General features: G+C 42.1%; 2 protein-coding genes and 2 pseudogenes across 2 annotated transcripts; 1 reads left to right on the top strand and 3 right to left on the bottom strand.

Annotated features, from left to right (window-relative positions):
• Positions 1-13362: 13362 nt before the first annotated feature.
• Positions 13363-21720, bottom strand: PURB (purine rich element binding protein B). The gene has a single exon (XM_075558117.1). The coding sequence runs from the start codon at positions 21613-21615 to the stop codon at positions 20650-20652; it is 966 nt and encodes a 321-aa protein (XP_075414232.1). The 5' UTR covers positions 21616-21720; the 3' UTR covers positions 13363-20649.
• Positions 21721-23619: 1899 nt separating this feature from the next.
• On the top strand, positions 23620-25305 carry LOC142456831 (serine/arginine-rich splicing factor 3 pseudogene; annotated as a pseudogene).
• A 1466-nt stretch (positions 25306-26771) lies between these two features.
• LOC142456356 (small ribosomal subunit protein uS8-like) lies at positions 26772-27202 on the bottom strand. The gene has a single exon (XM_075557498.1). It carries the CDS (start codon positions 27170-27172, stop codon positions 26780-26782), a length of 393 nt encoding a protein of 130 aa, XP_075413613.1. The 5' UTR covers positions 27173-27202; the 3' UTR covers positions 26772-26779.
• A 22311-nt stretch (positions 27203-49513) lies between these two features.
• On the bottom strand, positions 49514-51147 carry LOC142456357 (cysteine desulfurase pseudogene; annotated as a pseudogene).
• Between the last annotated feature and the right edge of the window lie 20942 nt (positions 51148-72089).

Consider the following 72089-nt stretch of genomic DNA (forward strand, 5'->3'; position numbering starts at 1 on the left):
TTAATTGCAAAAATGAAAAGAAGGTGCAGAACAGTATATATATATATATATATATATATATATATATATATATATATAATTTACATTTTTAATAAGAAATGGGGAAATATCCTATAAAGTCTTCTTAACACCCAAAATAGTTTCGCTTTACGAGTAAAAGGAATCTGCCTTGAGCATTATGCTCTTTTAGAATTAACTCCATGGACTCAAATTGACAAGACAACTGGAAAAGTAAGTAGGAACTTTGGAGGGCATTGAGTTTATGTTGATGATGGTGGACTAATATGCAGAAAAGAGGGTGAGGGTTGGAAGAATGGAATTGTCATGAAATTGTGCATGTAGAAACTGTTGAATTGATATATATTTTGTTTTTTATATTCTCAACAACAAAATAAAATTTAAAGATAAAAATAGGTAAAAAAGAGAAAGAAATATAGGACTACTCGATAGTCTATTTCCTTAAGGTTAAGCCTGCCCAGGTACTAGGCATCCTGCTAACTCAGAACTAGCACCTCAAGGTTCAGAACTCCAAGGCTATGAGCCTGGAAGTGGTCAATGAATCACCTCTGCCTCAGACATCCCAGAAACTGTGACCGTATAACTTATTATCTAAAATGGGATACTTTAGAAGTGAAAGTAGTTACTAAATACAAGTAAAATTACAATCGATGTATGGATAAGAAGGGTAAGAGCCCCCAATAAAGTGATCTTAAATATATATGTAATTAAAATGATATATAAATATTTTGAAATATTTATTGACTAAGAAGTTGGTGGATTCTAGTCTATGTACACTAAAACAAGATGTTAAAACCTTTATTTTAATTATTTGGATAATTATCCTTAATAATCAGCTACATACGGTATTTTGAATTGTTTTTTAGCTAATATTATCTAATATCATGAAACCAGTACTTTTTATGAAGAAATGTAGTGTTTCTGTGATCTTAGGGTTTCCTTTGTAAAATGTATTATACTTTTCTTCAAAGTTGCATTCTGTGATTAATACATTTGAAATTGTCGACACCTTTTGTAAATTCTATACTAGAGAATCAGCAAAAAAGAGGAGTACTGTCAATATGATAGATTGGCACACTAGTTGCAACAATGAGCTCAAACATAGCAACAATTGTGAGGATGGGGTAGGCCCAAGCATTGTTTGGGTCTGTTGTAGATAAGGTTGCTAAGAGTCAGGACTAACACAAAAACATACTTAAAAAAATCATTTTATTGGTGGCTCATACAATTCTTATCACAATCCATACATACATCAATTGTATAAAGCATATTTGTATATTTGTTACTCTCATCATTCTCAAAACATTTGCTCTCCATGTAAAAATCATACTATTTTGACTGAAAAACTATTCTCTATTTTTTTTGGTGAGGTATCTTATCTCCATGGAGAAAGTTCTGCTCAATGAAGAATATTCACCTTTCTAATTATTTTCATTTTGGAATATGTAAACCCAAATATTTTCAAGGCCCTTTTTTGTCTTCCATTCAGAGTCCTTTTCTTTAAAAATTAAACAAAAATTTTATTATGGATTAGATGGGGGGGGGTAGATTTCAGACTATCAACACTACATTCAACAGTTCAAGCCACCTAAACTCCCATTCTACTCCCCACCCCCTTGAGCATTCTCCTTTCCATCTTATGGACCTCTCTCTCCTTTACACCCAAGTCTGTACCTCAACCTTCTAGTTTATTGCTTCATCTTCTCATCCTTGCTCTCCCTCCTTTGGGAACATCCACGGTCTATTCCCTTTGTTACTGAAGTCTTTTTCTTGATACTCACCCTTACAATATTGGTCTTATACAATATTTGTCCTTTTGTGATGAACGAACTGTGCTCATCATAATGTTCTCCAGGCCCATCCATGTCATGAGGTGCTTCTTGGTTTCGTCATTGCTTTTTTGAGTGGTGCAGAGTATTATTTCATTGTGTGTAAGGTTTTTTATCCGTTCATCTACTGATGGGCATTTGAGCGGTTTCCAGCTTCTTGCTACTGTGAACAGTGCTATGACGAATGTGGGAGTGCATGTGTCTGTTCCTGTAATGTCTCTCAGTTCTTTAGGGTACATACCCCGCAGAGGGATTGCTGGGTCGCATGGGATTTCTATTACCACTTGTCTGAGGTAGTGTCATATCACTTTCCACAGTGGCTTTACATATTCACAGACCTACCAGCAGCATATGAGTTCCAAATTTCTCCACACCATTTGTTGTTGTTGTTGTCTTGTTCTTTGTAAACGGGCCTGTCACTATTGGTGTGAGGCGGAGTACATTATGAGCTTGATTTGAACCTCCCAGATGCAGCTCGCATTTTCCACGTGTTTGTTAATCATTGGAATGCCAGTTTCGGTGAACTGTCCAAGTCCTTCACCTACTTAAACCACACACGCACACACACACACGCACACACACACGCACAGTTTTATTGGCATAGACTTCACATACTATACAATTCAATGGTTTAAATGTACTAAAGAGTTGTGCGATAGTCAACACAATCAATTTTACAACATTTTCTTCAGTCTCATACTCATTATTGTAGCTCTCCAGTATCCTCCAATATTCCCTGACATAACCTTAAGGAACTATTAATTTAGTTACTGTCTCTATGGTTTACCTATCCTAGATTTCATATAAAGGAAATAATACTAAAAACCCCAACAATGACAATAAAACAAAGCACAGAAAGACTTCAAAACAAAAGAAAGCAATGAACCAGTCAGGGTGCAGTATAGCACCGATGAAACATACAACGTTTCTCTAGTTCTTTAATGCTTCCTCCCCCTGCCCCCCACTCGCCCATTATCATGACCGAAATTCTACCTTACAAATCTGGCTAGACCAGAGCAGGTTTACGGGTACAGATAAGAACTGGAAACACAGTGAATTCAGGACAGATAAATTCCTCAGGACCAATAATGAGAGTAGCGATACCAAGAGGGTAAGGGGAAGGTGTGGGGAGAAAGGGGGAAACAATCACAAGGATCTACATATAACCTCCTCCCTGGGGGACAGACAACTGAAAAGTGGGTTGAAGGGAGACAGTGGTCAGTGTAAGACATGAAAAAAAAATTACATTATCAAGGGTTCATGAGGGAGGGGAGGTTTGGGGGGAAATGAGCAGATACCAAGGGCTCAAGAAGAAAGAAAATGTTTCAAAAATGATGTCAAAATATGTACAAATGTGCTTGACACAATGGATGTATATATGGATTGTAATAAGAGCTATAAGAGCCCCCAATAAAATGATTTTTAAAAAGAGAGAGAAAGCAATAACATGTTAAATTTAAACTTAATTTTATCTGCAGTACTCCACTTTCCAATGCATGCTGGGTGCAAGATTATTCATAACCTTAGTCACTGGTCTGAGGGAGTCCAAAGGAGCCTTTGCCTACTTTATAATTGAATTTTTTTTCTTATTTTGGTATTGCAGTTTTCTATGCATTTTAGGAATTACGTCCCTGTTCATTTTGTTGTTACTAATAGAGTACCTTTTTTTGACAAATGTTTATAAGACACTTATTATATAAGTTGTCTTTTTTGTTCTTTTGGTCATTTGACCAAGTTTAGATACAGAAAAGTGGTAAGCACTCTCAATCTCAACTTTTTAAAGTAGAGAATATAAATGTATCCAATTAGAAACAGGAGTTCCATTAGAAGACTCTTTCCACATGTCAAGATAGAGTGATCATTCATTACTTGGTAAGTTTTCCTCTTCATTTTGTAGGGATAAATTTCAATGTCATCTTGCTTGCAAGTGTTGCTTTCAATATTTGAAATTTACCGAAAGTTTCAAAAGCTGAAATTTCTTACCATCTCTTTCTGGCTAAAAACATTTCACTATATGGATATATAACATTTTGTCTATCCATTCATCTGTTTATAAATAATGAGTTGTTTCCGTATGTTGGTTATTGTGCACAGTGCTGCAATGACATCGTTGTGTTCTTGCTTACGTTAGAAGCATATAATCTTGTAAAAAATAAAAATCTGATGTGGAAAAACTGGAACCTCCATGTATTGCTGGTGGGAATTTAAAGTTATGCAGCCACAATGGAAAACAGTTTGGCCATTTCTTAAAATGTGAAAACAGAATATATATATATATATTCGAATATAAGCCAACCCGAGTATAAGCCGAGGTACCTAATTATTATCCGGGAAACCAGAAAAACTGATTGACTCGAGGATAAGCCTAGGGTGGAAAATGCAGAAGCTATTGGTGAGTTTCAATAATCAAAACAAATGAAAATAAAATGACTAAAAATTAAGACATCAGTGGGGTAATATATTTAAATACTTATTTTAAAGAAAAAACATAAGTAAAAGGACAACAAGTCATTTAACATTAGTAAACCAGCACAGTAAGTGGAAAATAGGTTCAACATAAACAATAAGGTATCAACAATGATACCTTAAGAGTACTATTCCCTGAGCTCAATCAGCAACCAAGCTAAAATGGAAAGAGTTAAAATCCTTCAAAACTGGATTCGTCATCATCATCCGTATCCCAATGCAGAGCTTCAGCTGGTGTGAGGTCATCATAGACGCTGTCCTCACTGAGATCGCCGTCATCACCATCACCGCTGTCATTTTCGTATAAAGCGCAGTCTTCACTGCCATCCATAGCATTACTAATACTACGTTTCTGGAAGGCACGTCGCACCATGTCTTCTGGAATGTCTTCCCATGCATCTCTAACCCACTTTGCTATTAACTCTAAGTCAGGCTTCATGAGATTTTCTCCTTTTGTTAGTCGGGCTTGACCAGATGACATCCATTCATGCCCCATCCTTCGCACACGGTCTTTAAAAGGGTTATTCAAAGATACATGTCATAGGACGGCTCTGATTAGTTAGATGTGAGTAAACAAACATTCAAAGCCCTGCAGTGTCAGTGGGGCTTTGAATGAACAGCGGAGAAACGGCAATCACCCATGAGATAACGGGCGCTTGTCCTGTTACCTCAGGGGGCCCCAGCGAGATGTTACACCTCGCTGGGGGTACCACTGACCTGTGTATAAGCCGAACCCCAGTTTTTTAGCACATTTTTTGTGCTGAAAACTCGGTTTATACACGAGTATATATGGTATGCTCCAAACTTAAAAATATGAATGCAGAAATGTGTATCAATATATATTGTATCATTATTCAAAACATACATTGAACTAAGCCAGATTATTATTTATTTCAAAACCATTTTAGTGGTAGTTAATACAGATATATTTCATAGTTCAATCACATCAAGCAGTATTGTACAATTGCTACTACAATCAGTTACTTTCTTTCTTTTTACCACAATCAGTTTCAAAACATTATTTTCCTTCTTGAGCTCTTTGACATCAACTTCCTTTATATTTCACACTACTGTACCCCTAGAAATCCAAACCCCTATTCTATTTGCTTTCCCTATGGGTTCACCAATCCTGGGCTTCATACACTGAAAAACAAAACATATAACAAAAATTCAAGAGGGTGACCCCAATGGCATAACACTTCTGAGATAAACCCTAATATAAACGACAACAACAAAAAAATACAGAAAATGTTGAAAACAAGATCAGGCCTAACGTTCTTCAGAGTAGGGGGGTGGGGGAGAAATCACCTGACAAGATTTTACCTGTTCAAGTCAGCTTTATCATTTTGATCTTCATCTCTCCAGTGCACTGTTTGATAACCACTTTCCTATCACCCCTCTATTATGCACAGAGGGAAATGTCTTGAGGCTTATTTCCTTTGTAGTTCTCACAAATGCATCTTGGGCTCCCACTGTCACTCATTGCCTTCTGCAAAACAGATTCTCACAATTTAGGCTCAGATACTATTCCCTCCTTAGACTTCGCATTATATGATTTACAATCCTTTGGTCACTGATGTTCATGTGCTTCTTCCATGTGGATTTAGTTGACATCTCACTTAGATAGTTACTTGTTTGGAAACAAGCCTTTAAGACCCCTGATGCGATTTTATCTGATAGCTGGGCACCATCTAATTTCTTCACCACACTTTGCTATGGCACCCACATCTTCTATGTTCCCTTCAAACCAGGGTTATTATTATTATTTTTTTACCATGGGGATCTATTTTGATTTTGTACCATGTATTGAAAGTGTTGGTGGGCATGACTCATAATTTCTACATCTGCCTGCCTTTCTGCAGGACTTTATGGAACACCTATGTATTTGTTGTGTGCTTTTTAAGGCTTATAGCATGGAAATGGAGGAGAAGTTTGTCCTTTCTGGGGCAGCATGGTGTACCAGATAAGGAAACTGTTTATGCTTACTATGATTTAGTCTAGAACTTTCATTGGGTCCACAGAGAAGTATACATAAAGCACCATGTGAATCACAGAGAAGCTGCATCTTGCATAGAGCATATCATCTTAGTCTTTTATAGTTTCAATGGTGTTGTCTCTTTTAAGAAGTAAAGGTCTAGGTCAGGAGTGGTGCTGCAGATCAAACTACCTGTTAGTTGGATGGAGGCCTGACCATTAACTATGGAGAGTGGTTTGCTTAGCTACCATTAGAAACCTCTTCGTCACCTCTCTTTAGGGAGTATGGACAAAGAGAGGGTGTAGCCTTTGGACCTGATCAAATCCCAGCAATAGTAACCAGCTGCATGAACCTGGGTCAGTGCTTCAGAGGATAGTTCTGCCTCTCTTCCAGATCTCTAACTGTATGACTGATAAAGAAGGGAAAATGGAAGCAGCATAAAAAGGGCTTTGAGCTCATTTTCCAACTCTTTCTTCCTCGGTGTCTAGATAGCCATTCTGGTGCCCAATTCCTCCCCGTGGCCTGGTTAAGTAGCTTTGCAGGGTTTGAGGCCCTGGAGAAAGACATCGAGGTTGGTAAAGTAGAGCAACAGCAAAAAAGAGGAGGGCCCTCAAGGAGATGGAATGAATGACCCTGTGGCTGTAACAATGGGATCAAGTATAGGAACGATTGTGAGGCTGGCGCGAGACTGAGCACTGTTCTGTTCTGTTGTGCATAAGGTCGCTATGTGTCAGAACCCACTCAATAACACCTAGCAACAAGAAGGAGGGAATTATACCCAGCAACTTTGAACTGGAATTTTTTCTAGCCTTCAAGGATCTGGGGTCACATAAATCAGAATATCTAGTTTCTAAATATACCTCAGTTCTTCCTAAAAATCTTTCTACTATAGGTATACCTCTTGTTGTTTTAAAAAGTTATTTAATTAGTGAGGGTCTATATTTCAGATTATTAATTTGAATTCAACAATTTAAACTGATTATCAAACTCCCCAATTGCTTACCCTTGCCCCACTTCATTTCTCTTTTCTCTCTTGTGGATTACTATCTTTTCCTTCACCCCTATCTGTCACCCCTGTTAACTCTATCGCACCATCTGCCCTTCCTGGCCCTCCTCGCCTTGGTAACCTCCTGGGATAGTTTATTGTGCCAGTCTGGCCGATAAACACAAGTAGGATTAACTGAAGGGCAGAGGGATAAATGGCTCGGTGAGCCTCGCCTTACTTGTTCTGTGCCTCAGTTTAAAGGGGTACACTACCTGTGGGATGCCTAGCCTGTGGACTGTGTCGCTGTAAGTTGAGGTCCCTTTAAGCCCACACGATTGGAATGTTCATCTCTGGAGCTGGGGACTGACAGTTGATGACAGTTGGGGACCTGCCTTGCTGTTTGCTGCCTGGATATATATAGCCCAGCTCTCTCTACAGAAGGGGACTGGCACCTGGCGGCTCTCAAACCTTAAAGGACTGCTAGTGTCTCACTGCTTTATAATTTAACTGTTAATTTCTTGTATTATCTACCTGTATATAATTTAATGGTTCATTTCTTGTATTATATATCTATCTTTATAAATATATTTATATATAATTACTAGCAATCTGATTTGTCTCTCTAGAGAACCCTGTCCAACACACCTCCCAAGTCTATTCCCTTTGATATGAAAGTCTTTGTCGTGTTTTCTTCTTCTTTTTAACAGTGGTCTTCACACACTTTGTCCTTTTGTGCTTGACTAATTATTTCAGCATGATGTTCTCTAGGTCAATTCATGTTCCGAGGGGCTTCATAGTTCCATCATTATTTTTTCAGTGATGCATAGGATTCCTTGGGTTTATGTACCAACGTTTCTTTCTACATTTTGCTACTGATGGGCATTTAGGTTATTTCCTTCTTCTTGCTATTCTGAATAGTGCTGGAATAAATATGAATATGTATATGTCTGTTCATGCTGGTAGACCTTGTTTTATTGCATTTCATTTTATTGCCCTTTGCAGATATTATGTTTGTGGCAACCTTCCATGATGCAAGTCTATCGGTATTGTTTTTCCAACAGAAAGTTTTATGCTTCTGGGTCACTTTTTGGGATTTCTTATATTTCAAAAATTTAATGCTGCTATTACACATGTAGACTACAGTATAGTATAAACATAACTTTTATATGCACCATGGAATAATTGATATGGCTTGTTTTCACTTTATGGCAGTGTTCTGGTCTTGAACTCACATCTCTGAGGTAAGCCTTTGTTCTCACAACCAACTATAACGCCATTTGGGCCATATCCATATCCTTAGCACATAGCACAATGCCTGGCATACAGCTGTCAGTAGTGGTTGCTATCCAGCTGATTGTGATTCATAGCGACTTCATGTGCGCAAAGTAGAACTGCTCTGTATGGTGCTCAGGGCTGTGACTTTTCATAAGAAGCCCAGCAGTTCAGCCTTCCAAGGTGTTCTTGGGTGAATTTGACTTGCTGACCTTCCAGTTAGTAGTGGGGCACTTATCCAGCTGAGCTGCCCAGGAACTCCCTGGAATGAAGTAGAGGCCCAATAGTTAAATGATTTCATGAATGTACAAATGTGAAGGAGTATATACAAGACCTATGAATTTGAAGCTCTGGTGGAGTAGTGGGTTATCTGCTGGTCTCGCTAGCTGTTGGACAGTAGTTTGAAACCTCCAGCTGCTCTGCAGGAAAAGGATGAGGCTTTCTACTCTCAGAAAGAGTTACAGTCTCCAAAGCCCCCAGGGGCAGGGTTACGATAGTGTAGTGGGGATGAGTTGGGCTGTAGGATCTGCAGCTGGAAAAGACCAGGTGCTCCTGAGAAAGACTGGGCTTTTTACTTCTGTAAAAAGGTAGTCTCAGAAACCCACAGGGTCAGTTCTACCCTTCCCTATAGGGTCACCATGAACCACAACTGACTTGATGGCAGAGAGTTCATCGGGTCTCTGTAAATCTGAATTGACTCCACAGTAGTGAGAGTTTGATAAATTAGTTAAAGTCTTTTGGCAATGGCCACTAGGTGGCTCTTATTTCCCTAAGTTTCAACGGCTGCTCTGGAGAAAGTAGACACACTCTTTGAACCTTAAGACTTTTCATGTGTTAAAGATGATCTTTTATTACACTATTATGAGTATTAGTTTATTGCAACCAGTGATAGAACTTCACGGACATTTAAAATTCCAACACTATTAGATATAATCTTTGAGTTCATGAGGCCCCAGCTCTAAGCAAGGCTCTTAAGGCATACCTGGCTGTGTCTATTCATTAAACTCAGCACCAGCTTCCTATCAGGCTAAACAATTCAAACTACTTAGAGTTTCTGGCAAATAAATCTGAACCTCAGCAGGGATTTTCTCCTGAGACTTTTGGTCATTTGGCAACAACTGAGCTAATTTCCTCCCAGAAGTTTAGTGTCCTTGCATTATCAGCATCAGCTGGGAACTTAGAAATGCAACTTCTCAACCGCCTGCACAGCCTTGTTCAATCAGAAACTCAGCAATTGGTTATGTTAACAAGGCCGCTAAATGATTATGCATGTTACTGGTCTGTGCCAGGAAAAAACCTAGATTTTCTAAATTCCAGCCATGAGGCAAGTACTAGCACAATGCTCAATGATTCCATTTATAACCTTTTCTCAATTTGTTACCTTAGGTTAGGCTAAATAATGGGCATTAGAAGGTCTTGGATACACTGGTGGGAAATGTGGAACAGAACTAAAAACCATGAGAGATCAAGCTTACAGTTCACATGATGGGTGGGTGGCATCCCTCAGTGGGGGCCCTTAAGGTCAGGAACTGATCTCACCCTCATGTTAGAATAATAAATCATTTAAGATCAAAAGGGCAGCATTTATCCAAGGACAAAATTCAGAGGGTTAGGAAAGATCATGGGAACAGTAGATAGTGGGATTGGTGATAGATAGTACATTGAGGGGATTGCAGAGGATGAGTTGAAATGTGTATACGAATTATACATAAAACTAATGATGTGTTCTATAAAACTTAATTTACAAAGAGTGCACCCATAGCCCTACAGGGGACAACACTGGAGACACAGTGTGGGAATTAATTCTGCCTGATCTGATCTCACCACACCAAGGCAAAACACTAAGGATATGGAACAGAACAGCAAGGGGAACAGAGCAACGAAGTCCCCAGGGAATACTGAAAATAGACTTTGGGGCCAGGGTTTGGCATCCCAACAGACTCAACTGGAAAACACTCCTAACAAACTGTCCCTGAACTAACTACAAGCTCTTCTTTCTTGGTATTATTTTTTGTCATTGGCTTGTTTTCTTTTATTTTGTTGCTTGGTTTTGCTCTGTCTTGTTTTTGTGCATGTTATTATCTCCGTAGATCTGTTTAAATAAGATAGGCTGGATGAACAATCTGGAGGAGAAAACAATGGGACCAACAGTTCTGGGGGCACATGGGAGAGGGGTTAGGTGTGGGGGTTAACAAACCCAGGGACCAGGGAACAACGTGATCCAAATTGGCAGCGAGGAAGGTATAGGAGGCCTGGTAGGGTGTGATCAAGGGTAATGTAACCAAGAGGAATCAATGAAACCCAAATGAAGACCGAGCATGAAAGTGGGACAAGAGGAAAGAAAGTCAAAGGAAATAGAGGAAAGAGGTAGGAGGCAAAGGGAATTTATAGAGGTCTAAATAAAGGCATGTACATATGTAAATATATTTTTATATGATGGGAAATAGACCAATTGCATATATTTAAAGGTTTAGTATTAAGGTAGCAGGTGGACATTGGGCCTCCACTCAAGTACTCCCTCAATACAAGAATACTTTGTTCTATTAAACTGGCATTCTATGATGCTCACCTCCCTGATATGATCACTGAAGACAAAATGGGTGCAAAGCAAATGTGGAGAAGAAAGCTGATGGTGCCTGGCTATCAAAAGATATAGCGTCTGGGTCTTAAAGGCTTGAAGGTAAACAAGTGGCCATCTAGCTCATAAGCAACAAAACCCACATGGAATAAGCACACCAGCCTGTGAGATCACGAGGTGTTGAAGGGATAAAGTATCAGGCATCAAAGAACAACAACAAAAAAATCATATCATTGTGAATGAGGGGGTGTGTGCAGAGTGGAGACCCAAAGTCCATTTGTAGGCCATTGGACATCCCCTTACAGAAGGGTCTTGGGGAGGAGACGAGACAGCCAGGATGGGAAGTAGCAATGATGAAACATACAACTTTCCTCTAGTTCCTAAATGCTTCCTCCCTGCCCACCCACCATCATGATCCCAATTCTACCTTGCAAGTGTGGCTAGACCAGAGGATGTACACTGGTACAGATAGGAACTAGAAACACAGGGAATCCAGGGCGGACGATCCCTTTAGGACCAGGGGTGTGAGTGGTGATACTGGGAGGGTAGAGGGTGGGTGGGTTGAAAAGGGGGAACCGATTACAGGGATCTGCATGTGACCTCCTCCCTGGGGATGGACAGCAGAGGAGTGGGTGAGGGGAGATGTCGGACAGGGCAAGATATGACAAAATAATAATTAATAAATTATCAAGGGTTCATGAGGGAGGGGAGAGTGGGGAGAAATGAGCTGATGTCAGGGGCTTAAGTGGAGAGCAAATATTTTAAGAATGATAAGGGCAATGAATGCACAATGTGTTTTACACAATTGATGCATGTATGGATTGTGATAAGGTGTATGAGCCCCTAATAAAATGACTTAGAAAAATTTACAATGAGTGCAAGAAAGAATATTTTAAAACTGGTTGTGATGATTGTACCACTCTTAAGATCATTGAACTATTTAATTGAATGATATGAATTATAGGCCAATAAAACTGAGAAAAAATTTTAATTCACAAGAAGTGAAAAAATAAAGTGGTATTGGTAGAGTTACAGGGTGAAAAGCAGTGCATTCAAGGAAACTTTTTTTTTCTCCCTTTTTTATTGCTTTACCTCAGATTACTTGCTCCTATCCTGGCTACAGGTTGAATCACGTGGAGGAGCTTTACAGAACACACGAAGATTCTATGTGTAGACCCCAAGATGTGGCTTCAGATGGGAGAGTGGAGTCTGGGCAATAGTATTCAAAGTTCTCCAGAATTGAGAACCACTGTCAGAAGCATACAAACATGGAAATTAAGCTTATGTGTATACAGTGTGGTGAGGAGCAGTTAGTTCATTGGCAAGATCCTCTAATAGAGAAAACAGAAATGTTTACTAGTCTTCTCCAACCCAAATCTTTTTCAGAAAAACCTAATTTACAAACATCTATTTCAGTGGTTCTCAAGGGCAGTCTGGAAACCCATGGGCCTTCAGGATCCCTTTAGGGCAGTGGTTTTCAACCTTCCTAATGCCGCAACCCTTTAATACAGTTCATGTTTTGGTGACCCGATCATAAAATTATTTTCGTTTGTTCTTAACTGTAATTTTGCTAGTTATATATTGGGCAACCCTAGTGAAAAGTGTTTGACACCCCCCAACCCCCCGAAAGGGGTCGCAACCCCCAGGTTGAGAACCACTGCTTTAGGGGGCCCAAAGTCAATCTGCCCTTTTCACTTTCTCTCAAGTCCACCGTGGAGTTTTCAGAGGTCAATGATACATAATGTCACTACTGATTGCAATCAGAATGTGATTACTTAAAAAAGTTTTCAATTTCTCTTATATCTATGTAGCCCATAGAGATAACATTCTTTGGAGTCCTGGGTTCTTAAGAATGTAGAGGTCCTGAGCCCACAAACTTTACTTTCTGAGGAGCTATGATAAACTTGACACGGAAGAACATCTGTGATAGCAGTTGCTGTAGCACGACTGAAAATGTGCAGCATAGAAACCCAGTAGATGAAGAAAAAAACCAAAAAACAAGGAAAGCAACAGGTGGGTTTCTCCATTGTGAAGCTAAGTGTGAAATTTAACTTGTTGCTTCAAGTTCTACAGACAGCTTATCAAAAGAGGTTCCGGCTCTTATTCAGATAAAGCATGTAATGATGTTTAAGTCCTCCTGCTCACTCAGTTCCACACCCATTGATGAGTCCCAGATGGTGTGAGACCCAGCCCATCTCCATGTAACTGCTAAAATCAGACACAGAAGCACAGATTATCATTCACTTTTCCGCATACTTTATTTGTTACAAACATACAATTTTTTAAATATAGACTGTAAAACTCCATTTTGCAAAAGTCTGCTATTATAAGGAGTGCACACCAGCAGGAAGGATTATTGAACTTTCCACCGTAACTTTTTCTGTCAATTTTGATAGTGGTAAATACGGGACCCGCCATTTTATAGACCTGCCTGAAGCTACTGGCTGTATTCACATTGCTTTTGTAGCAGCCCTGCTTGTCTCAAAATTGATCAATATCTGAGCTTCAACCTATAGGCAGTGAGATAAACAACCCGTTGAACTGTTTCCAGGAAATGATTTCTTAATAGGTACTGCACTTATGTATTTGTTTGAATTGCCCACACGGCTGTTTGTTAAAGTGCATTCTTTTAAAAAATAAGCAAGAGGAACAATCTTTACTTTTTAACCAAGGTACTTAAAAAAATGAACTTTTTGGTCTCTCAGCAGATATTCCCAAGTTAATCATATCACTATAAATTTTAGTGTTCTATTTACATTTATAGGGTTACTGGTGGAGGGGACCTTATAAAATTAAAGGTATTGCTTCTCTTGAAGCAGAAACAAGTTTTACAAATTCATACATATGAATACACAATTTGTTTACAATGCACAAGCATGTAGTATTTACATAGATTGAAGACGACCCCCTCCCTTTCCAAATAAAACTTTTAAACTTAGATTCAACCTAAACACTAATCTAGATCAGGAAGCTGTCTCCTGCTATCAAAATTTAATTTGTTTATTCAAATTACTTCTGTAGATTCTAAACTGGCAAAAAAAATCAGTCCCAGTGTTGGAGTGAATAACCTATTTTAAGGAATCATTAATAGATATGACTGGTAGGGAAGGTTCCTATAGGATGGAAATCGTATTATCTGGAAATATATCAGAAGACAGATCTTAGCAAAACAAATGTAGTCCAAAGAAATAAATCCCTACCACTATAATTGTCTTGGAACTTTAGAAAAAATCCAAACACAATAATCTTATTATTCCAATGTTGGCAAATTTCAAAATAATATAACTCATATTCTTCCCTGTTACTGTAACATGCCTTGTACTGACTTGGAGCGTTTCTACACTTTTTGCTCCTTCTACTAATCACTCCTAAAAACTCAAGAGTTTTTGTACACAGGGGAACATGTAGTTTGGAGGAAAAAAAAATACGTCCAATACTCTATCAGTCTAAAGTAAAATCCCCAAAGACCTAGGACACAAAATGTGTTTAGCAGTGATTAATCCTGGTTTGCACCCCCCCCCCCCAGTACAGACTTCTGAAAAGGAGACTTAAAAAGATAAGAAACAAACTACTTCCCACCAAAGATTTTCCTAAATAATTTAATCTTTCAATACTGGGTTAAACTAGAGATAAAATACTTTACTTTTAAGAAATAAGAGTCTAAATAAATTTCTTGAGTTGGCCTTTGGTGTTAATGTAGGGGGAGAAAGGCAATAAATGCAAGCCTTCTGTGATATGCTTATAGGCAGTAAACTGAATAGATGTATTGCTTTCTTTCCAGTATTTTGGGCCTACACTTCATACATATTACAGAGATATAATCAGCCTGCTTACACATCAGTGGCCATTATATATAACATGAAAAATGAATTTTGCTCCAAGTTACCATGTTCCTTAAAATAATTTTTTTCATCAAATTGCAAGTTTATATCACGAGAAAAATGTTTGTTTCTCCATTTCACTTCTCTGTCTTCCCCTTATGTGAAGTCCTACTGAGCATGGCATTTGCTGTTTTAATATGGCTGTATCTATCCCAAATGATAGGCATCAGTTAGACTTTCAACTGAAATGAACAGACTGCGGAATAAAGTAACAGATTTACACGTCCTATTTCACTAGGAAATATGAAATACATTCATAAAGGTCTTTCTTGGATCAAGGGTACTGATATAATTTAGGAATCACTAGGGTAATAAGTTTTTATGATACATTTACTTTCAATTTTCCAAATTTAATTTTCTGTACTGACAATTAGGTCACATTTGCTGAAGCCTGTTATTTCCATAGACAAAGAAACTAGGTTTTGAGACAGAAAGCTGGGAAGAGTAACAATCAAATAGCAAAGTAACTAACCATTCAAGTGTCTAGAAACTTATGGGACTAACATTTGAAAATTAATGACTTTGTTTTTCTAGGATCAAAATACAGAAATGTCACTATAATTTGCCATTTCCACCTTATATCTGGATTTTCAAACAGGGCATATAACATGTACTTCTGGCTACTTTAAAAAAGATATGTGGCTATATTTTTTCTTTTCTTCAAACTTAAGATACCTCTCTCCCCAACCCTACCCAGAATACCTATTATCCAGTTGGTTCAATGGGAATATTAACTCTTTAGGAAGACAGCTATTAATTTACAGTACTCTACAACCAACCCTGAAAAGGATAATCTCATTCATTTACTATAACTTTAGTGCTGTTGTTGACAGGAAAAAAAAGTTACCTTAAGGCTCAAGGGAAAGTAATTTTATGAATGCAGCATTGTTTACTCTCCCATCCATTGGAAGCTAGCAAAATGCATTCTGGATCAATAGAAACTTTCTAACATTAGCAAATATTTCCATTTTTTCACACAGTTAGACAATATTCATAAGCAGATTATCTAGGGAAGCCTGAGAAACCATGATCCACATCAAACAGATTCCATGTATTTCATGATAAAAAAGTGCTTTATCTTTGAGAAATATGCCAGGGTTTAAATGGAAATATACAATGTAGAATCACTTGACACTTTTCAAGTGAAGTACAAAGTGAAAAAGGAGCAAAAAGATGAAGGCCTGCTCTCTAACAGGTCTTATGCACGTAACTTTTAGGGTATACTAAATTAAAATTGTTTTAAGAAGTGAGATTTTAAATCCACTATATTCTAAAACCTGAGATTGGACATCAAAGCCGTCAACTTACTCATCAGAGCAGTTCTGATACTTCCTAAAAATAGAAGACAACTCAATTGAATTAATAGTCAAAACCATTCGCTTTCCCCAATCAAAAAGCAGACCATCACAAATACATTAGATAGATACTAAGAGTGCTGCAGATTTATGACTCTCAGCAAATGAGTCATTTTTACATAAGCAAAAAAAAAACAAACCCCAAAAAACAAAACCCCAAATTCATCTCTTCTTCCCCTTCTCACTGATCAAGGCCACACTATTTTCAAATGAATATCTACTGAGAGATCAGTTGTGCATTGGACAAAGTACCATCATTGGATTCGAAATGAAAGCAAAATTTACAGTGAAGAATACTATGTGCATGGCTTACATACTCAAGCTTCTTCTTACTTTCTTCTACCTTAAGAAGAGTAGGGTAGATGAAATGGTCACCTTTGAAACCGTGGTGTAGACCACATTCTTCCACACCTCTGTAAAGCCAGAAAAGGTCACATCTAAGAAATCGTCTTTAGTAATTATAGTGCCTGAAATATGCAGCCATTTATAGACCACTCAATATGAGGGCTTTATTATAACCAGCCTCTTTTGCCCACAACCCTGCATTTTCAGATAAGACAGGTTAATTGTTTTGAGAAAACAGAATCCTGAATCTGCTAAAAGACCTGCCACTTATTGCAAAGTGATCCAGAGTAACCAAAGGAAGCAGGAGGTTAATGGCTGCCTGCACCCAGTCTCTCAATCATTTTGCAGTAAATAGTTATGGGAAATGACTTGACTAGTAGCCATATTTGTATTGCAGCTACAGTCATTCATACATACATGAAGTGTGTACACCACCGACACGCTTCAATTATTTACATAGATGTCTGGTTTTTGGTTTGGTTTCAATTTGGTTTTTGGTGCCATACAGATTTCCATTTTGTTTGGTGCAGCAAATACACTGAGGATTGCTGACCAGTACTGCCATAGTGCCACTTGCTGAAGAACAGGTAGGGACAATAGAAACCAGAAATGACCATTAGACTCTCTACAGATTTTTGTTCTTTTGATTCTGCTCCTAAAATTTGACTTCTTTCCTCTGTAACTGGTAGTTTGAGAAAAAAATCTTCTACCAAAAGAAATTTTGGCTCTCAGAAATAGGACTATTTTAAACATGTGATTGGTTAGATGCTTGTCAGAATTAAGACATGCCCTAAATCACAGTTCATAGCAGCGGTTGGAAATAACCCCCCCCTCCCCCCATGCAAAAGGGCATTTTCCATGGTCTTGTATAATACCATTAACTGACTGGATTTAACAAAGACCATTTGTTAATAACTTATATTTGAATGATTTCTGAAAGATGACCGGTTAACACCACCTTGTTTAATAAACCACTCTGTGCTTTGCAAATTTCTATTGTCCCTAGTGACCGGAATGAGGATTAGTGAAATGCTACAATTAATCCATATCCTCTGCAATCTTCCTGCAATGGGAAGAGAGGCCATGAACTGCAGGAGAAACAAATCTTCAAGATTGGTTAAGACTTAAAAACCCACCACTATGACATTTACCGCTTACTCCTACATAGGCAGGTCAGAATTTTAATATAAATTACTTTTCCAACACATAGCTTATGCATTCTTTGCTCCTTTTCTTGGAGGACTATCAAATTGGTATCTAAAGATTTACATATGATATATTACTGCTATATGGTCTAATGACTAAGAAAAATTTCTCTGGTAACCAAAGCTGATGCCATATATGGTAGCATTCTTAGCATATACCCTATATGCCTCAGACCACTTCCACATACTTTCTATTTAGCTAATTATAGTTTAGGAGCCACTGGTGAGGGTTGTGAAGACCCCGTCATTTCTATAGAATAGAAAGGGCAAGGCTAGTTACTGCAATTCAACCAAACTAAAAGAAAACAAATCAACCAACCCCTTGAAAAGGAGAGGTATTGCACCTTTGCAAAGTTGAACTGGCTCACTGCAGCTGAGCAACAGAACTATCACTGAAACGAAACAAGTGGATCATACAGGAATTGTACATGGAGTGAAAATGAGTTACAGCAATCAACTAATAGCTGCAATCTTAATTTTCACTGCTGCCTTAAACTTTTGACACTTAAAAGTTTCTGCACGCGTAATGTGAACATCTCAGCTCCTTTACAAAAAATTTAGGATTTTGTTCTCCACAGCAAAGAAATAAACATTCAAACAAAACACATAGGTAAATACAGCAGGACATTTTTGAAAACAGCTGCCTTGTAGTACAAAATACAGTACAAGTGTAGGGATGTAATTAAAACATCAAAAATACTATTGCTCCCATACAATTTAGGAAACATTCTTTGCAATGGAGTTTTTTTTTTTTTTAAAGAAAAGCTTAAAAAATTTTAAAAAGTCTCATTGTGGATGATTACAGAAATAGTCTGAAAAGGGCACCAATGCTTGTGGCTCTTGCATTTTTTTTTTTAATCTAAGATTGACAATATTCTGGACAGTCTAATTTTTTAAAAAGCCTAAATTTATATACACTATTCACTTCTCAGCCACAGATGCATGTAAATTACTTTTGTATATTACTTCCCAATAAATACAAAGATTGTATAGATTGAATACTACCAAAACAAGATAATATAAAGGGTATGCAATAAATTAAAAAGGCAGCTCAAATAAAGGGCAGGCATGCAGTTAAAAAAAGATGGAGATGGGGTTACTTGCCTCCCAGGTGAGGTGTTGTACCTGAAAACTTTGGAAAGAATAAATCCCATTTAGTTCAGTTACTTAGGTAATTAACATTTAAAGGAACAACTTTTGATGGGGGGCCAGGAGTAACTTGATTAGAAAAAAAAAATCACTTCTAATGAGAATCCATTTAAAATACAGAGGAGATCCTTGAAAACCCAACTTTTATTCTTCAAAGACAGCTGGATAAACTGGCAAAAATGTCTGCTGAAATTTCAAGATGGTATAAAATGCTTCCAGGATATAATCATAAAATTCATATTCACTTGAGTTACATTTAGAGATGGATTTCAGCTTCCATCAGGGGTGCTGCTTTGAATCATTCTCATCCATCATTTGCCAACTTTGATTGTGAGGTACTGATACAATGGAGCAAGTTCTGGAAAACATTTCAAAGAAAAGTTGATGCTGGAATTCAGGACCTGAGGCTTTTTAGTACTTACACAAATCCACAGATTAAAATGAAGGTAAATGACTTCAGTTTTGGTTATTTCCAACTTTTCTGTTAAGCTGTATTTTCTATTAAAGCTCAGACTTGTGGCCACACTTCTTTTGTCGAATTCTTCAAGTTCTATAGTTGGAAACCCAGACGACCAGAGGCCAAAAATTATCCACAATTCAATTGCAAAATGGGGATCTGGCTCTCATTTAAACCCAAGCCATGTCTTGGTAACGACTTCCATTATTTGGAATCAAGAGTCAGAACTTCAGTGAGCAGCAACCAATCCGCTCAGCTTTACATATGCTTGGTGCCCAATTTCTTGTGTCTACCTTAACAACCTCCAATGTTTTATTTTCAAAATATTTTGCCAACTTTTAAACTATTTCAGTAATGGATTCTTGCTCAAGCACTGGTTATCATTTAATTCATTTGCATCTAGAAAACAATTCTGCAAAGACAAGGCATGGGCTTTGTTTGGTCCAGGTTCCATCCAAAATCCCCAATCTATTTTTTTTTAAATGGATCCAATCTGTTTCTGTATCCAATGGCATTTTGAATTTTTATTTTGCCCTGCCCATGATTATTTAAAGTTGTTTCTCTTTAAAAAACCCAAACAAACCTGTATTCTCTGAACTAGGTACTGCAATGACTTCTCTCTTCTCAAAAATTCCATTAAGTCCTAGATTGAAAATACTGATTTCAATAGAGGTGACGGGGTAGACATGAACAGTAAGGTCTGGAGAAGTATTTTCGACCAGATTACACAAGAACACAAAATTCAACCACCAACGGTAGGTCTGGGTAACTGTTGTCCCTTGGCCCATAATGTACAGATTTCTCCTTTCCTCGCTTATCCCTGGTGGGTTTAGGAACCTTAGTTGGAAAAAAAACAAAAAATGAAACAAAAAAACACCCCAAAACGGAAGCTGAGACGTATTTTGTTCTCAAAATATAGATGCAATTGTCCTCTCCGCAGGTTGCTGTCAGACCATTCTAACTTTACTGCCACATTGTTTATTCTCTTATGATTATTTCATTAACTAGAGTGTTTTCTATGTTGTTTTCTCCCTCTGGGGCCTCCCTTGCTTCTCCTCCCTATCTCATCTGGAGAGGAGCAGGAAAAACTCTAAACAAGGGGACGTTGGTGGGGTGAGGGAGGCCTGTCGGGGTTCAATCCTCATCCACCTCTTCACCTTCAGACTCGTCTCCCCCGCCGCTGCCCCCACCACGTCGTTCGTAAAGCTTATCCCTCTGGCGCTCCTGGATTTCTTTCATCTCCTCAGCATAGCGGCAAAAAGCACCTCCAAATTTGCCCCAGGCCTTGAAGGGGACGGTGATGGCATTGCGGTAGGACGGCTTCACCTCACTCACTCGCAGGAACACGCCGTACTTGTTGCAGCCCACGTCGAAGAAGAAGCGCTTCGAGTCCACAGTGATGGAGGTGCCTTCGGGGAGCTCCCCGTACAGGCCCCCGCCGGGGCCGCCCCCGCCGCCTCCCGGGCCCCCGGCCAGCTCGTCCTCCTCGCCGCCGTAGTCGTCGATGAGCTTGGCCAGCGCGTCGCGGAACTCGATGAGGCCCTGGGCGGGCAGGGCGATGGTCTGGCCGCTCTGCAGGCCCCCGGGCCCCGGGCCCCCGCCGAAGCCGCCGCTGCCCCCGATGCGGTTGATGGTCTGGCGGATGCGCAGGAAGCGGCCGCGCTGGTTCTCCTTGAGGTCCAGGTAGTACTTGCGGTTCTCCCGCACCAGAAACTCACTCTTGAGCGCCCGCCGGGGCCCGCCGCCGTCCTCGGCGCTCGCCGCCGCCGCGATCTGCTCGGGGCTGCTGGGCCCCAGCTGCGCATAGTGTTCGATGAAGTCCCCCAGGTAGTCGCGGAACTCGGCGGCCACGGCCATGGAGAGCGTGAGGCGGCTCTTGGAGCCCCCGGCGCCCACCTCGGCGATCTTCAGGAAGCGGCCCTTGGCGTTCTGCTTCACGTCCAGGTAGAAGCGCTTGTTCTGGATGTCGAGGCGCTTAGAGGCCAGCTCCTGGGTCTCCTGCTCGCCGCCGCCGCGGGACTGGGACTGGAAGCCGCAACCCCCGGGCCCGCTGCCCCCGCCGCTGCCGCCGCGCTCGCTGCCGCTGTCACCGTCCGCCATCTTCTTTCCCTCGCGCGCGGCCGCCACTGCCTCAGCCGCCGCCGCCGCGGGCCCCGCTGCTCTCCCGCCGCCGCCGCCCGCCGCGCTCGCGCGCCCCTCCCTCCGTCCCTGCGGCTCGCTCTCCGCTCCCCCCCAGCCTCGCTCGCCCCGGGCTCGCTCACGCGCACCCGCCTCTCATCGCGAGCCGCCGCCGCCGCCGCCGCCCCCCATCTCTTCCTCCTGCCCCGCCCCCACCCCCGCGACTTGCGCGCGCAGCGCCGGCGGACGTCTCAGGGGCGCACGTCCTTCCGGCGACGTCACTCCTGCCCGCCGGCCTGGCTTTCTCGCTCGTCGCAGGCGCGCCTGGAAGAGGTGAGCCCTTTCGGGAAGCGTCCGGACCTTGAGAAGGGACGCGGCAGATGGCTTCGGAAATGGCGTAGAGAAGCTGGAGAGGAAGGTTCGCTTCCCTGCCGGGCGGGCGGGCGAGGGAGCGTTTATGGATTGTTCCCAGTTTAACTTTAAAAACCGTATGGTTTACATTCGTTTCTGCCCTGAGAGCCCATACTCCCCTCATCTCATACAGTTTCTGTGTCAAGTCTAATTTGTTTCACGTTTCTTCACCCATTTCTGGCGCACTCCCTTTACAAACTCGGTTTATCGCTTGTTTGCCCCCTCCCCCATAGTCCCTTTTGTGGACCGGATATACACAGCGCCCAATCTTGAGTAACTTTACGACGAGGAGAGTACTCGGGAGCTTCCAGAAGTGGCTTCCAACCCAGCCTGTTGGGAGGAGGCCCGACTTGGAGATAGGCAAAAATCCACTGCATCTAGATGAACTGCCCTTTGAAATCCAGAGCCAGTAAATAGGGGAGCAGATAACCTGATCCTCCTCCCAAAAGTTCGAATTGCCGACCTTTTGGTTAACAGCCCACTATTAACTCATTAAGTTAGAGTTCCTTGGAGACAGGTATGTAGGATTCCAGGTGGCCGGGTCACCATGTGCTGAGGCTGAGGCCCCGTTGACAATTCAGAGCTGCTGGGATGGGGTTGGGGACTAAGGGGCTGCAGTAGATGAGACTTAGGAGAATCAGGTGGATCAAGGATGCCAAGCCACCTGGTTCATAGGTACTCTGGAGTTCAGACCGTAATATTTGGGCCTGAATTACTTTTAGGAAAGATCACCATGGAGACCGTTTGGAATGAGATATAATTAGAGATAGCTTGGCTTTTGCTGATCCCAATACTTTTTAGCAGTTAGAATGATAAAAGTTAAGTGACACCACCAAGTTTTAGTTTATCAGGAAAATGGGAATGATTCCTCTGATGTTTTAGAATTTAGGACTGTAATTTTTTCCATTCTGATTACTTTCCTGGTTCACCAAAATATGAAAATTTATATTCTGCAAATGGATAACTCAGTAATTTCCTTTTTTTCCTTTTAACTTTGTTGTCAAGATAGACAGTTTCCTCTGTACAATTTAGTAACTCCAGTTACATTGTTGAATTGTGCATCCATTCCCTAATTTTTAATTGTTTTGCCTCATTAACATCAACTCACTGTGCTCTAAGGTTCTTAGCATATTTCAAGTTGTAGTTATCAATTTAATCCCATACAAATAATTTGTAAAGGAGTCTAATGCTCAAGGAGGAGCTTGTTTTCCCTACTAGATTAAGCTAAATTATTATTTGGTTATAAGAAGACTTCATGGATATTTTTTGTTTGTTTTGAAAATTATCTCAGCAGTAGTCTTAGGGTTTCATGTACCCTCATGCTTCCAGGAAATCCAGATTCTCTGTAAATTTGAAATTCTGTGTTTTCCCCTTTTTTCATTAGGATTCTTCCCTGGAATCTTTGCTCAAAATGTTCAGTAATTTGTAGCTGGGCATCTTCTATTCGTGTGGTTTCATGGCAAATGAGGCAGTTGTTCATGGAGGCAATTAGCCACATGATTACCACCTCTAGTACTTGACTGTCTTTTAACTCTTGTTCCAGGTGAATAGAGACCAACTGCTGTGCCTTGGAACTTTGAGCAATTTCATCTTAAGAAATACGGCTGGCCATTTCGTTGGCGCAGGCGTAGCCGTGGTACCTGTAAGAGCCGAGGCAGAGGAGAAGACCCATTTGTGCTTGTAGTTTGAAGTCTCTCCACCAGTAAGCCAAGATTTTGAAATGCACCGTGATTCCTGCCCATTGGACTGTAAGGTGTATGTAGGTAACCTTGGAAACAACGGCAGCAAAACCGAATTAGAACGGGCTTTTGGCTATTACGGCCCACTCATCAGTGTGTGGGTTGCTAGAAACCCTCCTGGCTTTGCTTTTGTGGAATTTGAAGATCCTCGGGATGCAGCCGATGCTGTTCGAGAGCTCGATGGAAGAACGCTGTGTGGCTGCCGTGTAAGAGTAGAGCTGTCCAGTGGTGAAAAACGAAGTCGGAATCGTGGCCCCCCTTACCCCTGGCGGCGTAGCCATCAGGATGATTATTGGAGGAGAAGCTCTCCCCCTCGCCGAAGGTCTCTGAGGAGGAGAAGCTTCTCTCGCAGCCGCAGCAGGTCCCTCTCTAGAGATAGGAGGAGGGAGAAATCATCGTCCCGGGAGAGAAATCGCAAGCCATCCCGATCCTACTCTAGGTCTCGCAGCCGATCTAGGTCAAACGAAAGAAAATAAGAAGATGGGTTTGCAAGCGGGGTGTAGGGTATACAGGAAACACCATCCTATGACAGGAGTGTACAGAAAATTCACGTTTGGTTTCAGACTTAAGAAGCCTTGGGGCGTTTTTAAGATATTTAGCTGTTTGAATTTGTTTATTGTCTCTTTTAATAATGACACTTGAAGATGTACTTCTCTGTGGTTTGAAAGGGATCATATGCGGCATGTAATACCAAGATTTTATTACTTTCATTGCTTTGAATTTCGGTTAGTCTTGCATAAGACTGCTAATAAACCTCTAAATCTTGCCCTCCTAAACTGTGATGTTTTAATAACTTAACAAAATTGGCAAAGGTTGAACTAAGAACTTTTTGGGGGATTCATGGCTGGGATAAAGGATGTACCCATAGTTGAATAAGCAGCCTTTGAGAGCAGCTGAGAACATAGAAGCCACCAGATAAAAATAAGTAGTAGCTGTACCACTAAGATAGAGGTTTAAACATCCAGCCTAGTCTTCAACAGTGTGCAGAAGTTAGTTGGTTTAGAATCTGTTAGGTTTAAGGAGTTAATCTTTTACTTAAGGTCTTAAATGGGTTGACATTTCTGTAAACAATTTTGACATCATATTGGGAAAATGGAGTTACTGTGCAAGATTGTTTTCATATTGTCATTTGTAATATGTTTTATGAAAGTCACTGGGATTAAAGTTTTGGTTTCTAAATTGAAAAAAAAAACATGCCTGCTAAATGTGCTCATTATATTGTAAAGAATATTACATTTTTATATTAAATTTTATTCATCTCAAGATTTTGTCATTAGATTTGAAATAATTAAATTCTATGCACTCATTAGTAAATCTCAGGCAACAATGGTGTTCAGTTTTAATCACTTAAAACATTTCAGTTCAAAGAAAAACTTGATGCACAGCTTTCAAAATGTAATATGGGCCTCACCTTAAGAGCAAGATAACAAGGATCTAGATAAACTGTTCCTAATACTGTTCCAATTTCAATGATAACTTTTTTCCTGACTACATTTTTCAATAAAGTTTGTTTCTAAATGTATGTCCAGTTGTCAAGAATTCTTAATTTTAGCTCAGTTTCTACCTACAAACCAAAACATTATTCTGGTAAATTCACTCTGGAATCTTATTATAACTTTCTTTGAAGGTTTTAAAGTTCTCAAAATTAATTTGACATATGCCCATTGTCACTAGAAAAGTAATATTTTATATTATCCTTAGTACATCAAGTGTGTTACATCTTAGCTTGCTAACATGGTGTTTATACTGTTCAATCTTGTTGAGCTATCCAATATAGGTTTTATAAATTGTCCAAGTATTTGGTAGGCCATGTCAGAATGCCAACTGTCCTTTGTTGCATCTTTACTAGCTAATTGAAATGTGTGCAGCATCCTGTATAGCACACTCTGATGGCTAATATCTGTAAGAGTACATTTGCTCTTCAAAATTGTCATTTTGCCTTGTCTCTGAGCAACAATTTAATTGTTTTAGAGCCATTATCTGTGGTTACACCATTGATTTTTTTTTGAGTTAACTTTTTGAGCAATTGTAATTTTTTCCCTCGTTTATTTTTTCTTTTTTAAAATCGTTTTGTTAGGGGCTCATACAACTCTTATCACAATCCGTACGAACACCAGTTGTGTAAAGCACACTTGTACATTCATTTCCCTCATCATTCTCAAAACATTTGCTCTCCACCTAAGCCCCTGGCATCAGGTTCTCTTTTTTTTTTTTTCTTGTGAGATCATGAGTGAGAAAGTGAATTAGTGAGAGAGTGAGTGCGTGCGAGAGTGAATTAATGAGAGAGTGAGTGAGTGAGTCCAGGTCCTCATTTTTTCCCCTCCTTCCCTGTTCCCCCCCCTCCTTCATGAACCCTTGATAATTTATAAATTATTATTTTGCCATATCTTGTCCTGTCCAACTTCTCTCTACCCACTTTTTTGTTGTCCGTCCCCCACGGAGGAGGTCGCATGTACATCCTTGTAATCAGTTCCTCCTTTCCAACCCACTCCACCCACCCTCCCAGTATTGTCACTCACACTGCTGGTCCTGAAGGAATCATCTGCCCTGGATTCCCTGTGTTTCCAGTTCCTATCTGTACCAGTGTACATCCTCTGGCCTAGGCAGATTTGTAAGGTAGATTTGGGATCATGATAGTCGGGGCGCAGGAAGCATTTAGGAACTAGAGGAAAGTTGTATGTTTCATCGTTGCTACACTGCACTCTGACTAGCTCATCTCCCGGAGATCCTTCAGTAAGAGGATATCCAGTGGCCTACAAATGGGCTTTGGGTTTCCACTCCACACTCCCCCACCCTCATTCACAATGGTAGGATTTTTGGTTCTTTGATGTCTGATACCTGATCCCTTCGACACCTCGTGATCACACAGGCTGGTGTGCTTCTTCCATGGGGGCTTTGTTGCTTCTGAGCTAGATGGCCTTGTTTACCTGCAAGCCTTTAAGACCCCAGACGCTATATCTTTTTTTTTTTTTTTTAGATGGGGAAGCATTACATCCCTAGAAAAAGAAGCCCAGGATTTTCCCTCCTGTGTGTTTCCGCCTGGCTTCCTCGTGGTCCATGATGCCGGCGGAGGTCATCAGCACGATGAAACCGAACTGCCCGGAAGGGAGCAGGTTGTTTTGCCACTTCTCTAGATCTTTGAGCTGCACGTCAAATCTAGGGCTGATCACTCCGCACTTGTTTAATCTGCCCGTGAGGTTCACTACAATTTTCCCAGCTCTGTGGTCATCAATGATTTCAAATTCACCAATGTAGCCGTGCTTCATCATCACAGTAAGAAACCGGACAATGACCTTGGAGCATGGCCTAATGAGAACCTGGCGCTTGCCTCTCTTCTCGGCATTATTGATGCTCTTGAGAGTGTCGGCCAGGACGTTCATGCGCACCATGATGGTGGCACGGAAAGATGGCGGAAAGAGGAAGGACGACGCTATATCTTTTGATAGCCGGGCACCATCAGCTTTCTTTGCCACATTTGCTTATTCACTCGCTTTGTCTTCAGCGGTCGTGTCGGGAAGGCGAACATCATAAAATGCCAATTTAATAGAAGAAAGTAGTCTTGCATTGAGGGAGTATTTGAGTGGAGGCCCAATGTCCTTCTGCTACCCTAATCTTAAACCTACAAATATATGTACATAGATCTATTTCTCCATCCTCATATAGAAATATATTTGCATATGTACATGCCTTTATTTAGACCTCTTTGCCTCCTAGCTCTTTCTGCTATTTCCTTTGACTTTCCTTTTGTCCCACTATCATGCTCAGTCTTCATTTGGGTTTCAGTAATTCCTCTTGGTTACATTACCCTTGATCACATCCTACCAGGCCTCCTACACCCTCCTCACCACCGATTTGGATCACTTGTTCCCTTGCCCCTGGGTTTGTTAACCCCTCTACCTTTCCCCCTACCTCCCCCTCTCCCATGTCTTCCCGGAACTGTCGGTCCTATTGTTTTCTCCTCCAGATTGTTCATTCAGCCTATCTTATTTAGACAGACCTGCGGAGATAATAACATGCACAAAAAGAAGACAGCAAAACCAAGCAACAATACAACAAAACAACAACAAACCAATGACAAAAACAAAACACAATAAGAAAGACGCACTTGTAGTTGCTTCAAGGACTGCTTGTTGGCCTTTAGGAGTGTTTTCCAGTACAGTCTGTTGGGCACCACGCCCTGGCCCCAAAGTCCACCTTTGGCATTCCCTGGGACCTCACCACTTCGTTCCCTTGCTGTTCTGTTGCACCCCCTCAGAGTATTGCCTCAGGGTTGGGGGATCAGATCAGCACAATTCCCACGGTGTGTCTCCGGTGTTGTCTCCTGCAGGGCTATGGGTCAGTGAGGGACGTCGTGTCTCATAGTGGGGCCAGCCATGTGGTCCTCTGTGGACTGGCTGCTCTAATTGGGAACATCATCCTCACACCATTGATTTTATAAATCAAGGAATTCTGTTGTACTTTAAAATTTAATCGTTTTTAAATGTGTGTGTCTTAATTCTTTTATTCCTCGTGTCAACAGATAAATTTTAACTGCTTTGTGTAGATTTATTAAAAGAATTAACTATTAATTCCTGGAATTGACAGACTCAATCTATTGGCAACTAGAAAAGTACCTCACATCGAGTTGGTTCCAACTCATAGCAAAAGCATAGGAGGAAACAGCTGCCCCTATGAGCTTCTGAGACTAACTCTTTACAGGAGAAATCCCCATCTTTCTTCAGAGTAGCTGGTGGCTTCGAACTGCTGACCTTGCAGTTAGTAGATGAATGAGCAAATTATTACACCACCAGGCTCATACTTGCAATATCCATTATCAAAGTCAGATTTCCATATTACTAATTTTGGAACTAAATTTTAAGGACTAACACTCTTTTAATTGATTGAACTAATAATTGGATTTAGAGTCTTACAGAATATTGAAGATTCGGTGAACTAATTACAACACATGCAGCAATAATTGTTTGGCTAATCTCACCTGAAGACATTCTGGAAGGGAAAAGTAGTCTAACGCTTTGTTAGACTTAGAACACTTCTGACACTTTCTTCAATCTTTGTCTTTTTGTCCTGCAATGTTTTCATCTGTATGGTGGTACCTCAGGTTTCTATCTAAACATCTATATGGACTTCAACCATCTGTGTTAAAAATTTATGTGTACTTCCCGTAGTCTACATTTTTGAAATTTTTGGGGGGGGTGTCATGAATTTTTTTCTGGTTCTTCTCACACTAGAACTCAAGGTATAAGAATGTTAGCACTAGGAAACGGCACTGTGAACTTGCACTAGTATGTACTAGTATGAACCTACTAGTCTTTCTGCGGGCAAAGATGTGGCCCTTTTATTCCGTAAAGATTTGTGGAGTCAGAAGCTATGGGGGCCATTTTACTCTCATAGGGTGACTGTGAGTTAGAATTGACTGAATGCAGTGGGTTTGGGTTTTTTATATTAGATTATAGGAAAAACTAGTCTTAGACCTTAACATAAAGAGACTAGAATGCACAGATACACTTGTAGAAATGGATTACAGCTAGCACAGATGAAAATATTTCCAGCCTTGGCTATTAGAAAACCCAGGTAACTTGAGGTGACACGCAGAATTTGCATGAAATCCCAGCAGCTTTGGAAGAAAGCTCCCGCTGGGGAACCCACCACAGTGATCTACATATAACAACCTCCCTGGGGGATGGACAGCGGAAAAGTGAGTGAAGGGAGACATCAGTCAGTGTAAGACATGAAAAAATAATAATTTATAAATTATCGAGGGTTCATGAGAGAGGGGAGGTGGGGGAAGGGGGAAAATGAGCTGATACCAAGGACTCAGGTAGAAAGAAAATGTTTTGAAACTGACGATGGCAACAAATGTACAAATGTGCCTGACACAATGGGTGGATGGATTGTGATAAGAGCTGTATAACCCCCCAATAAAATGATTAAAAAAAATAAACATGAGAAAAAAGAAAGCTCTCACTTTTTAGTGATAGACATCAAGTTGTTCTCTGCGAAATAACAATATATTGCAATTAAAACATTAATTTTCTTCCAGCTGGTTGATAGTTGTTAACATTTTAGCTTGTGAGGTACATATCATATTTAAGTACAAAAAACTGTGGTAGTATGTTTAAATAAAGATTGAATATAAGAATAGAACCATAAAAATATACACTATTGTCTGCTTCTTGAATTTAAATATTACATGTGAATACTGTAAATTTAACATATACACAACTGGACTGATAGGCAATGTCATAATAAATGGAGAAAAGATTGAATTTGTCAAGGACTTTGTCTTGCTTGGATCCACAATCAGTGCTTATGGAAGCTGCAGTGAAGAGATGAAAGACATTTTCCATTAGGTCAATCTGCTCCATAAGACCTCTTCAGAGTATTGAAAAGCAAAGACGTTACTTTGAGGACCAAGGTGTACCTGACTCAAGCCATGATATTCTCTATTGCATCATATGCATATGAAAGTTGAACGTTTTATAAGGAAGATCAAAGAATTAGCGTGTTTGAATTGTGGTGCTGGTATTGAAAGTACCATGGACAGTCAAAGGAACAAACATACTTCTTGGAAGAAGTATGGTCAGAGTGCTCCTCAGAGGCAAGGATAGTGCGATTTCATCTTACATACTTTGGATATGTTAGAAGAGACCAGTCCTTGGGGGCATCATACTTGGTAGAGAGGCAGCGAAAAAGAAAGATGTTCAACAAGATGGCTGAGACAGTGGGCTCAAGCACAGGAACAATTGTGAGGATGATGCAGTGTTTCACTGTGCTGTTGGTCACTATTGTGCTGTTGGTCACTATTGGTCAGCATGAACTTGATGGCACCTGACAACAACAACACTTTATGAAGCACATTTTTCAGGGGCAAGAAAGATACACATGGAAATTCATTTCCTCCATGTGATCACTGAAATTCCAAATTAGTTCTAGTATGTTAACCCCAGCCCAGTGTCCCCATAAGAGAAGAAAAAACTCAGGTTAACAAGTGAAACTGGTTACACGGGCTTGAATGCAATTTCTAGCAGGGAGTTGATCTGAGATTTAAGTTACTGCGTACAGAATTTCATTTTACCATTGAATTTACATTCATTTTTACCAAACTGTTCTGTACTCATCCAATAGCATGTGGTACAATAAGTGCTTGTTTGTATATTAGACAGGAATTATACAAGGGAACTTTTACTATCACATATCATCTCCCAATTTCAGAGAAGGTTTTGGTTTGTTCAAGGTGTCAGATTCTTGGGCTCAATAAAATCCTAACAGGGAAGCACCATGGGGTTTTGCACAGAATGCTCGTTAGATAAGGTGAGCCTGGAGGCATTGTGGATGATTGCAGGAAGCCTGAGCCTCGTGTCCATCCTCTGAACCAGTTTATCCCGATAGGGGAGCCTTTCACTGCCTTCACAACTGGTGACCATCTAATTGGCTTTAAAAACTTTTAGCATAGTAATTACGAAAAAAGTCATTCACTCTTCCTCTCACAAGTAGAGATGACAGCAACAATAACAACAAAAACCTTGGAAGAGATAGCCAGAACCCTTAATATTACCACTGTGTGTGTGTGTTGGTTGCAGTGGGTAAAGGCAAATTCTTTTAAGGGAGTGTGGGTGGATAGAAAAAAAAACTCAACGAAAACTTAGGCCAGAGTTCAGTACATACAATTTCCCTTGAAAGTTGTTAGGTGCTATTGGGTTGGCTCTGACCCATAGCAACCCTTGGCACAATAGAAGGAAACACTGCACAGTCCTGTGCCATCTTCATGATTGTCCCTATGCTTAATCCATTGATACAACCACTGTGCCAATCCATCTTGTCAAGGACTTTCCTGTTTCCCCACTCCTCCACTTTACTAAACTTGGTGTCCTTCTCCAGAGACTGGTCTTTCCTGATAATATGTCCAAATATGTGAAATGACGTCTTGTCATCCTTGCATCTAAGGAGCACTCTGGCCTTACTTCTCCCGATACAGATTGGATTGTCCTTTTTAGCAGTCCATGGTACTACCAATATCCTTTCCCAGCACCATAATTCAAACACACCGATTCTTCTCCAGTTTTCCTATTCAGTGTTCAACTCTCACATGCATATGAGGCAATGGAAAATACTATGGCTTGGGTCAGGCGCACCTTAGCCTTCAGAGTAATATCCTTGCTTTTAAATACTCTTAAGTAGGTCTTGTGCAACAGGTTTACATAATGCAATATGTCCTTTGGTCTCTTTGACTGCTACTTCCATGAGCATTGATTGTGGATCCAAGCAAGACACAATCCTAGACAACTTCAACCTTTTCTCCATTTAGCATGACGTTACCTATTGGTCCAGTGGTGAAGATTTTGGTCTTCCTGACATTGATTGACTTGTAATCCATACTGAAGACTGCAGTCCTTGATCTTCAGCAGCAAGTGCTTCAAGTCCTCACTTTCAGCAAGGAAGGTTGTGTCATCTGCATACCACAGGTTATTAATAAGCCTTCCTCCAATCCTGATGCCACACTCATCATGTAATCTAGCTTTTCTGATAATTTTCTCAGCATATGGATTAAACAAGTATGGTAGAAGGACACAGCCCTGACACACACCTTTCAACTATGTAGTATTCCCAGGTTCCATTCACCCAACTGCCTCTTGATCCATGTACAAGTTCCTCATGAGCACAATGAAGTGTTCTGGAATTCCCATTCTTCTCTAGATTATGCACAGTCTATCATGGTCCACACAATTGAATACCTTTGCATAGTCAATGAAACACAAGTAAATATCTTTCTGGTCTTCTCTGCTTTGAGCCAAAGTCCATCTGGCATCAGCAATTATCTCCCTTGTTCCACGTCCTCTTCTGAATCTGGAAGTTTCCTGATAATGTACTGCTGCAACCAGTGTTGGATGATCTTAAGCAAAATTTTACTTGTGTGTGATATCAATGATAACATTCTAGTTGAAAGTTGTAAATGGTTATATAGAACCAAACATTCCCATTGGTGCTAAAACACTGTCTCGATCATATACAAGGGACTTTAGTTTCTTACAGATCTACCTACTATTGTCCTCAGATCCTTTGAGATCTTTAAAGGCATTTCTACCTTTGTCTAGAGATAACCTTTGCTGGAAAACAGAGAGAAAGCTTGGACGGTTTTCAGAAGAGAAGTCACATAGTAAGATTTAATATGAGTGCTAGAAAGCCCTACAATTTTGGTTAAAAAGAAAGGAAAGGAAAAGCACCTACGTCACATTAAAAGCCAAGGCTACCATGTGAGTACCATGGGGTATGGAGTAACACACGTCCTCTTTGACCCCTGCTCTGGTACTCAACCCCTGGAGCTTCTTCTACGAAAGAACACTTAGGGTCCTGCCAACTATGCTGAAATGTTCTCGGGAGGAAATGAAATCTATATTATGAAACTCCTCCATTTAGTTTAAGGAACCTTGGCAGTGCTATGGGTTAGGCTTTGGGCTGCATAGCTCAAGACAAGTGGTTCAAAGGCCCCACCCCACGCCCAGGTACTCCACGTGAGATAAATGAGACTATTCCCATAAAATTTTAATAGTCTCAGAAATCCTATAGGTGGCTGCTTTGAATTGGAATAGACTCAATGGAAGGTATTTGCTTTTATAAGTCTGAAGCAGGTCAACAACAAGATAAATCACCCAGATGAAAGGAATGAGGTCATAACAGTGTTCAAAGTGTTTCTGGCCAGGCTGCTAATCATAGAACATAGGGAAAAAGTCACCACATCATGATTGATGGAAGGTCAGTTCATCATCGGACTACAGAAGTAAGAAAGAACCATGACTGGGATATATACACGATTGCATAATAGAAAAGTTTACAGGATTGATTCTGACACCTCTTCCCACCTATACACACACACACACACACACACACACACACACACACACCACACACCACCACCACCACCACCACCAACAACCATGGTCAAAGTATGAGTCAGAACCATGCAGTCCTGGTACAGTACTAAGAGTCTGCTCAGGCAAGTCCCTGAAGGTGAGACTACCCATCCCTGGGTGGACAGGAGAATTGTAATCTGTACTTGAAGCACTTGCTGATGAAGATCAAGGAGCATTACAACTCAATGTCAAGAAGACCCAAATCTTCACAACTGGAGCAATAGGTAGCATCATGATAAGTGGAGAAAAGGTTGACTTCAAGGATTTTGTCTTGTTTGGATCCCCAATCAATGCTCATGGAAACAGCAGTCAAAGAGATCAAAAGACGTATTGCATTAGGTAAATCTGCATAAGACCTTTAGAGTACTGAAAAAGCAAGGATGTTACTTTGAGGACTAAGGTGCACCTGTCCCAAGCCATAGTATTTTCTATTGCTTCATATGCATGTGACAGTTGGACATTGAATAGGAAGATAGGAGAAGAATCCATGCATTTGAATTGTGGTGCTGGAGAAGGATATTGATAGCACCATGGACTACTAAAAGGTCCAGCTGACCTGTATTGGAAGAAGTAAAGCCAGAGTGCTCTTTAGAGGCAAGGACGGCAACACTTCATTTTACATTCTTAAGGCATATTGTCAGAAGAGACCAGCCCTTGGACAAAGACATCATGCTTAGTAAAGTGATGAGGTAGGCAACAAGAGGAAGACCTTTGTTCGACAAGATGAATTGACACTGTGGCTGCAACAAAGGGTTCAGGCATAGGAACAATTTGGAGAGTGGTACAGGACTGGGCAGTGTTTCTTCCTCTTCCTAAAGAGGGGCTGTGAATTGTAACTGGCCTGATGGCACCTAACAACAACGAGGGTAAATGAGCTCCATCAACGATGCACCTAGGTGAGTCTCAAAGAGAGACTGCCCCTCCCTGGGCTGTCTGGATGTAGGTGAAGGTAATCTACTTTCTAAGGCACTCTGCAGTAGGTCAAGACTGTCTACATCCTTAGTCAATGATCAGAAATCATGAGATGGAATTTTAAAAATGGGGTTCCATACTAGTAATGTTAAAGATTTTCTACAAGACAGGTTGCCCTTCCCTAGTTTACCCACAAATAGAAGTGAAAGCACCTTGCCAGAGGGAGTGGAGACTGAGAGAGAGAGAGAGAGAGAGAGAGAGAGAGAGAGAGAGAGAGAGAGAGAGAGAGAGAGAGAGAGAGAGAGAGAGAGACCTACCCTTGATATACGCACACCCAAAATTCCAATATACTCATCCCAAAAAATTCACTGGACACCATTGTGGGAATCTATAAAATTAGGGTAACCCTGAGACAATACCATATTGCAGGATCTATTTGGCCTTTTCCCATTCTCCCCCAGATGTAAAACTGATCTTAGCCGACGTAAGGCCTCCTCTGAGGAACCAGTTTTTAAGATGTACAACTAAGGGAGTGATAAGTGGGTTAACATAACATTGCTTTGGAGACCAGATTAAATGACTATATGATCTGCCCTGAACCCAAATGACTAGTCTGGTTTTTCTTTTTTGGAGTTTATTCCTGTAAACAGATTGAATTCTTCAATAGGGCATCATGCTCAGAGCTAAATGATCTCTTGGGCGTTCTGGACTATTCGAATTCAAAACGGCATTTAGGTACTTTTTTATGTGTGTGGTTGGGGTGAAAGGTGTAAAAAAAAGCAACCCAAAGCATCTAGGGGTAAATGGTTCACACATGGGTTATCCCAACTTCCTCAAAAGCCGGCAAAAGCCGTATTAACAATATTGAATCAAATGTTTGAAAATAACACATCAGATTAAGTGCAATAAGTATTGTGAGGTATTTGTTTATATCTAACTAACCCCAGGAGCCATGTAGTCACGTTCTTGTTATATTATGGATTTCTTAAACACTACTGGTTTGCGTCTTCAGTGAACCCAGCTTAACACAGGGTAAATGTGAGTCAGAAATGACTTGACAGAATTTAGCAACAACAATCAGGATGATGGGAATTGTACTACCAATACTCAATTACCAACAGGCTCATCCAGGGCGGACAGGGTTCCGTCACGTCGCCCTACTGACCACCCCAAGCGGTTGTGTAGTGATGGAAACTGAGCGCCTTAGGCAGGGCGACTCTCACAACACACACAGTTTGCAACAATGTATTTGAGCATACCGATGATTGTGAAGATGATGAAGGATGAGGCGATATTTCATTTGGTTATACATGGTGTCGCCATAAATTGGTTCTAACAACAATGATAACAAATCTTATCTTTAATAAATCATCTATTTTGATTTCTTTTCCTGCTTTTCTATAGATGTCCTATTGTTATTTTATAAATAAATAATACACATAAATATATATAAACCTTTTGGCTGGGCTGTGGTCTTCCTCAAAGTCACGGCTTTTCAGATAATTTTGGTTATGTTCACTTATAATATAACCAATTGTATAATTATTTTATGAAGTCAGATCTGCTTATTTTCTTTATAATTTTGTTTTAAATTTAGGCTTTTTCCCTTTCAGAGATTTGCAAACACACATTTTAAAAAAACATTTATGGTTTGATTAAAAATATGTGATTCTCTAATATTTTAGGGACCATGGTGGTGCAGTGGGTTAAGCACTGGCGTGCTTACCAAAAGGTCGTTGGTTTAAACCCACTAGCTGCTGCAGTCTGCTTCTGTAGAGATTTACTCACTCACTGCCATCAAGCCTATTCCAATGCATAGTAAGCCTATGGCACAGGCGAACTGCCCCTGTGAGTTTCTGAGATGGGCTGTTTGCAGGGTTAGGAAGCCTCATCTGTTCCCTGCAGAGTTTCTGGTGGGTTGGAACTGCTGACCTTGCAGCTAGCAACTCAATGTAAAGCCCACTACACCACCAGGGCTCCCTGTAGAGAGATCTATAGTTTCAAAACCCTGTGAAGCACCTCTCCTCCGTCCTGGCAGGTCATTGTCAGTGAGAGTCAACTCGACAGTAGAGAGCTTGATTTGGGGTTTATTCCATTTTTATATTTCATGTATCTGAAATAGATTTCAGTGGAACAAAGAATCTGAACAATTTTCCTCAAGTGACTAGTCTATTGCCCAGTATTATTTTTTGGATAAAGGATGTACCACAACAGGTGGAGGTGGGGGTGGAGGTTATTTTGGGCTAAGGGAGCATATGTTTCCAGATGGCATGAGAGCTAATTTGTCTGGAGCCCTGGGTATATGAGTAGGGAGCAGGGAAAGTGGAATTGGAAGCAGCTAGCTGAGGGCTGCAGGGGAGGGCTTTGAATCATAGCTTGACAGGTTGGAGCTGATTGAAAAGCCAAGGGGCCCTTGGCAGTTGTAGAAACAACTGTGAAGCAGTCAGCTCTGTGATTTGAGGAACTGCCCATGACAGAAGATAATACGGGTGACTGGAGTGAGATCCAGGACAAACCTCAGTCAAGAGGCAATGGCCATGCCACAGAGCCAGTGAGGAAAGGGGCATTTGGTGGCAGTATGCTTATGAACAAAGTTCAGTTTGGAGTACGTGCTTCGAGTGACTAGGAGACGGAGGTGACTTTAACAGAAAGAGACTATACAGGAAGAGGTCTTTTGTTGAAGATGCTATTGACCATTGAATTAGGACCCAGACACTTTAAATGATGGACATGTAGTCCACAGTAAAACAGAGCAAGTCAGGATAAGCTGCATTTACATAATTTTGCAATATCACATTCTTTCCCCCAAATTCTTTGGCATCATGTTAAAAAGTTGACAGCTAACCAAAAGGTTGGTGGTTTTTAACCACCCAGAGGCATCTTGGGATTGCCATGAGTTGAAACCAACTCAATGGCAATTAGTATGGTTCATTTTATTTTAAGCACATGTTAGACGATTTTCTAGCCAATCCAACACTAATGAACAGGGTCAAATTATTGGCCTGTGAAATTTGAAGTACTGGCTGAGTGCTCCGGGTTTGGGGGTGGGTGGGTGGATTCCAAATGGTTCTCGAGGTGTGGCGTCCACAGCCTGTAGTGCAGATGGAGGTTTGGGAGCCATCAAATGACAGATCAATTTGATATTAGGCTCTGAGGAAGTTGTGCTCATAGTTTGCCTGTATCAGTATTCACCAGAGTTCTTTGAGACACTGCTCTTTTTTTTCTTTTTTTTACATTTTATTAGGGACTCATACAACTCTTATCACAATCCATACATATACATACATCAATTATATAAAGCACATCCGTACATTCCCTGCCCCAATCATTCTCAAAGCATTTGCTCTCCACTTACGTCCCTTACATCAGGTCCTCTTTTATTTCCCCCTCCCTCCCCGCTCCCCCCTCCCTCATGTGCCCTTGGTAATTTATACATTGTTATATTTTGTCATATCTTGCCCTATCCGGAGTCTCCCTTCCCCCCCTTCTCTGCCATCCATCTCCCAGGGAGGAGGTCCCAGGGAGGAGGTCTCCCAGGGAGGAGGTCCTTGTAATCAGTTCCCCCTTTCCAACCCACTCACCCTCCACTCTCCCAACATCGCCCCTCACACCCTTGGTCCTGAAGATATCATCCACCCTGGATGGGACACTGCTCTTAAGAGATGAAGCAGAGACTGGAATTCAAGAGCCTCTTTGCTGGGAGGGAGGAGGAGGACGTTGCCCAGCCTACAGGTATGCCTGAGGGGTTGCATGGGCTTGAAGTTGCCCTGAGTGAAGGACAGAGAGAAACAGGATGAAGTGAGGCCAGGGCTGGATTCTGGGGTTGAGGTGAAGAAGCTGGGAAGAAAGAGGAATGGAGAAGTCAATATAGAGGAGCAGTCATTAGGTAAGGCGCATTGAGTAGGCTCAGGAAATAAGTACACAGCTGAGACGTCAGCTGCTGGAAAACAAGGTGCGCCTTTGTTCTTCTGAGACCACGGAGAGAAGAAACCAGACTCCGGATGGAGTGAAGTGAATTAGAGGCAGCTCCTGCCAACAGATTTCTGTCGGCTCTAGGGTTCAAGAGTACAGCCAAATGCAAAGGAGGAGGTTGGTCTCTAGGTCCTGTGTGGCCTGGGGTTGGGAGCCCACTGCCAAGCAGCCCCAGAGTCCTGGCCTAGACTCAAGTAGAAGTCTAGCAGCAATCCCCTCACACTTTAAAGGCTTCTCCAGCAACTTGGAGCAGCTTGGAGGCTTAGCTGAGGGCAGCAGATGGGAGCAGGCTTTGCCAGGGCTGGGAAGAAGATTAATGAGGGAGAGTGCCAGGTCCGGAGGGTGGTGCCCTCAGATGGCCAGTCAGCCCAAGCAGGGCCGAGCTGCTATTCAAAGGAATCAGGTCAGAAGAATCAGAATGTGTTTGGATTTTACAGGGCACTTACAGTTTCAAGAATTGTATTTTTTACCCAGAGTGCTCAAGTGCTAATATTTGACTACATTTGGTTTATTGTTCTCTCTCCTTCTTTTCCCCCACCTGAATCATTTGAGAATATTTTGCAGATGTAATGCCTTTTATCCTCAAATACTCAAGTGTAGATTTCTTAAGCAAAACTATTTCCTTTCTTAGCAAGAATATAATTTTGAGAATCAAAGCATTAATAAAGATTCAATGTTATTATACAATCCACGAACTTTATTCAGATTTTTCCACTTGTTCTAATTATGAAAACTCCACTGTACTTAGTTGTCACGTGACATTCCTCTCCTTTCTCTGTCATTTGCATCAACGATGAAATTGAAGGGTGTAGATTGGTTGTTTATAGAATGCCACCCAGTTTGAGTTGAAGGTACTCTTTAATGAAAAAAAATATGGTGAGCATATAACAACTCACCATTTTCTTTTCTTTTTGTGGTAGCAACTTATAGGAGACTAGGTGGTGCTGTGGGTTCTGCATTGGCCTGCAAACACAAGGTCAGCAGTTTGAAATAACCAGCTGCTGTGCAGAGATAGATGAAGATTTCCACACCCATAAAGAGTTACAGTCTCGGAAACCCACAGGGGCAGTTCTACCCTGTTCTATAGGGTCAGCATGAGTTGGAATCAGTTTGATGGCAGTGAGTTTCGAGTTTACATAATGACTCCATACGTTTTTTTTAATGACTCCATACTTTTTAAATTGTAAAATGTATTTTAGTCTTTAAAATTGTGGAGAGTCTATTTATAACAAAATGAACCCTAGTGGCAGAGTAGACAAAGTATTGCTAACTAAAAGGTTGGCAGCTTGCATCCACTTACTGCTTTGTAGGAGAAAGATCTGGCAGTCTGCTGTCACTGGTACAAACTCTGGAAACGCCATGGGACTAGTTCTAGTTCTGTCCTAAAGGGTGGATATAAGTTGGGGCTGATTTGGAGGTATTGGATAAAAATCTTGCCACTTCACCAGGTTTTTTTCCCATGGACAATTCAGTGACATTAGTTATTTTCATCATGTTGCGCAACCATCATTATCAATTTCCAAAATGTTCCATCAACTTTAATGGAAACTGTGTGCCCCTCAAGCAATGGCTTCCTCTTTCCACTCACCCACTTTTGGTGTCCATTAATATAGTTTAGTCTCCATACATTTGCCTGTTCTAGATGACCATTAAGGCGCCCTGGTTGCGTTGTGGTTACTAGTTGGGCTGCTAACCACAAGGTCAGCAGTTTGAAGCCACCATCCTCTCCTTTGGAGAAAGAAGAGGGTTTCTACTTCCATAAAGAGTTACAGTCTTGGAAACCTACAGGGGCCATTCTACCCTGTCCCATAGGGTTGCTATGGGTTGGCATCGATTTGATGGCAGTGAGCGTGGTGAGATAACAACTAATAAACTTTAGTTTCTATATATTTGCTTATTCTAGATACTTTACTCGCTGACTTATTTCATTCAGTTCAGGTACTTGTCGATTTTCGATCACAATCTGAAGACCTGTTTCTAGATATCTCAACTCCCCACAAGGAGCAAAATGCTGATGGTGGTGCAGGACTCACCCCTTGTCCTGTACAAGAAGAGGAAGACGAGAAGGCGGCAAGAATCTTAGTGAGCAGGAGAGGGATTGGGGAGCCTTGGTGGGAAGATCCTGGCAGACACACCAGAAACAAGCCTTTCACAGGCTGGAGGAGTGTTGGGAAGTATTTGTTATCAAATCAGACGTGGAAACTGCACAAGAGCTTTTTCTACAATTCTCCTGCAGGAAGAGCTGCTCAGAGCCGGGGTGTCTTTCCTTATCTTTTCGACTCATTTCCCATCTGATGGAAACTGGGCTGAAGGGAAGACACCAAGCTATCTACACAAAGTAAAGTGGTGTGTCACCCTAGTTGTTCTTTGAACCAAACGTCCCAGAGTCAGGGGCCACTCATTCCAAATGCATTTTGGGTTGACACATTTGGGCCCATGTCAAACTGGCTGATATACACCCTCCAGTTACATTTTCAGGACTTGTGCAAAGGAGAGCAAGTTGGTTTTTTTTGAACATTTCATTAGGGGCTCATACAACTCTTATCACAATCCATACATACACCAATTGTGTAAAGCACATCTGTACAATCATTGCCCTCATCATTTTCAAAGCATTTGCTCTACACTTAAGCCCTTGGCATCAGGTCCTCTTTTTTGCTCCTCCCTCCCCGCTCTCCCTCCCTCATTAGCCCTTGATAATTTATAAGTTATTATTTTGTCATATCTTGCCCTGTCCGACGTCTCCCTTCACCTACTTTTCCGCTGTCCGTCCCCCAAGGAGGAGGTCACATGTAGATCCTTGAAATTGTTTCCCACTTTCCAACCCACCCTCTCTCTACCCTCCCAGTATCACCCCTCACACCCCTGGTCCTGAAGGGATCATCCACCCTGGATTCCCTGTGCCTCCAGCTCGTATCTGCACCAGTGTACATCCTCTGCTCTATCCAGACTTGCAAGGTAGAATTCGGATCATGGTAGTGGGGGAGGGCGGGGAGGAGGCATTTAAGAACTGGAGGAAAGCCGTATTCTTCATTGGTGCTACAGTGCACCCTGACTGACTCATCTCCTCCCCTACACCCCTCTTCAAGGGGATCTCCAGTGGCCGACAAAGGGGCTTTGGGTCTCCACTCTGCACTTCCCCCTTCATTCACTATGGTAAGATTTTTTTGTTCTGATGATGCCTTATACCTCCTCCCTTCGACACCTCGTGATTGCAAAGGCTGATGTGCTTCTTCCATGTGGGCTTTGTAGCTTCTGAGCTAGATGGCTACTTGTTTACCTTCAAGCCTTTAAGACCCCAGATGCTATATCTTTTGATAGCCGGGCACCATCAGCTTCCTTCGCCACATTTGCTTATGCACCCGTTTGTCCTCAGCGATCGTATCATGGAGGTGTGCACCCGATGATATGATTTTTTGTTCTTTGATGCCTGATAACTGATCCCTTCTGCACCTCGTGATCACACAGGCAGGTGTGTTCTTCAGGAGAGCAAGTTTGTAATGCGTTTTTTTTTTTTTTTTTGAGAAACTCGGATTTCTTTTAGTAGATAATGGCATTTAGAAACCAAGAACTGAGTGCCAAGTATATTCATTTCTTTGGAGTATTACTGCATCTAGGTCTTCTCAGTACATAGGATAGGAATCATAAGTGTGCTAGTGAGTACATATACCTGTACCTACCAGTGTGCATGAGTTGCATATGAGTGGGCATTTATATGTTTGCAATGAAACCATGAGTTCATACTGATCTCTCTAATGCTACTCCAATCACATAGGGTTGTTATGAACCTCCTCTCTTTCCACATTTGTATCTTTCTTCAGGTAAAGATTTGCTTAAAGTCTAATGATGTCCCTCAGAACCCACTGTCCTTCAAGTGCATGACCTTACTTTGTGCTCAAAAAGCAGACTTGGGCAATGCCCAGCCTGTTTGAGAGCTTTGCCATAATTGGGCAGAACTGCAGAAGGAGTAACCAGTCAGGGGTTGATTCTGAGCCAAAAGACTCTTCTGGAAAGTCCTGGGGAGGCAGAAGCAGAATCCCTAGGATGTAGAGGTGAAGTAGAAGTTCAGAACACTGGGATTTTCTGGTTGAGATGAGAAGACAGGGCAGATGGGCTGTTGGCTGTGTCCACAGAGGCCACAAATGACCTAAGGGGCACTTGAAAAGGCAAACCTGTTCCAAAAGCAACTGGAACGACAGCCTCTCGGTGGGGCTTTCATTGGCACAACAGTTGTCATGAACAGCTGGAACTTGGCAGGAGGCTCCTCACACTCAGTTGTCAGCTGATGGGAGCGAGCACCCAAGAGAGGTTATGCATATGCAACCCCCCAAGAGGGGGCTGTACATATGTCCCCTTTGTTTAGCATAAAAGGGGGTTTTAACTCTAGTTTACTTCTAACCAGTGGATACATTTTCCTACCAAGTTAGATTTCCTATGAACAATTTTTATACAAATTGCCCAGTGCAAATGGTTACACTTTTTACAATGTGTCAACAATCTTATTATTTCTATTTTGGTTGTTCTGTTTCCATTGGTCTAACTTCCCTTATTTGACAAACTTCAGGGTTAGGTGAATAAAGGCACAAGAGGAGACTGGACTATCTTATTCCAGGAAATAGGTGCGTATAAAATGATGGGGACTTAGCAAAGGAACATATGAGCCGGTCTCAAGATACTTCCCTTGGTCCAACCCCCCAAGTCAATTCCAATCCCTATCACCCTCACAGGACAAAGTAGACTGCCCCTCACAGGACAAAGTAGACTGCCCCTCACAGGACAAAGTAGACTGCCCCTCACAGGACAAAGTAGACTGCCCCTCACAGGACAAAGTAGACTGCCCCTCACAGGACAAAGTAGACTGCCCCTCATAGGACAAAGTAGACTGCCCCTCATAGGACAAAGTAGACTGCCCCTCATAGGACAAAGTAGACTGCCCCTCACAGGACAAAGTAGACTGCCCCTCACAGGACAAAGTAGACTGCCCCTCATAGGACAAAGTAGACTGCCCCTCATAGGACAAAGTGTACTACCCCATGGGGTTTCCCAGAAGTGGACTGCTACAATTTGCTTTGTTTGTTTGACAGGGATTTGTTTGTCATTACAGACTCCAAGTTCATTTTAATTGTACCTTTCCTCTTGGTGTTTTAAGCCGCTCAGACCACTATTTAGGATTGAGGGATAGGAATCTGGAGGGGTTCCTGCCGCCGTTTTGTCTTTAAAAAGAGATATATATACGTACACAGGCCATTTCAAGTACTGAAACCAACAACAGTATCCAGTTAAACCTTTCATATATGTGGTTCTTTTTCACCCTCCCTCATTCCTCCTCTCTTCCCTCATCAATAAACTGTCCCCTGCCCCAACCCTCTCCCTGTTCCTGACCCCATCCCTGGCCCCCTGACAGTCATGAAACTCTTGTCTATTGGTGTATAAACCATGTTCCTTTCTCTTTGCTTTTATTTATAACAACGGTGTTTTATTAAATGTTTATTTTTGCAAGACTGAGTTTACGAATCATTATGTTCTCTCACTAGCTCCATGTCTTGCGGAGTTTAAGAGAGTTATCATTGTTTTTTTATTGATGCATAATATTCCATAGCATGAATGTTCCAGAGCTTGTCTATCCATTCTTCTATAATTGGGGTTGTTTCCAGACTTTTTGCTACTATGGAAATTGCTGCAATAAACATAGGTGTGCATATGTCTGTTTGTGTTATAGTCTTTATTTCTTCAGGGTGTGTGTCCAGCAGGGAGACTGCTGGATCAGAAGGTACGTCATTGTGCTTTGTGGAAGGAAGAGTCATACTGATTTCTATAGTCCAACCTGCAATGTAAAGGTGTCTCTATCTTTCTGCATTCTCTCCACCACTCGCTATTTTCTGTTTTATTGAATTTTGCTAAAAGGGTCAGTGTGAGGTGATATCTTATTTTTCTTTTAATTTTTATTTCTCTTATTTCTAATGATCATGAACATTTCTTCATATGGATTTTGGCTGAATAGATATCCTCTTTGATAAATTATCTACTCATGTTCTATGTGCATTTTTGGATTTAGTTATTTGTATTTTTAATATATTGTTGTCTATATATTTTGGAGATTAGCCCTTTTCCTGTTATCTTATTACTAAATTTCCCCCCAATCTGTTAGTTCTCTTTTGGTGAAAGCTTTTGATGCATATAAATGTGTTTTTTTAAATTAAAAATATCATTTTATTGGGGGCTCATACAACTCTTATCACAATCCATACATCCATCCATTATATCAAGCACATTTGTACATTTGTTGCCCTCATCATTCTCAAAACATTTTCTTTCTACTTGAGACCTTGATATCAGCTCCTCATTTTCCCCACTCCCTCCCTGCTTCCTCCTCCCTTATGAACTCTTGATAATTTATAAATTATTATTATTTTGTCATATTTTACACTGTCCGACATCTCCCTTCACCCACATTTCTGTTATCTGTCCCCCAGGGAGGGGGTTATATGTAGATCCTTGTAATCGGTTCCCCCTTTCTACCCAACCTTCCCTCCACCCTCCCAGTATCACCACTCTCACCATTGGTCCTGAAGGGATCATCTGTCCTGGATTCCCTGTATTTCCAGTTCTTAGCTGTATCAGTGTACATCCTCAGGTCTAGCAAGATTTGTAAGGTCGAATTGGGATCATGATACTGGTGGGGGAAAGCATTTAGGAACTAGAGGAAAGTTGTATGTTTCATCTTTGCTACACTGAACGCTGACTGGCTTGTCTCCTCCCCCTGACCCTTCCATAATGGGATGTCCAATTGCCTACAGATGGGGTTTGGGTCCCCACTCCGCACTCCCTCTCATTCAAACTGATATGATTTTTTGTTCTGATGGTGCCTGATACCTGATCCCTTCAACACCTGGTGATCACACAGGCTGGTGTGCTTTTTCTATGTGGGCTTTGTTGCTTCTGAGCTAGATGGCCGCTTGTTTACCTTCAAGCCTTTAAGATCCCAGATGCTGTATCTTTTGATAGCCAACACCATCAGCTTTCTTCACCACATTTGCGTATGCACCCATCTGTCTTCAGTGATTGTATCGGGGAGGTGAGCACACAATGATATGAATTTTTGTTTTTTGATGGCTGATACTTAGGCTCTTCTACTCCTTGTGGTCACACAGACTGGCGTGCTTCTTCCATTATAAATGTATTTTTAATAGATCCTGGGTTTTTTTGTCTTCTATAGTGTGGATGTTTTATCATTACCTTCGATCAGGTGTTTATGCTTTGTTTTTGGTTCCTTAAATTTGTCCCTATTTTTTCATTGATGCTTTTAGTAATTGTATGATTTATATTTAGGTCTTCTTTGATATTTACATAAGAATATAATTTTAGTTTGAACAGGATACTAGAGTTTTTACAAGGTCACAGTGTTCAGGCAACCATGCCATATTTAATCTCTGAAATATGGTGCAATCCTATTGTAAAAAATGCACAAAATATTTTATAGATACAAATAAAGTAGTGTATTATTCTTCGGTGAGCCTGGGTTTAAAGACAAGAAAACAAAAAGGAACAATTTGACAGGGTAATTAAATTTCCTTCCCTGAGCCATGTTAGTGTTAGGTGCCATTGAATGGTTCCTATTCAAAGCCACCGGATGCACAACAGAAGCACACACTGCCTGGTCCTGCTCCATCCTCACAAATTTCTTTATCCTTGAACCCATTGTGGAAGCCACTGTGTCAATCCATCTTATCAAGGGCCTTCCTCTTTTCAACAGACCTTCTATTTTACCAAGCTTGATGTCCTTCTCCAGAGAATGGTCTCTCCTGATAGTATGTCCAAAGTACTTGAGACAAAGTCTCACAACCCTTGTTTTTGTTTTTTTAAAAAAAACCATTTTATTAGGGACTCATACAACTCTTATCACAATTCATACATATACATACATCAATTGTATAATGCACATCTGTACATTCTTTTCCCTAATCATTTTCTTTTTTTTTCTTTTTTAATATTTTATTAGGGGCTCAAACAACTATTATCACAATCCACACATATACATTATACATACATCAATTGTATAAAGCACATCCGCACATTCCCTGCCCTAACACTCTCAAACCATTTGCCCTCCACCCAAGCCCTCTGTATCATGTCCTCTTTTTTTCCCCTCCCTCCCTGTTTCCCCCTCCCCCCTCCCTCATGAGCCCTTGATAATTTATAGATTGTTATTTTGTCATATCTTGCCCTATCCGGAGTCTCCCTTCCCCCCTTCTCTACCGTCCATCTCCCAGGGAGGAGGTCACATATGGATCCTTGTAATCAGTTCCCCCTTTCCAGCCCACTCACCCTCCACTCTCCCAGCATCGCCCCTCATACCCCTGGTCCTGAAGGTATCGTCCACCCTGGATTCCCTGTGCCTCCAGCTCCCATATGCACCAGTGTACAACCTCTACCCTATCCAGTCCTGCAAGGCAGAATTCGGATCATGGTAGTTGGGGGAGGAAGCATCCAGGATCTGGGGGAAAGCTGTGTTCTTCATCGGTACTACATCACACCCTGACTGACCCATCTCCTCTCCTAAACTCCTCTATGAGGGGATCTCCAGTGGTCGACATTTGGGCCTCGGGTCTCCACTCTGCACTTCCCCCTTCATTCACTACAACCCTTGCTTTTAAGGAGCATTCTGGCAGTACTGCTCCCAAGACAGATTTGTTTGTTCTTTTGGCAGTCCATGGTACTTCCAATATTCTTTGCCAGCACCGCAATTAGATGCATCGATTCTTCTTCAGTCTTCCTTATTCAATCTCGAACTTTACATGCATCGGAGGGGATTGAATGCGCCATGGTGTGGGTCAGCACACCTTAATTCTCAAGCCTAACTTTTCGTCATTTTAAAGAGGTCTTGTGGGGCAGATTCTCCCAGTGCAACACATCATTTGATCTCTTGATTGCTGCTTTCATGGGCATTGATTGTGGATCCAAACAAGATGAAATCTTTGACAACTTCAATCTTTTCTCCATTTGGCATGATGTTACTATGGGTTCAGTTGTGTATATTTAGGTCTTTGATCCACATTGAGTTTTTTTTATACATGGTGTGAGGTATGGGTCCTATTTCATTCTTTGCAGATGAAGAGCCAGTTTTCCCAGCACCATTTGTTGAAAGGCTATCTCTTATCCATTTAATGTGTTTTAGTCCTTTATTAAAAAAATCAGGTGTCTATAGGTACTTGGCTGTATTTCTGTATTCTCAATTCTAATCTATTGGTCTTCATATTTATCATTGTACTAGTCCCAGGCTGTTTTGATTACCATGACTATGTAGCAGGTTTCAAAGTCTGGGAGTGAAAGGCTTCCTACTTTTGTTTTAATTTTTCAATTGTGTTTATTTATCCTGGTTTTCTTTCCTTTCCATAAAAAGTTGATGATTAGTTTTTCCATTTCTTTGAAGAATTGTGGTGAGATTTGGATTGGAATTGCATTGAATTTGTAAAGTATTTTTGGTAATCTTTACATTTCACAATGTTTAGTCTGCCTATCCAGAAGCATGGTAACTTTTGTTTGCCTTACAGTTTTGAAGGAGTGTTTTGCAATTTTCTTTGTATGTGTCCGTTGTTCCTCTGGAAGGTTAATCCTAAATATTTCACCTTTAGTGGAGTTATTATAAATGGAATTGTTCTTTTGGTATCTTTTTTTGTAACATTATCCTTAAGATTACAAGAATCCAATGGATTTCCATATGTTAATCTTATAATCTATTTTGCCAAAAATTTTCAATTAGAGCATCTTTTTAATAGAATCTTTGGCGTTTTCTATATGTAGGATTTTGTTGTATGCAAATTAAGAGATTTTTATTTCTTCTGTGCCCATGTAGGTATGTTTAATAGCTTTTGACATCTTGTGGCTCTAGCTAAAACTTCCAGCATCATGTTAATTAGAAGTGGTGATAAAGGGCAACTTTGTATAATTCCTGTGTGAAGAGGAAATTATTTCAATTTCTCTCTATTAAATGAGTTGTAGGCTATTGGTTTCACTTCTACGCCTTTTATTATGTGAAGAAATTTCCCTTCTATATGTATTTTATTGAATGTTTTTATCAGGAATGGATGTTGAATTTTATCGAATACCTTTTCTGCATTGATCAATATACTCATGTAATCTCCTTTATTTTATTTATTTGATGAATTACAGTGATTGTTTTTCTAATATTAAACCTTCCTTGAGTATTTGATATGAATCCCACTTGAACATAATGTATTTTTTTATGCTTTGTTGAATTCTGTTGACTAGGATTTTATTGAAGATCTTGATATCTATATTCATGAGAGATATTGGTCTGTAATTTTCAACTTTGATTATGTCTTTACCTGGTTTGGGTACCAGAGTTATAGTTGCTTCATAAAATGAGTTTGATGGTATGTTGTCAATTTGCATATTGTGGAAGAGTTTACACAAATGATATTAAATCTTCCCTAAACATCTGGTACAATTCCCCACGGGAACCATCTGGAGCTGGACTTTTTGATGTTAGGAGTTTGTTTGTTTTTGCATATAGAAAGTGAATTTATTTCTCCAATATGTAATTCAACAAATTTTAAGGAAAGAAACAAAGTATTTTAACAATGGGCCTTTTCTAGCTCTGTTAGGTAAAAAGAAAGGGGATAAGAATAGGAAGGACAAAAGCCTTCCTCGTGACTTGCTGTTTGGTCTATAATCAATATGAAGAGGTGGCTTTTGGAAACACAAAAAAGGATAAAATCTTAGTTGACTATGTGTTCTTGAAGGAACCAATCAAGCTCAGCAGCAAAAAAGTAGCAACTCAAATGTCCATGTAGAGCACTAGGGTCCCAAAGAACATTCTTCTTGTTTCTTTGGCTCTCTTCCCATCAAGGACACAAACGTATCCAACAGTAGCATCATAATGAATTTCCCTACAGTTTCTTCCCCCCCCCCCTACAGTTTCATGATGATAATGTATACCCATTATAAGACTAGAGGAAGACTCCAGGAGAGAAATAAGGAATATTTCTTGGTAAAGGAGCCAAGGCTGGGGAAAGAGTTTTCTTGTATTTCTGTCTTGGAGGTGGGCTGATGCTGAAGTCAACTGGACTATAGCAATTCTGGTTTGAATAAGGAATGGCCTCTGGGTGTAACAAGGTGTCTGGTGTGCATGGTTCAGTAAAGCAGGAGAGACCAGGCCCTCACCACGTGCTGCTCTTTCAATGTTGGGTCCACTTGATGCTCTTGAGGTCAATGCCATCTTGTACCATCTCCCAGAGAGGGTTCATTTCTCGCAGACACTTGACATGCTGGATGCACTTCTCCACTGTGTAGTGAAGCGGCCAATGCCAAACCTGATGGAAGAATGAGCTAAATATCCATCAGTGCCAATCGCTCTTAGGACATAAGAGGGCTCCAGGGAAGCAGAGGTACAAGCCCTGCCTGAGGACAAGGCGACATCCTTGAGTGCCATCAGCAGGCTTTCCCCTTCTACGTATGCAAAGGACAGGTTGATACAGCCTGGATAATGGTGCTCAGGGTCCCCATTCATCACCACATTGGGAAGGTTCTTCATGCTCTTCTTTGTCAGTCGTTCTGCTAACTTTGAGATCCGCTCATGGTCATACTCCATCTCTTGTGCCACCTCACACGCTGCCCCCAGCCCCACCACCAGGGGTGTGGGTACTGTCCCAGACCGCATACCCTGCTCCTGCCCCCCTCCACTCTGCAGGGCCTCCACACGCACACGGGGCCGGCGGCGAATGTAGATGGCACCAACTCCTTTTGGACCGTAAATTTTATGACCACTGATGCACATGAGATCAATTTTCATGTCATTGACATCAAGTGGGATCTTCCCAAAGGCCTGGGCTGCATCAGTGTGGAAATAAACCTTTCTGGAACTGCAAATCCGCCCTATTTCCGCAATGGGCTGCTTCACTCCAATCTGGTTATTCACAGTCATGACTGAGACCAGGCTGGTATCTGGCTGGATGGCAGCCTCTAGGTCCTTTAGGTCGATGATCCCGCTCTTCTGCACTGGCAGGTAGGTGACCTGAAAGCCTTCAGCTTCCAGTGAGCGGCAGGAGTCCAAGACACATTTGTGTTCAGTCTGAGTGGTGATCAAGTGCTTTTTCCATGACTTATAGAACCTAGCCACCCCCTTAATTGCTATGTTGTTGGATTCAGTAGCACCACTAGTGAAAATAATCTCACGAGGATCAGCCCCAATCAGAGATGCTACTTGCTGGCGATCACGGTCCACGGCCGCCTCACTTTCCCAGCCATACGCATGTGTCCAGGAGTGTGGGTTCCCGTAGTAGTTGACTAGGTAATGAAGCATGGCATCAAGCACCCGGGGATCCAGAGGAGTGGTAGATTGCACATCCAAATAGAGAGGTCGCAGCACGGTCTCTGCCTCTGGAGCAGGAGTTGTGTCTGAGGGCGCATGCTGTACCACGCGCACGCGCAGCCCCGAACGGCCCCCCAGGACTTCGACGCTGGGGTTGCCACCAAGGTCGCGGCCACTCGCTTCCAGGCGATTCGCAGCAACATGGTATATAGAGATGGCAGTCTCCCACCCAACACGACACTGCTCCTTGGCCCTAAAGTCCCGGAAGTGTTGAGGAGTTTTTTAATGACTCGATCTATGTCTTCTCATGCTATAGGCTTCTTGAGATTCTCTACAGTCCATGGAGAAGGACATCATGTTTTGTAAAGTAGGGGGCAGCAGAAGAGAGGCAGGTTCTCAGGGCGATGGAATGACACAGTGCCTGCAACAATGGACTCCAGCATAGGAACACTGTGAGGCTGGCACAGGGCCTGGCAGGATGTCCTTCTGCTGGGCAGAGGGTTGGTATGGGTTGTAACTGACTTGATGGCACCACCACCAGTGATAATGCATTTTTAGAAATTTATCCATTTCTTTTAGATATTCAAAATTGTTGGAGTTCAATTTTTCATAATATTGTGTGATTACTTTATTTAAAAAATTTAAATTAAAAAAAATTTAAATCAAAAGATCATTTTATTGGGAACTCTTTCAACTCTTATTACAATCCATACATCAATTGTTTCAGGCATATTTGTACATATGTTGTCATCATTCTTTTCTAGACATTTACTTACTTTTGAGTATCAGCTCCTCTATTTCTTTTGGTATCAGCTCCTCTATTTCTCCTCCCCTCCCCGCCCCCTTGTGACCCCTTGATAAATGATAAATGATTATTATTTTCATAGCTCACACCTACCGCTGTCTCCCTTTCCCCATGGTATCTGTTGTTCTTCCCCCTGGAAGGGTGTGTGTGGTTATGTGTCCATCATTGCGATCAGTTCTCCCTTCCCCCTTTCCCTTTCCCCTTCTGATATTGCTATTCTTATTCCTGCTTTTGGATTCCTTGTGTTGTGAGCTCTTTTGTGTGTGTGTGTTGTGAGCTCTTATCTCTTATCTATACCTGTGTACATGCGCTGGTCTAGTCGGATGTGAGGCAGCACTGGGGTCATGATAGTGGAGGGTGAAGAAGTTTCCAGGGAACAGAGGAATATTGTGTGTTTTATCAGTGCTTTACTGTGCCCTGACTGACTCATCCCTTCCCTGTGGCTCCTCTGTGGTGGGATGTCTCTTTGTCTACAGCTGGACTTTGGATCTCTGCTCTCACCCCACTCATTCTCAACAATATGTTTTTGCTTGGTTGTTTGTTATGGGTCTTCTGATGCCTGTTGCCCGGTCCCAATGACACCTCATGTTTGCACAGGCTGCTGTGCTTTTCTACGTGGGCTTGTTGACGTTCTGCTGGATTGTTTAACTCCAAGCCTTTAATACCCTGGATGCTATATCTTTTAATAGCCAGGCACCATCTGCTTTCTTCACAACATTTGCTTATGTGTCAGGGGAAGCCAGCCCTTAACACATCATTACGGGTCCGGGAGGCGCAATTGTACAGCGATAATAAGTAAAGATCATAGTAAAGTCATAGAGAGCATGAGAGATAGAAGTGAAGTATTGAAATAAATGGGAGTCAGTCACAATTCATGATAGCATGCTCACCTCAGCCCCACTCGATAGCCCACATGGAGGGAGAGAGAGAGTTTAATGGTAGCTCCGGCTTTTATCTTCTCTGGGAACATGCAAGCCCCCTAATTACAGGTGAGGATATACATCACAGGAAGGGGCTGTACTATAGGTAATACAGTAATCAGAAGGGGTGGTCTAGGGACATACATGCAATAGGAAGAGGGATTGGGGGTATACATGTGACAAGATGGGCGGACCCTAGATCCAAGATGGTGACCTAACCTTGATCATCCTTGGGCGGGTTTGACCTCTCTGGGGTCTCCTACAAGGAAACAGAGGACTACAATCCTTATCAGAAGGGAGTGGGCCCTACTTGTTGTGGGATAAACAGTGGTGGCTACTTGCTCTCGATGGCTGATAGCTCTCAGGGAGAATAGCCCCTGACCTACTTCTGATGACCTCCAAGTATAGTCATTCCCAAGCAGCTGTCTGGCATATATATTTGAGGGAGACAGCTTGGGAGAAATCCTTCTGTATCCCACACTTATGCACCCATTTTGTCTTTAGCGATTGTGCTGGGAGGATGGGCATCACAGAATTCCTGTTTGTTAGAACAAAATGTTCTTGTATTGAGGGAAGGTATGAGAAGAGGCCCCAAGTCCATCCACCACTTTAGTCTATTGCCATATAAATACCTGTGCATAGGCCCATTCCTCTATTTTTGTGGATTAATGTATTCACATATGTACATACCTCTGCTTATACCTCTATCCATAATTTTGCTTCCTAGATTATTCCTCCGTTTCCTTTTACTTTCCTCCTGCCCCACCATCACGCGCACCCGACTTCCACCTCTTAGTGCTTCCTCTCAGCTAGCCTACTAGCATCCCCAGGATCTCTATGTTCAACTTTTTGTTGATTTAATTCCCTAGTTCATCCCCTATCTGTGACATTGTTTGCTCACCGCACCCTTCTGACAGGCATGACTACCAGCAGTGGAGGAGAGCTCCTGTTTCGCCACATCCCCTCCAACACTTGTTGCGCACTGATTTGGGCTAACCTCAGTGGTGTGTCTGTTGGCCATGTGGGCTCTTCCCTAGTGAAATTTCTTTAGTTTTTTTGCCTACTTCCTCAGTGGCTTAACCGTTTCCCTCTTTTTGCAGGCCAGGAGGATATTGTGAATTTTAGTAATAAGCCCTTTGTCTGATGTATCATTGCTAAAAATCCTCTCCCAGTCTGTGGGTTGTCCCGTCCCGCGGGACATTCACCGTGGATCCTGGAGGAGAGAGTGGGAATTGGGAGGGGGTACAAGAGGCACGGAGAATGAGGACAAGACAATATCCTGATCAAGTCCTGTTTTAATGAACAAAGAGTCACAGCTTATAACGGCCAGCCAAGAGGGGGGAGCCTCAGCCGCACATGCAGATTAGGCTACCTTGGCAACAGGCCAATCAGGGAGTTCAGGGGAGCGTGCCCTGCCCATGAGTCAGTAAGGGCTTACAGTCTTCAATTAGGTACGCAGAGGAGTGGCATGTATACATAAATCAAGCATAGGGGAAGACGATCTTTTGCCTAATCAAGGGGATGCAGGACACGGTGCTTATCTAAAGAGCATCACCCCTTGTTTGCTCAAGCTTTACAGCTGCAGTGCTCTGTCATGTAGGCTGGGGTAGAAGAATGCCCAGAGCTCAGGCTAATAAATTCCAAGTAGTGGCCAGGCCTCATGGCTCCAAGCAGGTCCTAATAAATGCCAAGCAATGGCTGGGCCTCATGGCTCCAGGCAAGTCCTAATAAATTCCAAGTAATGGCCGGGCCTCATGGCTCCGGACAGTGGGTTGCCTTGTTACCCTCTTGGTAAAGTCTTTCAACACACACACACACACACACACACATTTTATTCTTATTAAATCCTGTGTTAGACAGGGTTCTCTAGAGAAACAAAACCAGAACACTAATAATTATATATATATATATATATTTATACAGATAGCTAGATATATATATCATAAGAAATAAACAGTTAATTAAATCATAAAGCAGTAAAAATGGCTCAGTGCAACTCATTCCTGTGAGATAGTTGTGAGACACTGGCAGTCCTTCAAATCTTGAGGGTCACCAAGTAGTCCTCTGTAGAGCAATTCAGGCTATCCGGGCACAGGCAGCAAACAACAAGGCAGGTCACCAACAGTCAGCCAGATTACAGGGTCCGACAGTCCCCAGCTCAAGAGATGTAAATTCCAATGGTGTAGCAAAGCAGGTCTTGAAGGAGCCTCAAATTACAGCGACACGGTCCATGGGTTAGGTGTCCCACAGGTAGTGTAGCTTGCAAATGGAGGCAAAGAACAAGCAAGGCACACTGGTCAGATGATCAAAGAGCAAGAGACAAGAAAGGTGAGGTTCACTGAACCATTTATCTCTCTTCCCTTCAATTAATCCCACATGTGTTTATCAGCCAGGTTGGCACAATAAGCTACCTCAATCCTATTTGTCAATTTCCAGTTCACCTGGGTGTATACCCTTCCCTATTGTGTGAGCCTGGCCTGTGATCTTCGGCTAGTCTTGATTCCTTTGTTGATGGTCCTATTGATTTGGGGTTTTACTTGTAGGTCTGTGATGCACCTTGAGTTTGCTCTTGTATATGGGGTGAGGTAAACATTTTGTTTCATTTATCTACATGTTGATATTCATTGTTTCCAGCACCACTTGTTAAAGAAGGCATCCACCTCCCCACCTTGATGCTTTTGGGGCCCTTATTGAAGGTCAGTTGTTTAGTTGCTGATGGTTTTAGTTCTAGGCTTTCTGTTCTTTCCCACTCGTCTGACATTATGCCAGTGCATGCTGTTTTGACCACTGTGGCTGTGTATTAGGTGTTAAAATCAGGTAAAGCAAGTCCTCTGCCTGTCATCCTTTTGGAGGAGTTCTCTACTAATTCTGGGCTTCTTTCCACTCCCTATGAAATTGGTGGTCAGTTTTTCCAATTCTTTGAAGAAGGTTGTTGGTATTTGAATCAGAATAGCGTTAAACTTAGAAAGTGTTTTGGGTAAGATGGACATGTTTACTATATTGAGTTTTCCAGTCCACAAGCATGGGATGTTCTTCCATTTGTGGAGGTAACTTTTGGTGTTTTGTAGTAGGGTCTTTTAGTTTACCTTGTATGGATTTTTTTTGTTAAATATATTCCTAGATATTTCCATTTTTTAATTAGCTATTGTGAAGGGTATTGCCTTCTTGATTCTCTCTTCCATGATCCTGTCCAATGTACAGTAAACTGATAGACTTAAGTTTGTTGATTTTGTATCCTACCACTCTTCCATATTCTTCTAACGCGGTAAGTACTCCTGTTGTGGAGATTTTGGGATTTTCAATGTACAGAAACATGTAATCAGCGAACAGTGATAGTTTCAACTCCTCCTCTCTAGTTGGATAACTTTAATGTCCTTCTGTTGTCTTATGTTGTTAGCTAGGACCTCCAGTATGACACTGAATAGAAGTGGGGACAAGGGGCATCCTTGTCTGGTTCTTTTTTTCAGTGGGGTTGTTCTCATCTTTTCTCCATTGGCTATGATGTTGGCTGTTGGCTTTTCATAGATAGCCTGTATTAGCTTGAACAATTTTCCTTTCATTCCTATCTTTATGAGTGTTTTAATTAGGAATGGGTGTTGGATGTTGTCAAGTGCTTTTTCTGTGTCTATCAATATTATCATGTGGTTCTTATACTTTTTCTTATTAATGTGGTGTATAATATTGATGGCTTTTTGAATGTTAAAATATCCCTGCATCCCTGAGATGAATCATACCTCATCATGATGGATGCGATGTTTTATATACTTTTGCATTCTATTGGACTATATCTTGTTCAATATTTTTGCATCTATGTTCATTAGCGATATCAGTCTGTAGTTCTCTTTGCCGGTGGGATCCTTTCCCTGTTTGGGTACCAAAGTTATACTGGCTTCATAGAATGAGTTTGGGAGTTTGCCATCCTTTTCTATGCTCTGGAATAATTTGTGGAGATTGGTGTCAACTCTTCCCTGCATGCTTGGTAGAATTCCCCTGTGAAACCATCTGGTCTGAGGACCTTTTTTGTTGGTAGTTTCTTGATAACTATATCTATTTCTTCTTTTGCTATGGGTTTGTTGAGGTTCTTGACCTCTGTCTGGGATAATCTATGGAGAGACTGTTTTTCCAAGTATGTATCCATGTCTTCCATGCTTTTGAATTCACTAGCATACAGTCCTTCATAGTACATTGTGATTATCTTTTTAATCTTATTGGAGTCTGTTGTGATTTCCCCCATTTCATCCCTCATCCTGGCTATTGATGTTTGCACCTTCCTTTCCTTGGTTAGGTTTGCCAGCAGTCTGTCAATTCTTTCATAGAGCCAGCTTTTTGCTGTATTAATCTTTCGAATTGTTCTTCTGTCTTTTCACTGGTTTAAGTCTGCCTTGATTTTTATTATTTGTTTTCTTTTGCTACTAGAGGGGTTGTTCTGTTGACTCTGTTCTAGTTGCTGAAGGTTTTGTGATAACATATCAGTCATACCTTTCTCTTCTTTTTTCATTTATTGATAACAAGCTACCTCTGATAATTGTCTTTGCAGTATCCCATACGTTTTGATACCTTGTATTCTCATTCTCATTAGTTTCTAGAAACTTCCTAATCTCCTTTCTAATCTGGGCTTGTACCCATTCATGTCACAGAAGATCGTTGTTCATCTTCCAATTGTTTGTCCTTGCTTTTCTGGTCACCCTTTTATTAATCTCCGGCTTTATGACATGGCCATCTGAGAAAGAGGTCTGAGTTATATATATTATATAATTATATATATATGTATTAATTTACTCAGGCTTGACTGTGTCCCAGCATGTGGTCTATTCTTGAAAATGAGCCATGTGGGTTTGAGAAGAATGTGATTTTTTGGGTTGTGTTTTGATGGAAAAACTATAAATGTCTATCAGGTCCAGTTGTGTGTGGGAAGGACTAGCCCCCCACAACTGATCCTGGGTTCAATAGGCACAATTGTATGGCTATAATCTCTCTTTATATATAGATTATAAAAACGTCAGAGATTAAGGAGCAATAGAAGAGAGATTGAAATAACGGAGTCACACACATTTCATGGTAGCATGCTCACTTCAGCCCCACTTGGTGGTCCACAAGGAGATGGGAGAACAGAGAGCAGGAGAGAGGGGAAGGAAAGCAGGCAAGGAGAAAGGGAACAGGGGATCAAGGACGGGGGAGAGGAAGGGGGAGCAAGTGAGCACCAGGGAGAGCAGAGAGACTGTCCTTTGCTAACCAAGGCTTATATCTCTTTGGGGGTCGTGATTACAGGTAACCACACATGTCACAGGAAGGGGCTGTACAATAGGCAATACAAGTAATAGGAGGGGGCTATACAATGGGCATTTGTGTAATGGGAAGTGGATGAGCCAGGGGTGTACACATGATAGGAAGAGGAAGGACTAGGAGTATACATTTGACAAGAAGGGCAGACCCAATATTAATGATGGCAGCCTAACCTTGTTATCCTTGAGTGGGCATGACCTCCCTGGGCGCTCCTTCAGGGAAAAAAAATCTACTACTCTCCTTATCAGAAGGGAGTGGGCTCTACTTATTGTGGGATAAACATTGGTGTCTGCTTGCTCTGGATGACTGATGATCCTTAGGGAGAATAACCCCTGCCTTACTTCTGTTGACCTCCAACTGCATAGTCATTTACCATGTGTAGCAAGCAACTAAGTTTGGCATATATTTGGGGGAGACAATTTAGGAGAAATCTTTCCTTTTCCCACACAGTTGCCTAATTATATTGTTTATCTCTATAGCCTCCTTGCTGAGCTTCTTTCCCAGTGATCTATCTTTCCCTGATAGTGGTATATTAATTTCACCTACTATGATTATTGAGTCTGTGATTCCTTTTTTCATCTTTTGAATAGTTTGTTTGACAAATATTGCTGGTGTATTATTATTAGGAGAGTAAATATTCAATATGTTCCTGGTTTACTGATCCTTTGAGCATTATATAGTTCCCCTCCATGATTCTTTTAATGGTTTAACCTTGAGGTCAATTTTGTCAAAGGTTAGGATTGCCATTCCTGCTTTTTTTTTTAAGTTGCCGTTTGCCTGGTATACTTTTATTTTTAGTTTATTTTTGTTTATTTTTAGTTTATTTTTGTCTGTGCACGTAAGATGTGTCTCTGGCAGGCAATATTGTTGGGTTGTTTTCTAAGACAGTCTTTTAGCCTTTTACTGTTAATGTATGAATTGAGGGTATTGGAATTCAGAGTTATCATGATCTGTGGATTCATAGCTGTCATTTGGTGAATTGTGTTTTTTCTTATCTCCCTTAATATCAGTATGCTGTGATTGTAGGGGGGGGGGCTCCATTCTTGTCCTTCCCCCCGCCCCCGAGGCCCTATTATCTTGATAATTGTTGTCAGCACATTGGCTTCTGGATAGAGTTGGGCTATATGGGGGTCTACTGCTTGTACTTGGTGGATGTTGGTCCTCTGACCATCGTGAATCAGCCAGTATCTTCTACAGGGTTGGGTGTCTTGCAGCATATTCTTTGAGTTTTTCCTTGTCCTGGAAGACCCTTATACCCCATTTATCTTAATGGATAATTTGGCAGGGTAGAGGATTCTTGGGCAGGCATTTTTTCTTTTATCTTTTAGAAGATGTTGCTCTTCTCTCTCCTCCTCTTCATGGTTTCTGCTGATAGATCTGAGCACATTCTTACCTGAGCTCCCTTGTATGTGACCGTCTTCCTTTCTCTTACTGCTTTTAAAATTTTCTCTTTTTCCTCAAGGTTGGATATTTTAACTATTATATGCCTTGGTGAGTTCTCTTGGAGTTTAGTCTACTTGGTGTCCTTTCTGCTTTCTGTATTGATGATTGGGTCTCATTCATTAAGGTGGGAAAGTTTGCTTCCAGAAATGCCTTCACTCTTTTAGCTGTAGACTTGTTTGTTGTGTTCTGCTCTGGTAAACCAACTATTCAAATATTGTTCCTCTTCATATCATCTGTTGTTGATCTCAGGCTAACTTCTGCCTATTTTATTTTCCTATTTGACTGTCTTTCTTATTTGCTGAGATCTGCCTGAGTGTCTTCATAATTGCTGATATGGTTCTGTGCCTCCTCTAGTCTAATGGTAAATTCTGTGATCTTGTGTGTAGCTTCTGCTACCTCACCTGTTAGCACCTGTATTTCCTTTTGGTGCGTGGACTTCATCCCCTTTATCATGGAGTTCATCCCCTCAATTGTGGACTTCATCTCCTTTATCATTTCATCCTTATTCTGTGTTGCTTCCTTCAACTCCTATATTGCTGCAAACAGCTTTCTGAAGATTTCTTTTTGTGGCAGATCTGAGTCTGATTCGTCTATGACAGTCATTTACTCTGCCATCTTGTTTTGTCTCTCTGGTTTTTTAATTGAGAGTGATGTGGTTTGCTGATGCTTCCTTGACCTCTTTGTGGAGGTAGGCACCATGTTTCTGGGAGACCAGGGGGCCAGGAGCTCTTTCTCTGTGTTATTGATAAGGGTGCTTTTTGGGGCTGCCTGTGGCTTACTATAGAGTTGGGTCAGACTGCTGTTTAGGCGGGGTTCCACAGCATATCAGTGTCCAACAGTGGTGAGGAGTTTCAGTGACTGGAATGGGGCTGGAGCCTGTATGTATGCCCCATAGCTGCTTTGAACTGGTCTGTCAGGCCACAATTAGCAACTGTTTTTCTTGTTTAACTAAAACATTCTCTCTCTTTTTTTTTTATTAAATCATTTTATTGGGGGCTTGTAACAGTTTTATCACAATCCACACATACATCCATTGTGTCAAGCACTCCTGTACATTTGTTGCCATCATCATTCTCAAAACATTTGCTTTCTACTTGAGCCCCTGGTATCCCGTCCTCATTTTTCCCCTCCCTCTCCGCTCCCCCCTTCCTCAAGAACCCTTGGTAATTTACAAATTATTATTATTGTCATATCTTACACCGTCCTAAGCCCCCCTTCACCCACTACTCTGTTTTGTCCCCCAGGTAGGAGGTTATATGTAGATGCTTGTAATCTGTTCCTCCCTTATCCCCCACTTTCTCTCCCCCCTCTCAGTATCGCCATTTTCACGAATGGTCCTGAGGGGTTTCATCTGTCCTGGAGTCTCTGTGTTTCCAGTTCCTATCTGTACCAGTGTACATCCTCTGGTCCATCCAGTTTTGTAAGGTAGAATTGGGATCATGATAATGGTGGGGCGGAAGGGGAGGGAGGAAGCATTTTAGAACTAGAGGAAAGTTATATGTTTCATCATTGCTACACTGCACCCTGACTGATTCTTCTCCTCCCCATGACCCCTCTGTAACAGGTTGTCCTGATGCTTACAGGTGGGCTTTGGGTCCCTGCTCCTCACTCCCCCTCATTCACAATGATATGATTTTTTGTTCTTTGATGCCTGATATCTGATCCCTTCAACACCCTGTGATCACGCCAGCTGGTGTGCTTCTTCCATGTGGGCTATGGTGTTTTTCAGCTAGATGGCTGCCTGTTCATTTTCAAGCCTTTAAGACCCCAGACTCTATATCTTTTGATAGCTGGGCACCATCAGCCTTCTTCACTGCATTTGCTTTTGCATCTGCTTTGTCTTCAGTGATGGTGTTTGGAAGGTGTTTCTCTCTCTTTTTGTTTTAAAAGATGCCTTCTAAAGGTGGGGGAGGCCTTGCTACCACGGGAAGAGGTGATGACTGAGGGCGAAAACAGCCCCACTGTCCTGGTTCAGGAGCCTGGGGAGAGCTTCTGCAGTGTGTAGGAGCCTGCCACTGGTGGTGGCAGCTGTCACATCTGTGGGAGGGGAGCTCTGGGCTGACATAGGGCAGGCTGCTGCTGATGTGGGTGGCTGGAGTGGAGGAGCCCTATGTGCAATTATAAGACTGAGTGGGGCCAATCAGAGGTGATGACCGTGTTGCAGTCTGAGGTAGTGTAGCCAGCATGGGCTGGGAAGCCCTTGGACCAGGCTTACTTCTCCCCTGGGCTCCATAATCAGGCTAAGTGTGGGGAATGTGTGCTCCTTGGACTGAGGATGCACTCCCTCCTACACTCCAGGGACCTGGGATGCTAGAGAAGTGCTGAGCCTGTGTGGGCAGGAGCGGTGCCAGTGGGATAGGAAGGGCTCGGGCTGCCGTAGGGGGAGAGCACAAGAGAAGCATGGCAGGAGTGGATGGACAGACGGGGTGCCGGTGGAGGATGGTCTTAGGCAATAATGTGAGGGGTCTTAGTCACCTAGCTGCTACAGGTATACTGCAGGCCAGTTCTTGGGGTCCTCGGTGAATGGAAAAAGAAATCCGAGCTTGGGCGAGCATCACTGCCACGTGGAGAGAGGGAAACCACGGGAGAAGGAAGCAGCTATCTTAGGGGAGTGCTGTGAGTGCGAAGCTGCTTCGAGGGGTCCCACCATAGCTGTGTGGGTCTCGACAGGGCATCCAAGCAGCTCCTGGTGTGGCAATCAGGCCTGGGGGTGGAGTGGGACAATTGGTGACCACGATGGTGGCCTGCAGGAGCAGCCCAGCTGATGGAACCGAGATGTCCCAAGAATCAGATCTCAAATCTCCTGGGGCTCCAGCTCAGGGCAGATGCATGGGGTGGGGGTTGCCTCATGCATGGCTGGGATTGTTCTAGGGGTCCTCACACTCATCAGAATCCTCCCACTAGTCCTCCTGGACACCATACCTGCTGTATACAAAAGAGCTCTCAGTATGTGCAGCTTATCTGAGTGCCAAGTTGACTCCTCCTCCTTTATTGGCTTATCTGGCAGAGAGTGCTGACTCATACCAGTACCCTGCACCCTGTGAGTGTTCTCCTTTTTCTCTACTTTCCTGTTTCCTCTTTTTAAAATACTTTATCTGCTTTCCTTGTATCCTATTCTTTATCTTCTCTTATTTCTTCTTTTCATTTTTCTTACATTTTCCTTACCCTTAGTTTTCTTTCCCACCCCATCCAAGTTGTGCTTTTATTTTTCTCCAGCCCTGTTTTAATTCTTATTTCCTTTTTAATTTCATGTTTCCTTACTGTTGTTTGACTCCTTTCACCTGCATGCTTTTTAAGTTTGAAAAATGTTTATTTCTTTGTTTTTTTGCTGGTTATTGTCTTCCTTCCCTCCCCCTTTTCTTTCTTTCATGTCCCACCCAGTGGAAGATAGTAACTGTGCCCACCCAACCAAGCAACATTTGAACCTTCTGCAGCCACATTTACTAGACAAAGGCCATAATCTCTTCTCATAATACCCGACTCTTTTTTTTAATACCTGACTCTTACAAGATAGCTGAACACCCTAGCCAAAATGGTTATCAACTATGTTGTATAAACAGTAAACAAAGAACTACACACACACACACACACACACACACACTCACTCACATTCTCTATGATAATCTCCAGGGGACAGGTGGTGAGAGATTAAGGTCTCACTCACATACACTCCTCAGTTAAATGCAGGACTCAGTTAAATGCAACAGCACCCTAGTATCTCAGACACTCAACAATTTCCCTCCACACAAAGAAACAGAATGGCTCCAACAAGTGACCAGTATACAAAACCAGAAGACCATTCTCAGGAAGGTCAGGAATTGGAATGATCTGATAAGGAATCAAAAGAATGGTATTTAGAGTCTGTCAACAGGTTGAGAGGAAAATCAATGAAAGCAAGAGAAACACATGAAAAACCTTTAGTGAGATTTGGGAACATACTTTTAAAACACACTTGACAAAATCAATGAAATATTAGGCATCATACAAAAACAGCAATTTGAAATAAAGAAGATTAACATTAAGATATCAGAAACAGATCGAGTGGTCCCGAAGGGATCAGTTACCAGGCATCAAAGAACAAAAAATCATATCATTGACTGCACACCTCCATCATAGGATCGCTGAAGACAAATGGGTGCATAAGCAAATGTGGTGAAGAAAGCTGATGGTGCCCGGCTATCAAAAGAGATAGTGTCTGGGGTCTTAAAGGCTTGAAGGTGAACAAGCGGCCATCTAGCTCAGAAGCAAATAAGCCCACATGGAAGAAGCACACCGGCCAGTGCGATCACGAGGTGCCAAGGTACCAGGTATAAGGCATCATGCAAAAAAAAAAAAAGATATAAGTGTGTGTATGTATGTGTATATGTGTGTATATGTATATATGTATATGTATATATGTATATATATACCATATTAAATGAAGGGGGAAGTGCAGAGTGGAGACCCAAGGCCCAAGTGTCGACCAATGGAGATCCCCTCATGGAGGGGTTTAGGAGAGGAGATGGGTTAATTAGGGTGCGAGGTAGTACCGATGAAGAACACAGCTTTCCCCCAGATCCTGGATGCTTCCTCCCCCCAGCTACCATGATCCGAATTCTACCTTGCAGGGCTGGGTGGGGCAGAGGCTGTACACTGGTACGTATGAGGGCTGGAGGTACAGGGAATCCAGGGTGGATGATGCCTTCAGGACCAGGGGTGTGAGGGATGATGCTGGGAGAGTGGAGGGTGAGTGGGTTGAAAAGGGGGAGCTGATTGCGAGGATCCGCATGTGACCTCTTCTCTGGGAGAGGGACAGCAGAGAAGGGGGGAGGGGAGACTCCGGATAAGGCAAGATATGACAAAATAACGATGTATAAATTACCAAGGGCACATGAGGGAGGGGGGAAAGGGGAGGGAGGGGAAAACAAAAGAGGACCTGATGCAAGGGGCTTAAGTGGAGAGCAAATGCCTTGAGAATGATTGGGGAAGGGAATGTGTGGATGTGCTTTATATAATTGATGTATGTATATGTATGGATTGTGATAAGAGTTGTATGAGTCCCTAATAAAATGTAAAAGAAGAAAAGAGGAGAAAAAATGATTAGCACAAAGACTGTACAGATGTGCTTTATACAATTGATGTATGTATATGTATGAACTGTGATAAGAATTGTATGAGCCCCAATAAATTGTTTTAAAAAAAGATATCAGAAACAGACAATGCACTGAGAGAATAAATGAGCAGAATTGGACCAATGGAAGGCCAAATTAGTGAGTTTGAAGGAAAATCTATCAATATTAATCTGACAGAACAACAATAACAGCAATAACGTCAAAGAAAATTTAACCATTATCTGGGACACCATCAGAAGGAATAACTTCCATGTGATCAGAATTCCAGAACAGGAAGAAACAAACAAAAAACACAGAAAAATTATTGAAGAGCTGTTAGGGGGAAAAAAGCTTCCTAACATAATGAAGGATCAGAGAATATGCATTCAAGATGCAGAATGAACTCCAAACAGAATAGATCCTTTCCCCCAAAGAAGTTCTCATGACATATTTTAATCAAACTTTCCAAAACTAGGGGGAGAGGAGAATAAAGAAAGTATGCTGAGACCTGCTTGGGAAAAATAAAAAGGGAAACCAAAAAGACTGAGTTCTGATTTCTCAACAGAAACCATGCAGGTAAGATGGCGATAGGGTAATAGATGAAACCCGGAAGGAAAAAAATGCCAATGAATAATTATATACCCAGAAAACATTTCCCCTCAAATATAATGGTGAAATTAGGATATTTCCAGATAAGCAGAAGTTAAAGTAAGTTGTAAAAAGCAGATGAACCTTACAACAAAAATCAAGAGGAGTTCTTTGGACAATGAAACAACAACAGTAGACAGCAATCTAGATTGACGTATAACGCCATCCTTAAATCAATCCAGATGCGGAAGTATTTAAAGTCAAACAAGCCAAATATGAAACTGGATATATACATTTGTTACAAAGACACTTACAAAGTAAATATAGGAAGTAGTGTAGTTCCAGGACTTTCAAATGGAGAGAAATTCAAGTGGATTTCAAGAGAGGACATACTACAAAGACACACCTTAGACACAAAGTCAAAAATATACTGAAGAACTGAAGGCTGGAAAATAATGTTATCACATTAAAAATAAAAAAGGAAGAGAACCACATGTTTATGTCATTGGACACAGAAAAGGCATTTGATAAAGCCCAGCACCCGTTCCTGATAAACATTCAACAAGGTAATAAAGGGCATAAATATAATCTTACCTAGAGCTATAAAGGACAAGGGGAAATCAAAGGCATCCAAACTGACAAAGTAGTGAGTCTCTCTTTATATAAAGATGATCCTTTAGAGAGAAAATCCCAAAGACTTGGCAAGAAAATTGTTGGAACTATTTGAAAAATTCAGCCAAGTGGCAGGCTACAAGAACAACAGACCAAAGCAGTTGGGTTTCTTTTTGTTAACAAAGAGAGCTTGGCAAAGGAAAATTTTAAAATCATATCTTTTACAGTAGATACCCTACATATGAAGTGCTTAGGCATATATCTAACTAGAGAAAAAAGATCAATATTAGAAAAACCAGAATGTGCTAATAAAGAAACTGGACAAAATGAAAGCATATACCATGGTCATGGATAGAAAGCTGTATTGTTTTGGAAAATATCAATATTAGCCAATGCGATCTATAGGCATCATGTACTCCCAATCCAATTTTCAGAATCATCTTCAAAGAAATGGAAGATCGAGCTGCTTCCTTTATCTGGAAAGGAAAGAGAGCCCCAATGAGTAAAGCACTGCTGAAAAAGAAGAACGAAGTCGGAGGCTTCTCATATCTTGATCTCAAAACCCACTTTCACAGCCACGGTAGTCAAAGCCGTCTGATAGTAGTCCAATGATAGTTACATGAACCAATGGACCAGACTTGAGAGCGCAGAAGTAAATCCATCCACCTGTGGAAAAATGACCTTTGACAAAAGACGGATACAAATGAAATGGGGAGCAGATAGTCTAGCTGATGATATTGGCAGAATAGATATTCACTTGTAGAAGAATGAAACAGGACTAATATCATACACCATACACAAAAGTGAAATTAAGATGGAACAAGGACCTAAGTGCAAAACCTATAACTATACAGATCACCAAGGAAAATGTAGGGACAAACCTAGAGTCTCTAACACACGGCGTACATTATGAAACACAATGGAAAACATCAACAGATGAAGACAAAATTACTAGGATCTCTAAAAACTATTATTTTTTGAGACTATATATATACTTTATTGCTCATCCCTCACAGAAAGTATGTCTTCAGTCATTTATTTCACATCTTAACAACATTTGTGGATAATAAAATGCAGCCAGAGCATCATGGAAGATTTCAGGAAAGGAGAATGTAAAACAACTCAGCCAGGCTTTTGTTTCCCTCAACAAGAATAAAGGGACTCTTGCCCTAGGTAAAAAGTCTGTCTAGTCTGTCTTCTCCCTTCGTAGTGGCCTTCTTCCATGGCATATATGTATCATGGACTAAAGGTCACACATAGTTGACTTGTTTGGCTGTGTGGAGGATCTGAGAGGAGCAGATGGTGCGATGTTCCGTCAACAGGACAAGGGTAGTTCAGGTGCTATCTGCAGAAGGGCTCATTTAATAGGACCAGACCTACAGATTCTATCACGAAGCAACGTGGCATGACCTCTGAATCAGAACAGCCAGCCAGGGGCAGAAGTGCGCTCAGAAAGCAGGTATTAGAATATTTTAAACAAAACACGTTACAAATGGATCGTGAAGATCAGGAAGTTTTTCTAGTCATAAATACTTAAAAAATCATTTTCAAAACTGGATTTTGAAAACCATTCAAATAATTTCTTCAAAGAGAGGAAACATTTTCCAACTGCAAAATTAGTTTATTGGTCAAAGAATAAAGGCAACTTTTATTGCCTTAAAAAGTATATCCTCATACAAAGGAAAGGCAGCAGCACTCAGTTCTCTTCCTTGTGAATGATAATCTCATTGAGGATAAAGTTCAATGGTAATATCTAATATATAAAAGTTCATTCCTCTCTTCCCAACTACCTACCCCCTGCCTCAGCAGTTGGCATTTGTTTTTCTTGTTGCCATGTGTAGGTTCACACCGGGCCCTCCCACCATTGTGATGTCGGCGATGACGTCATGTGGGGGCTACTGGAAGGTCTTTGTGCTCACTCAGAACCAACTGCTCTTCGGAGAGGTTGTCCGTCTGAGTTCTCCCGTGGGAGAGAGACTTTGGACAGCGACTTCAGACAGTTTGCCATAAATCAGTGTCCCCAATTCTCAAGTTGGGGACAGCATTTCTAACTAGTAAGTGGGAACATCTTCTTTCCGGTGAACATCGTTGGCTTTCCGTCATCCAGCCAGGATGAGACGGCAGTGCAGGAAGAGACCTTTCTCTAAGACTAAAGGTAAGGGGGGTTGGAGTGAGGGTGTACTTCTGTCTGAGTGCAGGGTGCTTGACAGCATGGTTTGACAGCCCCTGGAAAACAGACCACAGGAGCCCACTGAGTTTCCGTTGAACAAACTTCCTGACGATTCCATAAAACTCCCCAAACCAAACTCACTGCCATCAGTCAATGCTGAGTCAAAGCAAGTCCCCTGTGGGTTCCCGGGACCCTAGCTGTGTACCGGAGGGGACAGCACAGCATTTCTCCCGCGGAGCTGATGCTCATTTGCCCACCATTCGGATCGCAGCCCAACAAATAATACCCACTCCATCAATTCAATACACACACACACACACACACACACACGTATGTGGATCAATATGGAAGCGAGGGAACGATCAAATTTGCGTGTGATCCGAGGGGCTTTCCAGGATAAGAGCAGCCAGGTGCTTCATGTTACGTTGGTGGAAAGGAAGCGAGCGATCACACGGACAACTGGGGCGGTGGGTGGACGAGCTGGCACAGCGTGTAAACGAACTCTCTCTCCGCAGAGGACTCGCCCTCGAAGGCCAGGGACTCGCCGGACAGACGAGCAGAGGCTCGCAGCCCCAGAGCCAGGCCTGAGAAGATGGCTCGACTGCAGGGGCCCAGCATGCCGGCCCCCTGCGCTGGCACTTCCCACCAGCAGCCACCCGTCCGCTGCGCTTATTTCTCCAAGGTGCGCACGTTCCGCGGGGTGGCTGTGGCCTGGCAGACCGAAGCCGGCTTTGCAGGTGTGGACCAGATGCCCCAGATCTTTGAGGCGGAGCTCTCTGCGGAGAGCGCCATCGGCTCTGCCCCCAGCATGGTGCGCACCGAGTCCCTGGTCAGTTCGGTGGAGCCCTGGCAGGAGGAACCAGAGGCCATCACCTCAGACTCCAGCTTCCTGGAGGAGCAGCCCACCACCTACGGGACCCCGGCTGCCACCCCAAATTGGATGGTGACTTGTGCGTGTGGCTTCCGATGTGTGGCCTGCTGCCGCGTCTTCCCATCCGAGGCTGCTCTCCTGTGGCACGCGGAGCATGGCGTGACCCAGGGCTTCAGCTGCCACGTCTTTTACGAAAAGATGCTGGCGAAGAGGCGGCCAGGCGCAGGCCCACGCACGCGGCAATTCCATCTGAACGCCACGGTGAAGGAAGTGGAGGAGAAGAGAGCACTCTGCAGTCGCCTGGAGCAGCAGCTAGAGCAGCAGAAGCAGGAGCTGAGCAAACTGCAGTGCAAGCTGGCCGAGCTCCAGAAGCAGGAGGACTTGCTGCAGAGGACACGCGCTCTGGGCCCCAGGGGGAAGCGCCTGAAGAAGCGCTAAGGCCCTCGGGGCGGGGGCATTGAGGCCCTGTCATCAGCTGCTACCCCACAGGTATGTGATCACAATCCACCCAGTGCCCTCGGAGGACAGGCGGGCGAGCTGCTTCCGTCTTGTCACAGCCATGAGGACCATCTGTACAGTTCTACTCTGAATCAAGTGGCGTCCTGTTGCAGGTCGCCGTGAATACCAGGGCAACCAGTTTTAGTCCGGGTAAAGCCCTGGTCAGGTTCTACCCATGGTGCCGATGAAGAAAGGCCTGGCGATCTTCTGTGGTGGGCAGCTATTGAAAGCCGTACAGAGCACAGTTCTATTTTGAGGCACGGGGGTGGGGGTGGGGACCTCCAGGCACCATCAGCTCCTGGGAGGTGAAGGGGAGAGCTCTAGAAGCTTTTCTTTACAAGTTTCCCACTCTGTTTTCTGAGACGTTTCAAATATATATATTTTTTGTCCTTTTCCCATGTCTGTTGTATGTTCCCATCTATCTGAGAAAAAGCACCCAGCGAGAGGACAGAAGCAAGAGGGAGGACTTGGATTCTAAACCCAGAGAGGACATGGAGAACACATGGGATTAAGGGTGCGTGTGAGTAGGGGGACTTTCAGGCCCAGACCTAAGGAGCGAAAAAGTTCAAGCGTGACCTTAAACTCAAGCCCGAGGGTTGGTGCTGCCCTGGGGTGGGGGTGGGGGGGACAGTGGATGCCCTGCATGTCAATGGGAGTCTATTTGGCACAGGGGATTCCTTGGGATAACACGACAGAAGAGACGAGCTTTGAGCTTGGACACCCCCATCCACAGGTGTTCTGTTCCAGATTTCCGAGTGTCATCCGGTGTTGTCATCAGGCCAGAGACAAGAGGAAAATAAGCTCAGTCGACAATCATGAGGCGATCAAAAAGGAACGGCTGACTCCCTGAGGTACTGAGGGAGAAGGCTTGCAGTTCCTCAGGGGACAGAGTGGCTGTGGAAATCCTCCTCTCTGAACTTCTTTGTCAAAACACGTCTTCTCAAAGCTTGTCTTTCAAGGTAACAGCCTCTGCCCTCACTCCAGAAAAGGACCCAGAATGCACGGGGTGAGTTCTCTAGCAGAGCCATATAGGGAGGAAGGTGGTGGCAGCACATCAGGGGAAGGGACTAGTCTAGGCTTGCATCTGACTTGCAAGGGATGATCTGCCTTCTCTTTATAGCTGTAGGCATGTCCAAGCCCTGGGTCAACTCCATCCAGAAGATGACAAGAGCCAGGAAATGTTTGTAGCCCAGCTTCCAATTCTTGGAAATGGCAGCACTGTCATCAGCTACCCCCCGAAAAGGTTAGTGATAGCAATCCAGACAGAGTTTAGGAAGAAAGGCCTGGCATTCAGCTTCTTGAAAAGCCTTCATAGTATGGTGGTCCTCTGAGAAGTGTGGGCTCCCCATGCATATTGCAAACCATAAACTGTGTTCTTATGACCGCCAGCCAGGCCCCTGGGAAAGCCCTACTTGCTAGCTTCTGCCTCACTACCCACCACCCCAAGTGCAAAGAGAGTGCAGCCCAGTAAAAAGAAGAAATATTTCTTGGTGTTTTGGTTTTCAGGCCTGTATGCAGCCTTCTTTGGGGCACCGATTCGGAAAATCATATTGGAGAGACCACATCAGCTCTAGTTTGTTAGGTATGGTGGTCCACTCTACTTCCAGCTATTAAATTATACGAACGGGTTCAGTTATCTTTCTTCTGTTTTTATATGAGAAGGATTCAGAATCAAATAGTATACGACAAAAAGGGAAGAAATAATTTTTTAAAAAATTGGGTATGAAGGGACTTACAAGGGAAGCTATTGATGGACCCATGGTGGCATCAGTGGTTCAATATACCAGCCGCTTTGCCGCCTTCAAAAGTTCAAAGGTCGGAAAACCAAAGGGGCAGCTCTCCTCCATCCTTTAAGGTCACTATGAACGAGACTTGATGAGATGGCTGTAAGGCTCTTTTTGGTATTTTGGCATGGGAGACTGTGCTGATAATCTAGTCAGACAATAAAATTTGAATACTGCCAAGCCAGAACACAGCTTAAAAGCAGTGAAAAATTTTAAAAAATTGATGCAAGGGTTCAAGAGCAATGTAGAGTGTTAAAAATGTTAGTCTTCGTAGCAATTTTCCTAAATATTTTGAAGATATTACTTTATCTTCCAATTATACAGTAAACATTTCAGAGCACATTTTAATACACAGAAGTTAGTGGATAACTTGTGTGAAATGTTGCAGAAGCGAGGGTAACTCCATGATCCTTTAGAAGGAAAATTCTAAGTTTTGAATGAAGAGTTTGTGTGCACAGAGAGGCAAGTGGTGCATTCAGGTCCCGACCTAATGAGCAGAAAATCCCAAGTGTGGGTCCCACATTCAAGTCCCAGAGCTGGTGCTTGTCTAAGGAATGCCCATCAGTGCATCGCCCTCCCATGTAAGTGAATGCCCATTTAGGACTGGGAAGCTGTCACTGTAACAACAAAGAAGAGTCAAGCCTCAAGTTTTGACACCTCTGGCAGTAGGCACTCAGGTGTTTTTCTCACAGTGGAGTGCAGGGTATTTCCAGAAAGAGTGCAGGAAAAAGACCACACCAAAGAGGCCATTGCCACAGGCGTCTGATGATCAAAAAAGAACATCTGACGCGGTGAGATTCTGAAATGGAAGGGTTTGTATTACCTCAGCGTAGATAGGGGCTGACTATGGAAAGCCACCTTTAAAAATGTGTCAAAATATATCTTCTCAAAGGTTGCCTTCCAAAATGACCTGGAATGCACCAAGGTGAGTTCTCTATCTGATCGCGATGTGGGACAAAAGTGGTGACAGCACATCAGGGGAAAGGGATATTCTAGTCTTGCATCTGACTTGCATGGGATGATCCGCCTTCTCTGTATAGCTGTAGACATGTCCCAGCACTGGGTCAGCTCTCATCCAGAAGAGGCTAAGACCTAAGAAATGTATCCTTGGTGTCATTT

This window comes from Tenrec ecaudatus, chromosome 9, assembly GCF_050624435.1.
Source record: "Tenrec ecaudatus isolate mTenEca1 chromosome 9, mTenEca1.hap1, whole genome shotgun sequence".
NCBI lineage: Eukaryota > Metazoa > Chordata > Mammalia > Afrosoricida > Tenrecidae > Tenrec > Tenrec ecaudatus.

Excerpts from the sequence above, each read along its gene's own strand:
- LOC142456356 (XM_075557498.1), bottom strand. The coding sequence starts at position 27,172 with ATGGTGCGCATGAACGTCCTGGCCGACACTCTCAAGAGCATCAATAAT.
- PURB (XM_075558117.1), bottom strand. The coding sequence starts at position 21,615 with ATGGCGGACGGTGACAGCGGCAGCGAGCGCGGCGGCAGCGGCGGGGGC.